General features: G+C 31.6%; 1 protein-coding gene and 1 long non-coding RNA gene across 2 annotated transcripts; one reads left to right on the top strand and one right to left on the bottom strand.

The window, feature by feature from the left end:
* Positions 1–31,246: 31,246 nt before the first annotated feature.
* On the top strand, positions 31,247–32,014 carry LOC134261873 (uncharacterized). Its single transcript, XR_009990908.1, has 3 exons — positions 31,247–31,290; positions 31,559–31,650; positions 31,981–32,014. It is a non-coding gene; the product is annotated as an uncharacterized LOC134261873 (long non-coding RNA).
* Positions 32,015–36,282: 4,268 nt separating this feature from the next.
* On the bottom strand, positions 36,283–47,281 carry LOC134261874 (uncharacterized). The gene is made up of 4 exons (XM_062744269.1): positions 46,531–47,281; positions 46,012–46,101; positions 37,124–37,258; positions 36,283–36,379 (listed from the first exon to the last, which is right to left on the bottom strand). The coding sequence occupies exons 1-4, from the start codon at positions 46,576–46,578 to the stop codon at positions 36,314–36,316; spliced, it is 339 nt and encodes a 112-aa protein (XP_062600253.1). The 5' UTR covers positions 46,579–47,281; the 3' UTR covers positions 36,283–36,313.
* Between the last annotated feature and the right edge of the window lie 24,808 nt (positions 47,282–72,089).

Consider the following 72,089-nt stretch of genomic DNA (forward strand, 5'->3'; position numbering starts at 1 on the left):
GCAGAGATGAACGCCGTGAGGCAGGAGTTGGCTTTGCCATTAAAATCGATCTAATAGGCAAACTGACTAGTTTACCCAAAGGGAAAAACGATCACCTTATGACGCTTGCTCTGAATTTAAAGGGCAAGAGAAGTGCCACAATTGTCAGTTGCTATGCGCCAACCATGACAAATCCTGATGATATCAAAGACAAGTTCTATGAGGACCTTGACAGTATCATATCCTCCACACCCAGACAAGACAAACTTGTGGTCCTTGGTGACTTCAATGCCAGGGTTGGATCAGATGCAGAAACCTTGGGTGACGTCATTGGAAAGCACGGCGTTGGTTCATGTAACAGCAATGGTCTGCATCTCCTCAGATTATGTGCCCAAACACAGCCTCAGTATTACAAACACACTTTTCAAGATGCCAACTAGAAACAAAACCACCTGGATGCATCCACGCTCAAAAAACTGGCACCTCATTGACAATGCAATCGTTAAAACAAGAGACAGAAATGACGTGCATGTGACAAAGTCGATGTGTGGTGCAGACTGCTGGACAGACCACCGCCTTATTATATGCAGACTCAGTTTCCATATTCAACCACCTAGGCGCCCACACTACTGAATTAAATATCCCCTTAGATTCCAAAAAATCCCCTGTTGTCCCCCTGTCAGTCCCTGACATTTTCCTGTTTCTCCCTGACTTTCTCCTATGATCCCCTGTCGTTGTCCCTGCTCTCCCTGTCCAGTCCCTGTCGTCCCCTGTCGTTGTCCCTGCCTTCCCTGTTTACTCCCTGTCGTCCCCTGACATTCTCTGATCTCCCTGTCCAGTCCCTGTGGTCCCCTGTCGTTGTCCCTGCCTTCCCTGTCTACTCCCTGTCGTCCCCTGACATTTATTTTGGCCAAGAAAAGGAGTTTAAAAATATTTTTGTTGCATTTATGAGTGAAAAATTATATAGTCTTCAAAACTTTAAGAATTTGTTTTGAAAATATAGACTTAAATAGTAAAAAGTTAACACATTTTCAAATGCCTTAACTTAATCCCCTGTAATTTAGTTTCTATTACTTGTATCGATGTGATTTTTTTTTAGTTTGGAAGCATTTCGGGGGGAGAACGGCAGAGAATTCCATCATTCTAAAGAAGAATTAAATTACCAATTTATTTCATCTTGTGATGCTAGACGGCATATATTTTGTGCTTTATGAACCTTTTATATATATTTATAAACTTTTTCATTTTTTATTTGATCTACTTTGAAACATCTTTCAGCGTAATAACTGTCTTTGTAAAAGAACTAGATTGAAACATTTGGGATAAATTATCAAATCCTAGCATGGGACATTTTGTTTTTCCAAAGAATTAAATGAATAAAAATTAATTGAAAGGAATGATATATAAACGCATTAATAAAATAAATGTCTATTCAATAAATAAAACTTATTAAATTAACTAAAAATCTACTTTATCTACAAAATTTTATTTATTAGTTTTATTTTATTTATTTGCTGAAATATGCTACAAAGTTTTTTATTAGCATATTAAAACGACTTTTTATTACTTTAAGTCCATGATGGATATCAAAATAATCGTCTCAATTTGCACAATATTAATCTGTCAATTTGATTTTTGATACTTTGTTTTGATTAAAAAATCGGTTTTCAAAACCCTAACACGGTTTTGAAACAACATCAAAGCCATTGATGTTTTCCAGTAATTAACTCGTGGTACACAGTCATGACACCCATTATCTTTTTCACTGACCGCTATACCTTGTTTTTGTTGTGGCAGGACGACCGTGTGTTGTTTGCAGCTGTTTGAAATAACATTTTCTCCTTGTATTAGAACTTTTTTTTTCAATCAAAACAAAATAAAAGTATCAAAGAAGCTATGAACGGGTAAAGATTGTGCATAATGAGATGATTATTTTGATATCCATCATGGAAGTAAAATAATTAAAAGCTGAATTAATATGCTTAAAAAATACTTTGACACATATTTTTTCGTAAATAGTTTTTCATAAAATAAGCCAAAAAAAATCCCATTTTCGGGTATTTGATTGTTTAGTTTGCTTGTATCGTCAATTTTACAAATAAAAAAGATTGTTTTTATATTACATAAATACATGCAGTTAAAAAGTTTTTTTTTGTTTACTAACTATTTAAAATCAATTATTATATTGATTTTAAAAACTTAATTATTTCAAAATGCACCAATACCCTCTCCCCCTTTTTTTTTTTTTTTTTTAACAAATGGTATAAAGTCAAACCAGTATTTAACGAATAAAACAGATTGAAGCTAAATAAATTCATAGTAAATAGATAAAATAAAATAAATGAATAATGAAAAAATATATGAAAAAAATCAATTTATTTATATTTGAAATTGAAAATACAACAAATTAATGAATCATTTATATCTGCAAGAAATTGTGTTTCTTTATTTTAATTTTATATAAACACTTGCATCTGTAGATGTGCTACAAAGTATTTTATTAGCGTATTAAAACGACTTTTTATAATTTTAAGTACATAATGGCTATCAAAATAATCGTCTCATTATGCACAATATTAATCTGTCAATTTGATTTTTGATACTTTGTTTTGATTAAAAAATCGGTTTTCAAAACCCTAACACGATTCTGAAAGAACATCAAAGCCATTGATGTTTACCAGTAATTAGCTCGTGGTACACAGTCATGACACCTATTGTCTTTCTCGCTGACCGCTATACCTTGTTTATGTTATGTTCAGAGTGACCGTGTACAGTTTGCAACTCTTTGAAATAACATTTTCTCTTTGTATGAGAACTTTTTTTTCAATCAAAACAAAATAAAAGTATCAAAGAAGCTATTGACGGGTAAAGATTGTGCATAATGAGACGATTTTTTTGATATCCATCATGGAAGTAAAATAATTAAAAGCAGTTTAAATATGCTTCAAAAATACTTAGATACATATTTATCGTAAATCATTTTACATAGAATATGCCAAACGAATCCCATTTTCGGGTATTTGATTATTTAGTTTGTTTGTATCGTCAATTTTAAAAATAAAAACATTGTTTTAATAATGATTAAATACATCCTGTTAATAAATTTATTTTTTTTTATTTACTAAATATCTAAAATCAATAAATGTATTGGTTTTAAACAATAAAATATTCTAAAATGCACCAATTTCCCCTGCTAACTTTTTTTCTTACAAATGGTACAAAGTCAAACCAGTATTTAATGAATAAAACAGATTACAGCGAAATAAATACATAGTAAATAAATAAAATAAAATTTTAAAAAAATGAAATAATTATAAATAAAATATCTATTTATTTTTGAAAATGAAAATACAACAAATAAGTCAATCATTTATATCCGCGAGAAATTGCATTTTCTTTAGTTTTATTTTATTCATGTTTTATTCATTTAATAATGTTGTGACTTTTTACCTTTTGTAAGAAAAAAAAAAAAAAAAACAGCAGGGGTATTTGCGCATTTTGGAATATTTTAGTTTTTAAAATCAATACAATAAATGATTTTAAATAGTTAGTAAATAAACAAATAAATAATCTAATTAACTGCATGTATTTAATCATTATAAAACAATGTTTTTATTTTTAAAATTGACGATACAAGCAAACTAAATAATCATATACCCGAAAATGGGATTTGTTTGGCATATTCTATGTAAACTGATTTACGATAAATATGTATCAAAGTATTTTTGAAGCATATTAAATCTGCTTTTAATTATTTTACTTCCATGATGGATATCAAAATAATCGTCTCATTATGCACAATCTTAATCCGTCAATAGTTTTTTTTAATACTTTTATTTTGTTTTGATTGAAAAAAGCAGTTCTCATACAAAGAGAAAATGTTATTTCAAACAGTTGCAAACTACACACGGTCGTCCTGCCACAACATAAACAAGGTATAGCAGTCAGTGAAAAAGATAATGGGTGTCATGACCGTGTACCCCTTGTTAATTACTGGTAAACATCCATGGCTTTGATGTTGTTTCAGAATCGTGTTAGGGTTTTGAAAACCGATTTTTTAATCAAACAAAGTATCAAAAATCTAATTGACAGATTAATATTGTGCATAATGAGACGATTATTTTGATATCCATCATGGACTTAAAGTAACAAAAAGTCGTTTAAATATGCTAATAAAATACTTTGTAGCATATTTCAGCAAATAAATAAGATAAAATTAATAAAACAAATTTTGGGGATATTTATTTATTTATTTATTTAATTAATTAATTAATTGATTAATTTATTTATTTATTTATTCTTAATTCAGTCGATTTGTAGATTTATTCACATAAGAAAATAAATGAATAAAGTAGATTTTTAGTTTATTTGATAATTTTTGTTTATTGAATAGACATATATTTTATTAATACATTTATATGTCATTGCTTTCAATTAATTTTTTATTCATTTAATTCTTTGGGAAAACAAAATATCTCACGCATTGATTTGATAATGTATTCCCAAATGTTTCAATCTAGTTCTTTTACAAAAAGTGTTGTCACAGATGTTTCAAAGTAGATCAAATGAAAAATGAAAAAGTTTATGAATATATATAAAAGGTTCATAAAGCACAATGTAATTGCCGTCTACCATCACAAGATAAAATAAATTGGTATTTTATTTCTTCTTTAAAATGATGCAATTCTCTGCCGTTCTCCCCCCAAAATCCTACCAAACTGAAAACAATCACATTGATACAAGTGATAGAATCTAAATTACAGGGGATTAAGTTAAGGCATTAAAAATGTGTTAACTTTTTACTAAGTCTATATTTTCAAAAAAAAACACTTAAAGTTTTCAAGACTATATCATTTTCCACCCATAAATGCAACAAAAATATTTTTAAACCTTCTTTTCTTGGCCAAAATAAATGTCAGGGGACGACAGGGAGTAGACAGGGAAGGCAGGGACAACGACAGGGGACGACAGGGACTGGACAGGGAGATCAGAGAATGTCAGGGGACGACAGGGAGTAGACACGGAAGGCAGGGACAACGACAGGGGACGACAGGGACTGGACAGGGAGAGCAGGGACAACGACAGGGGATCATAGGAGAAAGTCAGGGAGAGACAGGAAAATGTCAGGGACTGACAGGGGGACAACAGGGGATTTTTTGGAATCTAAGGGGATATTTAATTCAGTAGTGCCACAAGGAAAGAAACCACCCAAGCGACTAAACTACAAAATGATGATATTGAGCAGCAAGTCGCAGACGTTTTGGACGAAAAATTTGGGTCTTTGCCTTTGAACTCTGGCAACATTGAGCAGGACTGGGCAGAGTTCAGGAACACTGTACACTCTGTATGTGTCGACACACTAGGTCCTAAAAAGCATGCACACCAGGATTGGTTTGGTGAAAATAACGAGGCCATTGACAAACTGCTTGAAGATAAGAACAGACTCTTAAAGCAAAACCTTTTAAAAAAAGACCCCATCCAAAACAGCTGCTCTTCACCAAATGAAGCACATTGTGCAGACTGAACTAAGGCATATGAAAGACAAATGGCTTAGTCAAAAAGCCGAAGAAATTCAGGGTTGTGCTGACATCCACAACTCCAAATGCTTTTACCAAGCCATAAGAATGCTGTATGGACCTCAATCTGCTGGTACATCACCACTGCTCTCAATTGATGGAACCAAACTCATTACTGACAAGCCTGGTTTTCTTGACAGGTGGGCAGATCATTTCAGTTCGGTCCTATACAGGCCATCTTCAGTCAGCAACGATGCCATAAATCGTTTACCTCAGATCCCAATCAACACTGCACTTGACGACCCTCCATCTGCCACTGAGACTCTGAAAGCAATAAAGCAAATGTCAACAGGCAAAGCTTCCGGAGCCGACGCTATTCCAGCCTAGATTTAAAAATCTGCAGGACCACTAATGACTCAGAATTTGACCAAACTTTTCCAGTCAATGTGGGAAAATGAAACCTTACCACAGGACTTAAAAAATACTTCAATAGTTCACCTATACAAGCGTAAAGGCAACATAAATTCCTGTGATAAACATAGAGGAATCTCACTCCTCTCCATTGCTGGAAAGATCCTTGCACGTATAATTCTGAACAGACTTCTCTGCCATCTTGAAAATGGGCTACTACCGGAGAGTCAATGTGGGTTCCGTTCAGGCCGTGGAACAGTGGACATGATTTTTGCTGCCAAACAACTGCAGGAAAAATGCCAAGAACAGAATACCAGCCTATACACAAAGTTCTTAGACCTCACAAAACCTTTTGATACAGTCAACAGAACAGGTTTATGGCTAATTATGGAGAAATTTGGTTGTCCACCTTGATTCATGATGACATGCAGGCCCACGTTCTTGGTGATGGAAACCAATCTGCTCCTTTTGAGGGCACAAATGGTGTTAAGCAAGGCTGTGTTCTTGCCCCTACGCTGTTCAGCTTGATGTTCACAACTATGCTGACAGAAGCTTTTTCGGAGAATGATCCAGGCATTGACATCAGATACCGTACGGCTGGGGGAGTCTTCAATCTGCAACGTCTGAGAGCGAAGACTAAGGTCCACATTGAAAGGCTGTGAGACTTCTTATTCGCAGACGATTGCGCCCTAAATGCATCTACAGAGGCTGACATGCAAACAAGCCTGAACAGGTTTTCGGATGCTTGTGACAACTTTGGTTTGACAATAAGCACTAAGAAAACTGAAGTCATGTTCCAGCCGGCACCAAACCTCTCTTATACTGAGCCTAACATCTACATCAAATCTGAGCGCCTCAAACCTGTGGAAAAGTTTATGTATCTTGGTTGCACACTGTCCATATTGATGATGAAGTTAACTCACGCATAGCCAAAGCAAGCTCTGCCTTTGGTCGCCTAAACAAAGCAGTATGGGGCCGACGTGGCATTACCACAATAACAAAGCTGAGTGTGTACAGAGCAGTTGTACTGACATCTTTACTTTATGCTTGTGAGACTTGGACGGTGTACCAGAGACACACCAGGAAACTAAACCATTTCCATGCAATTTGTCTCCGGAAAATATTGGGCATCAAATGGCAAGACAGGATCCCGGACACAGACACTACTGGACGAAAAAAGTGCTGAGAATCCCAAATTTTACTGATAATGTTTGATAATTACTGATACGGTGCTGTTCTTGCTGATAATTACTGATATTTACTGTCATTATTGCTGTTGTTGCTGATAATTTTTGTTGTTGCTGATAAATACTGATACTTACTGTCGTCTTTTACTGTGGAGTCTGATAAATACTGATAAATACTGTTGAGGTACTGTCGCTGCTGAGAATTATTGATAATTACTGTTGAGGTACTGTCGATGCTGAGATTTACAGATAAACTGATAATTACTGTGGTCATTGTTTTTAACCTGGGAATGGATTAAAATAGCCTGAGAAATGATTATTTGTTTTTAAAAAAATGTATTTTAACAAATTTATTACAGTAAATTATAAAATAAATTATTCTAAATAAAAAAGTCACGTTTTAATAATTTGTTTTCAGTTTTCAGCTATTGATTTTATTGTAATCATTTTTAAATCATAATGTTAACATAAGCTTTCATACATGTTTATGTTTTTTCTTTAAATTTCTCCTTACACGTAGATGACATTATCTAAGGAAAATAATTCTCTTGTATTTGCAGTGATATTTTTTCCCAAGTTCTTTTTAGCTTACCTGAGCCGAAGGCTCAAGTGAGCTTTTCTGATCACATTTTGTCCGTCGTCCGTCCGTCTGTCTAGCTGTCTGTCCGTCTGTCTGTCCATCTGTAAACTTTTCACATTTTCGACTTCTTCTCAAGAACCACTGGGCCAATTTTGACCAAACTTGGTACAAAGCATCCTTGGGTAAAGGGAAATTTAAATTGTTAAAATAAAGGGACATATCTCCTCGCAAGGGGAAATAATCAAGAAAAGACAAAAATAGGGTTGGGTCATTAAAAAATCTTCTTCTCAAGAACCACTGGGCCAGTAAAGCTGAAACTTATGTGGAAGCATCCTGGGGTAGTGTAGATTCTAAATTGTTCAAATCATGACCCCTGGGGAAGGTCGGGGCCACAATGGGGAATCAAAGTTTTATATCGAAATATATAGGAAAAATCTTTGAAAATCTTCTTCTCAAGAACCACTGGGCCAGAAAAGCTGAAACTTATGTGGAAGCATCCTGGTATAATGTAGATTCTAAATTGTTAAAATCATGACCCCTGGGGAAAGGGTGGGGCCACAATGGGGAATCAAAGTTTTATATAGAAATATATAGGAAAAATCTTTGAAAATCTTCCTTCTCAAGAACCACTGGGCCAGAAAAGCTGAAACTTATGTGGAAGCATCCTGGTATAATGTAGATTCTTAATTGTTAAAATAAAGACCCCCGGGGGAAGGGCGGGGCCACAATGGGGAATCAAAGTTTTATATCGAAATATATAGGAAAAATCTTTGAAAATCTTCTTCTCAAGAACCACTGGGCCAGAAAAAGTGAAACTTATGTGGAAGCATTCTGGGGTAGTGTAAATTCTAAATTTTAGGAATCATGGCCCCCGGGGGAAGGGCGGGGCCATTATAGGGAATCAAAGTTTTATATAGAAATATATAGGAAAATAGGAAAAATTTTTGAAAATCTTCTTCTCAGGAACCACTGGGCCAAAAAAGCTGAAACTTATGTGGAAGCATCCTGGTATAATGTAGATTCTAAATTGTTCAAATAATGACTCCCGGGGGAAGGGCTGGGCCACAATGGGGAATCAAAGTTTAATATAGAAATATATAGGAAAAATCTTTGAAAATCTTCTTCTCAAGAACCACTGGGCCAGAAAAAGTGAAGCTTATGTGGAAGCATTCTGGGGTAGTGTAAATTCTAAATTGTAGGAATCATGACCCCCGGGGGAAGGTCGGAGCCATTATAGGGAATCAAAGTTTTACATAGAAATATATAGGAAAAATCTTTGAAAATCTTCTTCTCCGGAAGCACTGGGCCAAAAAAGCTGAAACATATGTGCCCATGGAAGGATCATGGGGTAGTGTAGATTTCAAAATGTCTAAATTATGATCAGTGGGGTAGGGTGGGTATGCATTATGTATAACAAGGGGGAAATCTGGTAAAGAACAGAATGGTCAAAGCTTCTCAGGTGAGCGATGTGGCCCATGGGCCTCTTGTTTAAAAAATTTTATTCACAAAAGTTCAAAAAAATCTCATCTCATATTTTTCTCACGTGTATTTGTACTGTCATCAAAAGCTTTTTTTTGGGGGGTATCTTTAGATACTTCAATACAGTCAATGGTTGTAAATATCAATTTATTTTACCATGTGGAGAACTGAAAATGCAGGAGCACATTAAGTTGAAAACAACCCCCCCCTTTCCATTTACTTTTAAATTAAGCTCTCATTTTAACAAGACAGTATTAAATATTTGTCATAAAATCTAGTCTTGAAGCGTACACTTTGTTATTTTATAGAAGAATGTGACAATAATTAAATCGAAGCATCTTTAATTATTTATATATATATATTATGTAGACAGCGCTCTAGTTCTCCGATGTCCTCCCTGCGAATTTTATATCATTGTGCCGCTCTCTAGCTTTCTTTCTCTCTCTCTTCTTTTTTTAAATTAAGTATTGTACACTACATGACATAAATCTTATGCAGTGTGATTTTCAGTCAATGAACTACACGTCTTTCTTTAGGCTTTTTCTTCTTTCATTGTACATACAGTTTTAAGTTTACGGGCATATGGCTTCTAATATTATGCGCCACTCCTTAAACATCTTATATGGGGTCAGTCAGTTAAAAAACAAAATAAAATAAATCAAAACTTTGCTTGTTGTTCTGGAACATACATGTCAACCACGTGTAAAAGTTCTTCTTTCGTTTTAGAATCGGGTCAATTATTAGTACATTCTGCCATAGGGATATCGTTACGGCTTGCGTTTTTGTAAAATTAGAATTTTGTGCAGAGATTATAATTTTTTTTTAAATTCCATTTTTTTCCGAGACCTTTGTATAAACGAACAGTACAGACTGGGTGCTTATTTATATGATTTTACTTGATTGTAGCACAAAAAGGAAGGGGGTGAAATACTGTTTACATTTAAGTGATAGCCGATAGGGCAAGGTCTGTTCTTTAGTTGTGTGTTTTACAAGTCATGCAAGTTATGATATTATTTTTATCGAATTTTTTATATGCACGAATAAAATTATTTTAGAGAATCAATTGCAATGAACAATACAAAATTCAGAACTGTAGTAATTTTAAAACATTTATTCATGAGTGCGATAAACAATGTCATGTTTCTGACATTCAAAATCCATACATTTAAAGGTTTTTTTTCTCGGATTAAGCGAAGTGGAGTTTCCCTGCATCTGAATTGTGAACAAGTTATGCTAAAATTATTTCAAAAAAGTGCTTCACTAAACAATAGTTCTATTTATATGATTGTATATTTTGCGCACTTTTTTTTTATTAAAAGGTGAAGTCAATTTCTCGTCTATGTATTTACCAGTCCCAAACCATCGTTAACAGAGATTCAGAATTGAAAATACATGTGACCACCTCCCCCGGGATATTCCTTTATCTGATAAACAAAATATACTTCCCGGCCTAAATTCCCTTACTTAGCATTTATAGCAACCTACAAATTTTTTTTGTTTAGTTTCTTATTCACGCATGCCTTTTACCTACTGTTATATATAAAATAACCTACATTTTATATGTTTTTGTGGTCTCTGTATACTATTGTAAAATGGTAAACAGATTCAAATAAATGATTGATTGATTGAAGAAATATGTGTAAAACTAAAAGATGAAATTAAATACTGAAGAAAGATAGATCTTTGTGAATTGAAATAATAATTATAATATGTCTATACAACGTACATGATGTACATGTATATATCTTCTTTTTATCAATCAATTTATCAATTTTTATTCGTCATCAAATTCAATATTACGGAATTTTTTTTTTTTTTTTTTTTTTTTGGTGCGTCCGTAAACTTTAAGATTGTTCCAAAGTAGCGAGTACATGTACAGTGTAGGTAGTTTGTTTATTGATAACACCGGTAGCCGCAGACGAAGAACAATAGGTAATTAGTGCCCATTGTTACGCTGACCACTACAATTTGCATGAAATATACAAGTTGTACCCCGTTCTACCCCGGAGCTGAAGACATGTACACAATACAGCCAAATCACAGGTCGATCACCGATTTCTGATCAATTGAAATCAATTTAAAGGTGTTTTCCTTTCAACTTTTTACCATGCAAAATTAAAATCGATCAATTTGATCGTATACCAATAGTAACATATTAAATTAAGTCTCATTTCAGCTCTTATTTCCCATTCCATAAAATCAAATAAAAAAAGATTAATGAGATTTCAAAGGTGATTAAATAAAAAATGTTTTTTTTGTGATGAAATCTTAAGAGACAAACTAAACACATGTACCTTTGCACTAGGGATTCTTAACCTCTAATTTTTTAATCAGCTCGCCCCATTTGCCGATTGCACATGCATACAGTGTGCACTTGTACATATGTACATGTGGAGGAGTTTAATTCTTGGACGATCTACAAACGTCTACATATAACATTAAAATAAATGAATAAATAAATAAATTAATTAAAATCAGTGCCCACAGATTGAATATATTCAACCCTGTTTTCATCTCTTAGTTACTTTTTAAAGGGATAAAATTTTTAATTTACCAGCAAATTTTCAAATATTTCGACAAAAAGAGACCAGAAAACTGATCATTTAACAAGATGAAAATTGTTTTCGAGAAAAAAAGGCCCTCAAAAAGAAAATGTTGTCCAAACCTGACCAGTTGACCTAGTGAAAATGGTACGAATCCAACTTTTCTAACCTGCAGGAAACTTTTTTATCCTGATTTTTTTCCCATCCATTAAGAATTTTTTTTTCTTATTATTGAAAAAAAAAAGATCACCGATCTCTCTACATAAATTTCTTGGAGTCGGGAAAGGTGGTGATGGATCTCTTTTAAGATGGCAAAATTTCCTTTTTATTTACAGTTTATTATCACTAAGATCTTATGCAAAAGTAAAATTCCATTTTTTTGCTGCAGTTATTTTTTTTCATTAATTCTATTTCTATATATTCATTCTATTAATAATTCATTTGATTATTGTCATAATTTTCAAAAAACTTAATGTAGAGATTGAAATCAGCATACATACCAGTACATGTAATTTTGTTACAAGCAGAACATTTCAAGAAATATCAAAATTTTGTCATGATAATTCAAGTAAAAGAAAGTAATAATTAAAGGTCTTTAAAGCCCTCTGTTTTATTTTAAACCAATTACCAGGTTAAAAACAATGACCACAGCAATTATCAGTAAATCTCAGCATCGACAGCACCTCAACAGTGATTATCAGTAATTCTCAGCAGATACAGTTACTCAACAGTATTTATCAGTATTTATCAGACTCAACCATAATTATAATAGGCAACAGTAATTATCAGTATTTATCAGAAGCAACTAAAATTATCAGTAACAACAGTATTCATAACAGTAAATATTATACAATTATGGACTCTTTTGGTGTTGAATATGGCTTGTTATTCACCAGAAAAATATTCATATTGACCGAGGCGAAGCCGAGGTCAATATGGATATTTTTCTGGTGAATAACAAACCATATTCAACACCAAAAGAGTCCATACTTGTTTTATTATATAGTCAGGATTTAAATAGATAAGACATTGAAGGCTGTATGACGACATCATTTTCATTTGCGATCTTCCATTGTTAAAAATAAAAAAAAAATTCCAGATTACTGTTTGTAACTTCTGTGTTTTCCTTTCCGCGTTTCGCTATGTGTAAGACGTCCAGATGTTAAAAAATAATCGTGAAATAGCTTTAAATAAAAGTATTCCTGCTCAGATACGTAGCTCTCTGCGGCCGTTGCCACCATTGCATGTTTACGACGTTGTTCGATGTTTTGATTGTGACGTCACAATGCCGTTGAATGCGCATTGACCCTCCGGTGAATACGGCCTAAAATCCGGTGAATATGTAGTGTTATGAACTGTTTGCGTTTGTATAGATTATATAGGAACTATAAATAGACTATATAATAACAGTATTTATCAGCAAGAACAGCACAGTATCAGTAATTATCAAACATTATCAGTAAAATTTAGAATTCTCAGCACATTTTTCGTTCAGTAGTGAGAGGTTCTTAACCGGGCAAATATGTACAGCATCGATACCATACTACGTTCAAGTCAACTCCGATGGGCTGGACATGTTCATAGAATGGACGACTCACGCACCCCGAAGCAGCTCCTATATGGCGAGTTAGTAAATGGTACACGTTCCAGGGGTGGACAGAAAGAAAGATACAAATATTCCCTAAAAGTGTCCATGAAGCTGTTCCATATAAAACCTACAAAATGGGAAAACCTAGCGCTCGATTGCAGTGCCTGGCGCTCAAGCGTGATGATGGGGGCAAACCAGTACCAAAATGAGATGAAGCACCTGGCTGAGCAAAAACGCACAAAGCGAAAGGAGAGAGCAGCCTCTGTCGACACTCCACTAGGACCTTCATGCCCAGTTTGTGGAAGGACGTTCCATGCAAAGATTGGACTTACCAGCCATCTTCGCATTCACGACAAAACCTAACAAAAGAAATGTTATTATGGTCATCTTCGAAAACGAAGGACGAACTATCAATGGTTAGGGCCGTTGATATCGTCAAGGGTAGCTCAGTCGGTATAGCAAATGACTAGTGATGCAGGGGTCCATGGTTTGATTCCCGGTCCTGCCAGACATTTTCTCCTTTCTTGTTACATATGCATGTTCACAGAAATTCAATATATAGGATGTAGTCATCGTGGGAAATATATTTTGATGTTTTACTGCAGATAATATTGTTAAATTTTATATATTACAGATAAATTCATCAAGTACAGAGTACAAGATAGATGAATGTGAGGTTCAGACCATGCTGATAATGATTCAACTACTAAAGCTCAACTTCAAAATAACTTTCCATCTCTTTAAAAACAGCAGGACAAAAATCAGTTGATGAAACTGAACTAACAAAGACTACTTTTCTAGGCAATTTCATATTATCTCTTGTTTGAGTGTCACAACTGAAGCGGCAACTGACCACTCCACATGGATATTTTTTTTTCATTTTTCATTTATAATCTACTCTGTGTTAAAGTGTTAGGTCTGGTATGGTAAAAGATCGCTCCACATGTAACCCTTTTAAAAAAATATTTTTTTCATGATTAATGTACTATGTGAATGTTTTGTTTATGCCAGGTGCAGTATTACATGTAGGCTGCTGCTTATTATTCTTAAAAAAATTGTGCATAATCTACTGTCCAAATGTTATGTTGGGTTCGGTAATAGACCAGTCAACATATACTTTTCTCTATTATGCATAATCATCTGTGAGTGTTTTTTTCCGGTCCATCAATAAGCTGCTCCTCATATTCATGTAGACTTTGTTTTCATTTTTTATATAAAATGTCCTGTATGAAGTGTTATGTCCAAGTGCAGTATTGAGCTGTTCGTACATTGTCATATATTTACAATTTGTTATTAATTTTCTTGTATAGTTTAAGCATGCCTCAGGTAAAGGACACTGTTACAATATGTTTTTCTTAGACTTAGCACATTCAAAGTTTTTGTCTCTGTTTAGTGTCCACCCATCAATCAAAAAGTTTCCTGTCTGTTCGTCAAAAACACATGAATCAAAAAATAAAACACAGACTGTATAGTTATAAAAAATGGTGTCATTTACAGGATTTTATTTCATTAATCTGCTTTTCTCGTAGAAATATCTATTCCTCAGCAAAATCAAAATAATAAATGGTTTGAAATACACATACTTTGATATGTTGTACATAAATACATGTATTTTGAGAAATTGGGAGAAGTCGAAGATTTCAATCAAAATAATCCTGTTTAGGGGGCCTGATTTTGTTTTTTTGTTTTTTATGATTTATGTCAAAAACCAAGGTGCATGCGAACTCTAAACATAAGAAGGACTTAGAATGGCCTTGTTTTATTATCCTACCTTCTCATATATGTTCAACAGAGTGAAATTACTTTGATCAATCAATTTGAAATAGTACTGAATATATTTTTTCAATGATATTCTTATTATTATATATATGCAATATTAAAGTGGAAAATAATCTAAAATTGACATAAAGAACGGTTTTTTTTAGTACCAATTGAATATCTTAATTGATTTTATTCTTTGCAAAATTGTTTTGCATTAAAAAAAAATCACATCAATTTCTATTCTTATTTTCAATTCTGGAAAATGGAGGATGGGGGGGGGGGGTATTAGACCATTTGGTAACTTATTCATCTATTACCTCTCCATGTTGCCAAGATTTTTGAGTAAGGAATAGTACAATTTTTTTTCTATATGATCATGTTAAAAAAAATCTATTTGAGTTTGTATAAGAAAATTTTATAGAATTTGTTTGCATAAAAGTAATAAATAGGGTTCATTTTAAAGGTTTTATATGTGTTTTCTTTTAAAATTACATTTTTGTGCAAGTATAATATATATATAATATAATTTCAGAATTTGATTTTGTTTAGCTTTAATTTAAAAAAATAAAGCACAAATGGATTATTTTAATTATTGGTTTTATAGTGAGGGGATAGGGGAGATAACTCTTCATGTCATTACTCTATATGTATTATTTCTCCTAATGTCATAAAAATATTTTCTTTAATCATTTATTAGAATTTGATATACATTTCTTATTTATTTCTTTAATTGTTTTTTTCCTAATTTGCTATGCATTTTTTAAAATAACGCTTTAATCATTATTCGCATTTTCATGGTGGGGAAAACAAGGGGGGGGGGGGGTAGTTGTGGACCATCTGGTACCTTTATTAGCCCTCAATGTGACCAAGATTTTTTTAAGTGAAGAATAGTATTAGACAGATCTTTTATATAATGGTAAAAAAAAATTATTGGACAGATTTTTTTAGAATTGAAAAAGTGTCAAATTTGTGTGCATGAAAATGGTCAAATTTGTCGAATTTCGTTTGTTTTACACGCATTATTCTCTTAATCTATATATGTTCAGACAATCCAATATTAAAATAAGTTAATAGTATCAATATTGTTTAAAATTAATTTTTAATATTGAATGCATATTGCATAATAAATCTTTTATGGGTTATAATAAGCTTGTATTATGATTTTTAGAGGATTGGTAAGGCGAGGTAACTCATGTTCATATTTCAACTAAGTGTTCATTAAACACTCCTTTACGCAATGTGAAAATTTCAACAAAATCTATTGACAGGTTTTTTTTGGGGTCAGGTGTCCTTAGCTACCTTAAATCGATTGATCTTCATTTTTAAAATCGAAATTCACAATTTTGTTTTACAATAAGAAATCTCCTCTAGTTAGTACAGTGTGCCAGGGACATCAACGATATTGGGAAAAGTGGGATAATTTATACAGAACTGGCTACGCCCTTTATGTAATTTATCCCTTTCGATGATGTCCTGGCATACTAAAGTTACTTTTTTTCATTTTAAACATTGCTGCAATCTATTCAATGCACTGAATTTGAAATTAAAGACACCAGAAAGTCTGACTTTAGACAAGTAGGGCCGTTTGGTTGTTTTAACAAACTTGCTAGCTATCGGGTCGCAATTTTGTTGCCTAGTCTCATATTAATTGTTTGGCAGTTTTTTATACTGAATATTACTTCCGTCTTCATAATTAACTATTAGGGCTTATGGCGAATGCTTTATCCTTCTTTGCACCTGTTCCCACCTCTGAAATTTTCGGAGGTCCGTGTGTATGCCTCTTCACACATTGGTATTGTTTCAAGATTTTTTTTATATCATTCACGGTTTGTCATTTGCATTTTCTCGATTTTCACAGATTTTTAAAGAATGTGGACTTTGCGAACCAATTTGTTATAATATCAATGTTCTTTTTTTTTTTAAAAATAATGAGTAAGTTAAAAAGTAATATAGTACTAGAGCCAGCCAATTTATTTTGGTTTGGCAACTAAAATTAAGTTATCGTATATCTTGCATTTCCGATTAAATATGACACTTTGAATTTTGTAAAAAAAATATTTTAAATAAGTTCAGAATAATTTCCTAAATGTTTTGTTTTTCAGAACCATGAACCCGTATTTGCACTTTTACCTATTGAAATTCCAGTAAACAGAAAAGTTCAAAGAATTTCGAAACGCTTGAAGGCAAATAATGATGAAAATGAATTCGTATTTAATAACCAGTATGAAAAAGAGGAGGATGCTTACGTATATCAAAATATCGACGACGTCTATGGAATTGCCAAGGCTCAATGATGGCTGAAAGATGTTACAGTATTCTTCATTGTAGGGAGAAGTGGAGAAGTAATTAATTTTATATCAAAATGTTATGTTTAATTGTAAACTGGTGACTGGAAATATGTAAAAGTATTCTTAGACAAAGGCCCTAAAGCATCATGTTTCCTAATTAACACGTTAGGAGTAAGTATTAAATGGACTAACCGTTTTAAACACACACCATGAAAAACCATATCAAACATTTTTCATTTGAATCTGCTTCAAATACTTATCCATTAATTCTACAGAGAAGAAAGAATTTAAGGTACCAAGTAACAAATGATTTAAATTTATAGTTTATGCTTGCGTGCTTTCAAGAAACAGATAAAATTTTTCCAGAATAGTTTCAATGTGTTTTTTTTTATTGTATTTAAAATATACACTATTTGTCTCTATCAACATAATATTACAACCTTTTTAATACCATTTTTGCAGTAAAATGTACGGTACCTGTAAGACACAGTAGTAAAGAAAAATTGCTGCTCTATGTTTTTTTTTATATCTTATTGACATTTTTAGTGTATAATAAAGAAAAAAGATATTACAAGGACCTAAACACGAGTTGGTCACGAGATCAAATTCCATTAAACTCTTACCAACCCGTATTTATAGTCAAATACATGTAGATGTTTTAAAATGATACCTTTTTATTTATATTTACACGACACCTATTCTTACATAATCCGTCCATATGCGCTATTTGGATATCGCAAGCTATTTAAAATACATTAGTATTGAAATAACTGGTAAATTTTGTAGTATTTTGTTTGTGACTACGTCTAGTTACAAAATCAACACAGTTAAATAGTAATACACAGGTTAAAACCTCTCTGGGATCCAAGTATATCGTCTAAAACGTGGCTTTTTAACCTGTTGCACGGGCATAGGTTTGGACCGTAAAATAAAACTCAGCAATATAAATATTTTGTGCTAAAAGTTTTTACTTTAACATGTAACAATGCATAAGTAAACTAAATTTTCGCAGTTTAAAATATTTGTCTACAGTGAAATTAAATAAAAAAAAAGGTAAAATAATATTGTCGCAAAATTTTGTAATTTACGTTATTAAAATATTATTATTTGTTTAAAGACAGGTGATACAAACAATTTTTTTCTTTGAGAAAGATGAAATATCAGGTAACAAGATTAGAAAAATGGATGGTTCTTAGAACTTTTTCTCCGAAGAACTGAAATATGGAAAAGACTTGGAAAATATTAGTAATATTTCTATAAAAAAAAACAAATATAGACAAATCACATTCAGTTAAGGTTTACAGGTGAAAATAAATTTCAGAATATGTTATCTTGGCATTCAAAGTGTAATATAAACTATAGAAAAATATACCGAACCAGGTGAATTTTATTAGGAAAAGCTAAATTGTAAAAATCAGCCTATGTGATATTACTTATTTTTTGTCATTTTGTTCCCCCTCTTAAAATTCAACTGGCTTGGTATATTTTTCTAAAGTTTATATTACACTTTTAGCACCAAGGTAACATATTCTGAAATTTGTTTTCATCTGTAAACCTTTACTGAATGTGATTTGTCTATATTCGTTTTTTTTATCGTAATATTACTAATATTTTCGAAATCTATTTCACTTTCCAGTTCTTCGGAGAAAAAATTCTAAGAACAATCCATTTTTCTAAACCCGTGACATGATATTAAATCTTTTTCTAAGAAAAAAATTTGTTTGTATCATCTGTAGTTAAATAGCATAAAAAAGTATCTAAAAACATAAAATATTTACTAAAATATCCAACCAAGTCCATAAAATGCAACCAGAATCAAAGAAAAGTTATATGACAGAATACTTAAAAAAACACATTGGTCTTGTAAACAGAGGTGATTGGTTCGTTTAAAGGATGTATTTTACGTTATCAACGATACTTCAGGAATACGAGTATAAATGTCTTTGCATACCAATTTATTTATTCTTCCTGACGTACCAAACACGCAAAATATCAAACGAGCATTGATCTGTGAGAGTAAACATTTTACACCAATAAAACTGATAAAAAGTAATTTACGTATTGTAATTTACGTTATCAGTAGAAAACATACATGGTACATATCTTGCAACTAAGAAGTCGGAACAATACGGAATCATGCAGGAAACTTTATTAGTTTTCTCTCGATAGCATCTTAACGTCACCGAACTTCCGATGTAGATCTGATGCAGGAAGCGCCAGCAGATAATGTAAATTACGTGTTACTTTTACCAACTTTCAAATATGTCTTTATTGATTCGTCAAGAATGCATTTTTGGCGTGAATTTTAATTGATTTTTTAAACAATGTGTACTTCTTTTTATTTGAAGCAATAGTTCACGCACAAATTTCTGTTCATTGGTGACTTACTGAAGCAAAACTTTCATAGCGTAAATTACAGTAAAAATAACGTAAATTAAATATGCTTTAAATTCCTTTCTCTGTAATAACATTTCATAAACTTCGTTTATCAGAGATGGTATGGTCGAAAGAAGAAATTTAAAAAGCATATATAGGGATTGAAAGGAGATAAAATAGGGAGAGACTTATCTAGAAAAACAAAGGAAAGGGTATATTCTGAGAGCAGATCTTTCGTTATCATTATATCTAACTGTAAATCTCTCAAAAGGATGAAAAATAATCATTATATATTTGTAGCATTTTATGAGTGTTTGAAAACACTGTATGTCATTTAGATGGGTGGAAATAAGTTCAAGAAAATATAAATTTTTGGTTTGAATAGCAATAAAATTGTAATTTACGTTATCTATATATTTCTTTAAGAGAAATGATTTAGAATTTTCACAGTTTCTTAACAATTTAAATTTTAAAATCCTATTTTCTTCAGGATTCAAAAACATAAAATTAAGTCGCACTCCGAAATTCAGTTTTAAAATCTTAAGATTTCAAAAGAAAAGAATTATTTCAGTTGAAAAATAAGTTTAAAGCAAACAACATTTGTTAATTACAAATTAGGAGAAATACATTTGCACAACAAAATTTTTGAAATATATTTTAATACAGACATAATTCTATAAAAATCCAGATAAAATTAAACATTCGTTTTGGCAATAAAAAGACTTTTTGAGGTGGTCAAATTCACCTTAGACAATAACGTTAATTACATAGGAAAATACCCAACCTATATTACTTTTTGGATAATTTTGTTATCGTGCATGATTAAGTTCTGATATTTTGAAAAAATACTTCTCCAATGTTTTGTTTGCTTAAAAACATCGACTTCTCCCTAAAATAATGACTTTATTTTTTTTAATGAAAGTCGGGATGCATGTGGCCGGATTTTGTGAGAATAGGTGACTAGTGACTTATTAATATTTTATATTTACATGATTATGAGTTTTAAGGCGTGAAATGTTACATTTTTTTAAACCCAACGGTGGGTCCTCTCTTTATGACGTCACTGAGAAATTACGTCGAACGTTCATGACGTTCGATTAACCGGTATTTACATACATACGCATTGCTTTCAGTAGTGATTTATATATATTTTCAGTAGTGATTTCTATAAAGGACAACATTTGCAAATATAAACATAAAATCTATAAAACACGTTTATGTATTTTTATTAAAGTTATAAATGTAGTCTGAGTAACTTTGGGGCAGTGGTTCGATGGTTTACTCGAGAGCTGTGGAGTAAGAAGTTGTTCCTAACGTCGAAGGTTCCGTTTAAATCCAACTACAGAACGTAGAGCCCAATCATTCAAATGAGATCATATATACAAAGGTCCCATGTAACAACAGGTGCTCGCATGTAAAATATCATTCAATTCTTAAAAGCCCTAAGTGCCTAGTTCTCAAAGTGCAGCCCTCCACCACTCAGGGGATGACGCCTCAATATGAGCGAAAATTTGTCTTAATGACGTCACACCTATGAACAAAAACAAAGTTACCTAGACAGATGAAACATATTTGGCCCTGCATGACTTTATTAGTCCCTTTTAAAATCATTCTGTCTGTTCGTGTATATTAACTTTCCATTTGCAATTTTTTTCTGAGTTTTTTTTATAATAACTTTGTTCTAATTGTCGTTTTGCATGGGAATTTCTGTTCTTATTATCTAGTCAAAAAGCAGTAAGATATTTAATTAAATCGTACCAACATGGGACTACGGTAATAGAATACATTTTTTTATTTATAAGAACATTTTAATCAGTTATCAAAATTATCTCTCTTTGCAATTCATTCTTTTATATGTACGTTGTAATACAAAATGCGAAAGCTGCAATAAGTTTACTGATAGTAAAATATCCTGATACAGAAAAGCTAGAGTTTATCAACTAGCATCATTATGATTATTTTTTTATATATTATCAGCGAAAAGGTGGTGAAAAATAAATTTAAAGAGAATTGATAAAATAAAGGACCTGAAAAAGTGAATGGATTATGTCTTTGTACTTTGAATTTGTTGTAAAATGTTTGCCATACTAAAAATGGCTTTATTACAAATTGTGTATAATCGAAACAAATTGAATTTCTGCATAAAACCATTGATGTTTTCGATTATAATTTTTATTATTAACACGTTAACCATCATGACTGAGGTGAAGGTCCAAATGGACACTTAAAGTGCTTCTTTATAAGCTGACCTGTTCTATTAGTATGAAACAGAATTAATTCAAAAACATCTCTATGGGAAGAAGAAAATACTTGCAGTGACATTTCACTTCTCATTCTGATATATGCAGAAAACATGTAGTAGTAAAACATTTCTCCCTTAGTCCTCTCTCTGGATAAAAATCGAAAACTTTAACAAGATAAAGATAGCAAGAGGTACTTAAGTTTAACTTCTTTCAACATTTTTATAACAAATCTAATATCTCCGGATCCATGTTATACCGATAACTTATTTTTTATAAACCACAAAGCGGTTCTTTTTTTTAAAGAACAAGAATAATTAAAGTAATTTCTGAATACATTTATTATTATCTAATTTTCTATTACCCAGTATTAAGGATGACTTTTACTCAGGTTTCAGAAATCAGAAAGGAAATTTTATTAAGTTTACAATGTTGAATGAAACATAGTTCTAAATGGATAAAATTACTAAGTTTTATCTCAATATCAATTAAAAAATTTAATATGTTAGTACTTGAAGAAAATATACAGGAACAAAACTCAATGTATGGCTACGCAGAGGAAATTCAGACTAATTTTTTCAATTTTTCATTTCTTTTTTTCAAAATTTTTATTTCTTGCAGTGTTAATCACAAAGTAAAGGTCACATGTATTTTAAGACATCATTTTGTAAATTTTATATGTGTTTAAGCTCATAAATTATTTCAAATAAATGATTGCTATGAAATTCAAAAAAAAATGTACAAAAACCACTCCAGACAACATATCTCAATAATATGATCATTGACCCATATAATATTAATACCAGGAGAATGAGGGCAACGAAGTAACCTGAGGCTATAAATAATTAGAGTTCTTATCATTCAGATTTTTGAAATATTTGATTAAAAATAGGAAAAAAAATATAAATATGACAGAGGAATTTCGGACTGTAATAATTATTACGTTTATGGTTCAAACTCTATTCATTTCTTTATGTGATGCAACTCTATTCCATTACTATAATATTTCATTATTTAAAGAGTTTTGTTTCTTGTAATATTTTTTGAGTGAAGAAAAAAATGGTCTTAGTGTGAAAAATTGAGGTATTTCCCGAGAAATACGCAGGGACCACTAGCATGAAAACGAGGTCATTGACCTAGTTATTTGAAATTGAAATTTTACACAACAATCATAGTTTTACAATGTGCAATAGGTGGTTTTTTGTTCCTATCAGTGGATTTTTTTAGTCATCTGAGTAAAGGTATACCTTAAGTCAAAAATAAGACTTTTTTTCCTTTTACAATGCCCTCAGATTTTTCAGAGTTTATGTGGAATGTCAATGTGTCCATGTATCACTCGTAAAACGTCAAAAAAAATTTTAATTCCAATACAAAAGCCATCAAAAAATTATCTCTAACACAATAAAAAAGAATGAAAAAATAAAATCATTTGTATTTCTTTATTTCAATCATTCAAATTACTCCTCTTGAACACGATTACACTTTTTCAAACGAGAATCTACTCATTAAATGCTTTTCTAAATTCTTCTTGAAAAAAAAATCCCTTCACAAATTGATTAATTTCAGATCCGAGTGATGACCTAACATTATCATAGTTTTTTTCCCACTGTTTTTTTTTAAGTTTTGTTAAAAGAAAAAAGCCAGGAAGGGTGAGGGATAACAGTATTACCTTCTTTACAGAAAATACGTGACTAATTTTGATTTGTAGATTAGAGCATTATCGTGCAACAACAAGAGATCTTTTATATCAGTTTTGGGCGTCCGTATTGTACTATTTTTCAAGTTTATTCATAATATTACATTTATACATCTTTCCAGTAATACTCCCTTTCTTTGGAATAGGATTTTCGCAACACAACACCTTCCCTTTATCAAAGAAATCATGATTGTGCTCTTGACAGCATATAGCAATAACTGGACAATTTTCATGTTTTGTCATCCATACTTTATTATTGGACTTTCGTTCCGGCTGAAATAATGCTCCCACTTTTCATCTCCTGTTACTATGTCTGAAAATAGTAAATTGTTCCTCTTTTTGAATATTGTTTTTTATACACTGTTAGTTTGTGTTCCTCATTCTTATGATCATACCTCCCTCTAACCGAGGTCTTTTATAAGAACTTGATGAACTGATCCCAGTGATATCCCTACTGTTTAATCTATGTCCTTCATGTATCGCCCATCTTTCTCTACTAAATTTCTGATTTTTTAGGATGTATATTGCATTATTAACCGGCGTTTAGATCTTCCGGATCGTACATCACCCTGTACACTTTCTCTTTCATCTTTTAATTTCCTTATACACCTAAAAATGGTCTTAAATGACGGTTATTGCATTATCTCTATAAATATTGTGAATTTTTTCTTATCTGTTTTTCCTGATTTTTAAGTTTACTACAAGCTCTTATTTAGCTTTATATTTCTCCTGTTGTACATAATTCTTCACTTGATAAAATAATAGCGTATAGGGTCAAGGGAATTTCCAAAATTTGATAAATCTTCGGAAAATGAAGATTTTTTTTAAATATATCCTTTTTTTTATTTGTTTTTGCAAGAACGGCGTAATTCATATAGCATTTATTTTAAAGAATAAAAAAAAGTGTGTTTGAAATGATTTACGTTTATTCAGTATTTTGTGGAAGTCCTGGGGAAAAACCCTTGTATAACTCTTTATAACCAGTTAGATTACACGCATTAATATATTGACTACAGAATATTACTTTACATGTTAAATAAGAGGGTTGTCCCAGAAAAACACGAAGGTTTTGAATAATGCATAAAATACCTGACCAAAATTTTTCACTTTCTAAAATTTTCATGAATTATTTTAAAAATGTTGATGTTAATGCGTGCAAATTTTAACTTAATAAAATAAATGAAACAAAAGATAATGAAAATGTTTACTTTTTGTCTTGGGCAGCTCTTGTGATAGTCAAGTGTTTTAAAACATGTCAGACTTCATAGGATAAATATTAAGTAAATGTAATTCATATATGAAGAAAATTACAGAAATGTACGTACATTATCTTGTGATTATATAAAACGGACCTTTTATTTCATCCTCTGAAGGAAAATTTTGGGGTGTTTCCCCATACCAAACGAGGTTATACAGAAAAAAATTGCGTTTCTTTTTTATTATAAACCATTGAGAGACTAGCATATAATACAAACAAAATAAAATTATATAATTATAATGTAAGTAGATAGCTTAAAAACTTCTGATCGAGATCTAGATATCCTCATTGTTGAATTCACCATGTCTGGAGCAAAACTAATCAAAGGGCTTGTCGTGATTTGAGTTTATTAGGGTATGCTTACTCATTCATAGTACCTGATCCTACCTCTGATGGTAAGGAGGTCAGTGTTTTCTTTGCTTCTCTTTTATACTGTTTTATGAATGTTTGAGCTTAGATACTGTTCGTTATGCATATACTTCAGTCATGTTTTCATTTGAGCGTAGTACTATGAATAATTTTCACATCTGATGAGCATCGGTGCAAATGGATTTCACTTTCTTCAATTTTAAACCTAATTTTTACTTAAAATGCACTGAATCGGGTAAACATTTGGTACATAAAAAAAAAATCAAAATTTTCATTTATGGGAAAAAACATGATGAAAAATTTGTCAGATTCGTCAATTTACTATTCATAGTGAATATTTTTGTAACATCATGACTTGTTGTTTAAAGTTTATTTGCAAATATTTAATTATTTTTGCAACCCCCCGCAGGATGTAAATGTGTACATATATAGATAATGCAAATGGCAGAAGGCTGAATGGGAAATTTCCATTTTTGTAATGCTTACTTTATTTTTCAAATGATCCCGACTCTGATGTTTTAGAGACCTCTGTTTGCTATGAATCCCATCTGAATTGTTTCACCGGATGTCTGAGTTTGAATTCCGTTCGTTATCTCCTTACTTATTTCATTTAAAGTTCGGAATCCCTCAGTTATTTTTATAATCCTTCTTTTCATTTACACTCAAATTCTTTTGAATAATAATTTGAAAAGGTAAAACAAAAAATATTAATGGATATAGAAAATAATAGGGTTGTTTTGGAAGTTCATAGACTAATGTCATAGAATTAAAACAGCTTAAGATACATTATTTTTTATGTTTCCTCATGCTGCGCAATCTCACCGCAGCTCTGTTTTTGCTGAGATATAATCAAATAAATTCAACACCATCGTTGAGATGAAATATGTCATTTATTAAGATGACGAAATGAGAAAAAATATATACATCACATGATAGGGGATCAGCTCAAAAGGTAATTGCACAAATACATATTAATATACTGATCTCCTATTTTTTAACGTTAAAATTAGCATCATCTCTTTATTTTAATACTGTTATAAACTATACATCGTTAGTTATATTTTTAAATAAATTGTTCATGTTTTGAAAGCAATGGTTTTTCAGTGCAACCTCGAAAATTACGTTTTTCTACCTAAGCGTGAGTGAAAAAAGTCCTTTTTTATATGAGCATTAGGCATTCAAAAATACCGTTAATTTCACTCGTGTGGTATGACATAACTGTACCATAAAATTTGCAAGTTTACTCATTTCTGTAAGTTCTATGAAATTTTATCGTAAAATCTCTATGAAATATCCCAACAATTATGATGTTGTGAAAACGTCAGAAGGAATCTGGGTTTCTTTATCCAACAGTCTATAAAGTTCCACTCCCTGGAAAATCTGGTATAGAACTACATGTAGGATATATTTAAGTGAGCTTCTGAAAAAAAATGCATTCAGAGTACTTGTTTTTAAATGCCAAATTGATTTGAAGACGAAAGATGTACCGGTAAAAGTTAATGTCGATTTGTAGTAAGGGTGTTCAAATTTGAATCTTTAATAAAATCTAAGGAATCTCATCAAGATACGTGTAAGCGTTTGATGTAGAGATATAATGACGTCATGAAACTAACTGGCGACAACGCCAGGTCATCATATAACTTCTTTCTTTTATTTTATGATATTTTGATAAACATTGAAGATATCAACCTAAAATTATTTCATTTGCTTTCAGGGGTTTTACCATGGCGGCCCGCAATGGTTAAATCTATGTGCGCCATGTTTAAACGAGCTGCGCCATGGTTAAAATCGACAGCCGCCATGATTAAATTTTATTGCATTTTAGTCCTGACATGTACTTTTTTAATGACTTGAGTTAATTGTGTTTATACTACGACTGCCATGCGCCTCGCATGCTTCGAAGGAAAGCGTAACAATCAATGGAAAGTCAATTTGCCGATCAGATGATCAATATCTTTGAGAGTTTATTATCCTGTACACATGTAAATAGTTTTGGGGAAAATTCAAAATGTTCACTACATGATTAGATAACGGTTTTATAAAATATGACAATTTCGAGCATGATACAAGTAATTGTTATGCATACGATTCAAGTTTCTGAAAAAATACTCTATTCCTCTGTATTTAATCAATTTCCCATGCTTTCTGTTTTTAGGCTTTAACCTTATTATCTTTCTGATAAAATGAACATAGGGCCTACGTCGCAATTGTCGTTTCAGTTTAAGAGTTACTTCCCGTTGTTTTGAAACGTCGCGTGGCGCTATTTTTAGCACTATGCCACGTGGAGAAGTAATTAAAACCTGGTGATAAATGCAATATCTAGAAAAAATAGAACGTTTAGAAAAAAAGGGACACTGGTCCAAATGTTCCTTTGTGTGTTAACTTTAAAAAATGCTACCCATTCACCAGTTTTAGTCCTATTTAAACAAAACATTTCAATCAAAAGGCTACAATAAATCTTATAATTATTAATTTTTTTTATTATATTGCCATGGTTACTGTATCAACAATCTTTCTTTAAATTCCTTCAGAAGGTGACTAGTGACTAAAGTTTTGGGCAAATCTTGGTACATTTGTGAAGTTAGATATACAAGATAAATCTTTTCAATTTATTTATTATTTTTTAAACTTTAAAAAGGGTTAGTTTTCCCGTTGTTGTTGTTGTTGTTGTTTTTTTTTTTTTTTGTTTTGTTTTTTTTTTTTTTTTTTTTTTTGTAAGCATTAACTAGATAGTATTAATAGTATTTTAGTGCATTAGTCCAGGATCTTTCCGAATAACCTCCGTATATTTCAAGATAAATTACACAGTACGTGATTAAAAAATGTAGAAAATGTCAAACATGTTCAGATATTGTTCTTTATGTTCACTCATGTACAATGTAATTCAAAGGTATTTACATTATTATATTATGAAATATATAATTTATTATTATATTGAATATATTATATTTGTATCTTGCTAGTATTCATTACAATGTCATGATTGATTACATATTTTTGTCACTGTTTTATTAAGTAATAATTCAATTTTAGTTGTACCATTTGATTGGGTAAACGATTTAATCCATATTGTATAGCATTACTTGCCTACGTCACAATTACTTACGTTAAAAACGTATTTTCCGCTTGAAATTATTTCTAAAATATGCTTGATTTGAAGCAATTTTTTTTTTGGGGGGGGGGGATTGTCTCATTTAATCTACACTGAAATTAAATTATAAGGCTTGAAGTTTATTTCAACTTATATTATACGATATAACATAACTTGGGGCAGTAAACGCTTTTTTATAAACCGCTTCGCGGTGTATTTAAGCAATGAATCATTATTTTTTGAGTGATATAGATTCATAACTGCAACGGTGTGTGCAAACAAATTGAATAACGCGCGTTAGCGCGTTATAAAAATTTGTTTGCATTCACCGTTGCAGTTATGAAACTATATCACTCAAAAAATAATGATTCATTGCTTATATTTACATTTTTTTTAACTTCCTACCTTAACTGCAAATGTGATTTCTATTTAAAAATCTATGTATTATCCTTCGTGTAAGCTACATTTAATGGATCAGCCAACGTAAAAACTTCTGGTTAATTTGAACGTGATGTTTTGATTTTCGCTTGTGACGTTGCATTTCCTCGGCGTTCAACTATTATGACGTCAAACTAAAACGCATGTTTTAACCTCTTGGCACCCTGTCTGTGTTTTTGTGTTTTGAATGCAATAGATTTCTATTCATTTTACATACAAAAAATATACGAGGGGCGCCCAATAAATAATGTCATCAGCTCCTTGACATACAACATAGAAATCATATAACATTAAGCTTGACTTTTTCTAATTATTGAATCTTTAATGAATTGATAACAGTTTATGTGATTACTTTTCATCTCATAGTTTGATTGTGTGAAGCTGGAAAACAAGGGCTACTCGAGACACTGCGTTAAAAATGAATGGTCAAGAATCAGTAAATTAGAGTAAAATTGAACGCGTCATTAAAGCTGCTGTAAAACTTGTTAATTTCCCAAAAATATATTAACTGAAATATGTGAAATTTACAGCAACGTATGTCTATTTCATACACACATGAACAAGTGGATTTCAATCAGCAAAAATTATATAATGGGCATCAAAAATGGGCACCCTCCATTTTAACAAGGACATACAACAACCAATGTATATTAGCGATAATTCAACAAATTATCACAGATTATGTTTTATTGACTTAAAGTTACAAAGCAAATTAGATAGACATCATATCAGGGGTAGTTCACACTGTTTTAAAGAAACGTTTGATTGTAAAAAAGTTTATTACTCAAATGTCATCCTATATTTATAAATATGAGTGAAAACGAGAGCGTGTAGAAAATCTAAACAATTATGTTTAAAAAATCAAAAATTGTTCTAATCCACGTTTTTCTGAAATTCAAACAGATCATGCAACTTGAATCCATTTTGCGTTTAACCCTCAAAGTAAATTTAGAATAAGATGTACTTGACAAAACTGCAAAGGCCTAAGAAGAGCAAAAATTTTCAAGAACACAAAAACAGATTTATACGCTATTTTCGTAAATATTATTGGCCTTGTTGTTCAAATATATATATAGGGAGGCAGTTCAATTTCTGGAGAAGTCCAGTAAGCAAAATATTTGCCGAAAAATTGAAACGTTTCTGAGAGGAAGGAAACAGAATTAGAAATTCACTACATTAAATTTCTTCCTGACAGCGTCCAAACCCACAGGCCATAAAGAGTAAAAGAGTTTTTGGGTAAACAAAAAGTTAATGTTTTGTCACATGAACAATATTCGCCAGATCTTTCAATCTTTGACTTGTTTCATTTCCCAAACTTAGGAAAACACTTTTCAGAAAGAAAAAAACAAGTACAGCAAATCATAGGATCTGCCATTTTCCAGTATACGAAGGGTCACACTCAAAACTGTGTTCTAAAAACAATAGGAAATTGAATAAAAATGTTATGGACATATCTTTTAATTAAAAAAAGAATATTTTTGTTAAATCATTAAGACAAAATCATACACAAGCGATTTTTGTTTCTTTCCGAGCACTGATGACATTATTTATTGAACGCCCCTCGTATGTAATGTAAATATAAAGCGTTAACTGTCCCAAGTTATATTACATGTATATCGTATAACATAAGTTGAAATAAACGTCATTCCATATATGGAGATATTTTAAGCAAGTATTCACATTCATCATGTTTCAGTGTGGTAACTGTTGTAAAATACCATTTTTAAACATGTTTCCCTCGATATCGGCTTCCTTTCTGCACGGATATTAAATTTTCCGCTGAAGCAAACTATATAAAACACAACTCAATTTAAAGTTTGACATTTATACAGAATTGAAATTTTAGAACTTCTAACAAATTTAAATTTTAGAAAATGGCATTAATGACGTATGCTGACCGTAAGTACATGCTCATGTTGTTTTCTCTTTTTTGTTAGAGAAAAAATGCATATAATTCTGTTACCATATTTTAGTCAAACTTAGCCAGGGGATTACTTTACCTAAATATTAGTAATAAAATGTGCCAACCTTTTGAACAGAAGTCCATTTAATGTGGAAAAATGAAAACGTTTATGTTTATTTTTAGGTTTGTAATTTTGCTTTTTTTCTGAAATATTTGATTCCCTTTGTATTACATGTACACGTTTTCTTTTCATACTTTTATGACTTCAAAACTGTTTGTTATGTATTATGAACATCATAATTTTTCAGAATATTAAAGCCATGTGAATGAAGTTGAAAATTTTTAGATAAGAGTTGCTGAACTATCTCAAACAAATATTTTTTATTTAAAATGTTTGCTACTTATATAAATTTTTACATCATAATTTAATTGTCGAAATAAGAAAGAGCAAATCTTCTATTGAGTACTTTCACATGTTAAACATTACTTGGAATTCGACTTTGAAAAATAATATTTCTAATTTCAGTACTGGTTGCTATTACATGTATTTCAATACTTTGTGGTTGTTCGACATACAGCATGGACAGGTACGTAAACAAAAATGAAAGCAAAAACCCTAAAACCTTTTGTTATATGATGAAAAATACAAGTCCACCAATAAAGCATATGTAGTTTTTGACCCATTAATTTTGTAAAACTTATCGATTTTATAATCATCCACAGTATTACAACCAGTTGTATATTTCATTGCGAGTTCACTGGGATATATCAAGCCGACCTATGAATAGAAGTAACCATACTTGTTAAATGATATTTAACATAAAAATGTTCCTATTGATATCATTTTCTTTTCAGTAAAGAATGTCTAAACAGATCCTTAATTTTTGCAATTGGTAAAAAGGCCTGTAGATTAATTTTAGAGGATTCACGAGAACGTTTCGAATCAGGTAATTCATCATATTTCAATTCAACTCTTGTTCACGATAAAAGGATGTTATACCAAAAAGTCCCAAAGATCTGCTGTCTTTGGGTCCGCTTGTAAAAACGTAACCTGTGTCAGTAGACCAGGGATGCCCCTCCCCCACACCCCGCCAAATGACAGAGAATGTTTTCCGTGTATGTTTCTAAAAATAAATTTACATAATTATCCCTCATTAATGTGATGTTTTTTGTGTGTGTGTGTGTGTGTATGTTTCTTTTTTTAGATATTGATGACAAAAAAAATTATTTTACTATTCGTTTTTTGTTCATATGGAATATAATTTCGATTTTTGTAGATATCTCAAAAGATATATGCACATCGACCAAGGATTGCAGAGATGTATCTAAGATATGTTCGTTGACAGGACAAGTCGGTGTTTGTGTATGCAAAGATGGGTATATAGGATTCGGAAACAAGTGTTTCGAGGGTAAGCATAAAATATTTTTGGCAATAAAAACAAGGAAATGTTATGCAAATTTATTTAGCCTTTTACGGGTAAAACCGTATTAAATATTGTATCAATCAAGCAGAAGAAACATTTATGCAATGGAAGACTTTTAAAATCCTTTCCTTGATGCCTATAAGGAATCAACAAATCACCCATTGCACTCACGAAATAATATAGACCACAATTATTATTGTGTTTTGCAGATGCATATCATGCAACGTATTTTTTTTTATATTAAGTCACTTTTGTTTGCTCATTAATGGAATGATATTGCAAAGTGTTTTTTAAAAGATGATTTTGTAAACACTGAGCTGTGCACTGATCATTCAATTTACCTCTTCAAGACATATTGCGAATTACAATTGTGATCCATCGATACGGGATACTTACTCCTCAATGGCACTTGATCCCAACTTGGTGTTTTTAGAGGACTTTAATTTTGCTCAAATTATCTATTTAAATCTAGAAAGGTTTCGTGATTACTGCATAAGGAATAAATGATTATTCAGTATTTTGTGTCATATCAGGCCCTAGGAAACAATTTCAGTCTTGGTTGAGGAAGGTGGCGGGGCACGACTATATATTTTCAGTCGGGGTTACTATCAACAACAAAACTCATTTACATGCAAAAAATGTCATCATACGTTTTATTATGGGGAGACGAACATATAATGTCTGTTTTCTACTGTATACTATATATCGGCAAAATTATTTAGGAACAACACCAACTCACCAACCCCTTCCGCGGGTTTTCTACGGCCGTGCATAAAAATTTTTTTCCAAACATTTTCCAATCAAATATGGTTTTGGAGTTTTTGTTTTAAATTTCAGTGAGTAATATTGACAGTGTGATAGTTGGATTGGTTTTTGGTGGACTTGTCCTATGCATTATCCTTACAGCTATTGTTGCAGTTGTTGCAGTAACTCCATGTTATAAAGCACGGAATACGAAAATTGAAGAGAAGTATGAAACATTTTTATGCATTTTGTTCATTTTGAGAATGCTTTCAGGTTTTCAAAGTTATTTAAATTTTAATTTAGAAAATGCACCGAGAAACGATTGTTTGGCAACACTACAGAAAATACAAACACAGACGCATTACCGAGTAATCCGAACTCGCATCGTACAGTTGAAAGGAGAGAGGTGAGATTTATCATTTATACCTGAATTGAGGACGGTTTTTTTGTTATTTCCCGATCATTACGAGGAGCACACGGAGGGTGTAACCGGTCAAGCAGGGGATGCTCACTCTTCCATGGCACCTGATCCGACCTCCGTTGTTTTGGCGGCGAGTGTTTGCTCTAATTTAATTTTGTATTGCTTTATGGATTTTGATATTAAATACTGTTCTTCGTTATCTCCATATCCTTCATTCATATCATTTTGCTTGATTGAAAATGTGTCTTTTTGAAAAACATAAGGTTTCTGCCATAGTTAAATGAATGATATAATTGTTTCAGTTCTTCGAAAGATTGTCTTATCTTTATAGAGAAGAAAAACTTATCACTTGTACAATTAAATCTTCATTAAAAGAAATGCATACACAATTTAAGAAAGGGTGACATATGCAAAAGGTTACATGTATGTGCAGGCGTGCTATGTTTAACTTTGTGGTTTTGTCTCGAATTTCTTTCCCAATCTTTCAATAGATGAAATATGTTTATTGGCGTCTCCATATGAGTGAAAATTCTCGAGAGGGAAGTTAAAACAACGTACAATGCAATACATGTACAATAGATGAAAAATGATACGTTTCTTTTTTTCATTTTATCCATAAATTCATGGAGTAATATAGTTCATCAAGCTATATCTAATATATAATATTGTATAATCTCAATTTCAGAGCATTCAACCATTGTTGGATCATTCATGTATTGAAATACAAGATAACAGACATCTCGAAAGAACCACAGAAAACTTCATGAAGAAAAAAGATGAAAATGACGTCATAATATATCACTGGAAGGAGACGGAGGAACATTCTAAGTTTAATCAAAATATCGAGAACTTCCATAGAATCCTTAATGAAGTCTAGGAAATGAATTTTAAACATAGTTAAAATTGCAGAGAACAGAATGATTCTTTCTCTATTTGTAATGTTTTATAACATTGAATTGAATGCGAATATGTTATCAGCTGCAGGCAAAGATTTACGCAAGTAATTAATCAGAGACTATATATATTATCGTTTTAACTTTTGAAAACCTACTTGATCATATAAGCATTCTAAAATTGTTATTTAAAAGATGTTGGCGTTTCTCATTGACATTACTTTACATGTATGTGTGGTCTACGGAGTCTTCCACAGTAACTTGGTGGAATCCAAATGGAGCACCTAGAGATTTTTTTAAATGATGATTGAAAAGAAATCAACAACAAAATGCAACTTAAAATTATGATTCTGTATCAAATTTAAATTCTGTGAACACCATACTTTGCTTATTTGAAAATGTATATATTTTGAATGTAGAAAGTAAAATCAATACAACAAGGGCATATCAACGTTTATTAGATTAATTACTGGGGCTTCATTAATATTCGTTGAACAAAAAAATTAATGAGGATTGCGTTGTTGAGCAGATCCATGAAATTTAATGTTCTTTGACTTATAAATATGACAATTATCTTGCAAAGCTTTTGTCCTCAAAATAACGTATCTTGGAAAATGTCTGTTTTACAAAATACACGAAAACTGAGGAAACAACAGTGTCTAAGCATTACAGTGCAACATTATAATTGGTTTTGAATCAAACAATATGCATAATCAATATAAACATTTTTATATATTTTGAATCAGGAAAGTAAATAGTAATACTTCTAGATTATTTCAGATTCTCTATAAATCAAACAAACAATATGGATGTTATTTTGCTTGTTTAATGTGGCGCTTCTGGCCGCGGTGATCAATTTGCTGGGGCTACCACAGGGCTGCCCCACAATCAACAATCAATACAATAAATGTGACGACCCAAATCGGGCGGATCATGCACTGGGTAGGTCACAAGTGCATGAACGTCACCAATGCAATAATCAATCAAATTCAATCAATCAATTATTAATCAATCAGTCAATCAATCAATTCAAATATCAATCAAGTCAATTACTTGTCAATCAATCAATTATTAATCAATCAATCAATTCAAATATCAATCAAGTCAATAAACAATGGAATGAGCATAAGAATATGTGTTGCACTCGTCCAATTGCGTTGAGGTGCGACGGAATACGCAAACACTAGGAATTCCAATCGCAACAAGGCTGAGGTGGACGCTATTCTAAACAGGCAGTCCTCACGGTACAGATAAAAGAGACTTCATCACCGCGACATTGGTTGATGGGGACGCAATCCCCAACAGACAGTCATCTCGATAAAGGTAAAATAGAGACCTCATCACCGCTACACTGGTTGATGCGGGCGCTGTACCTATCAGGCAGTCTTTCAAAACACGCAATCATACAGAATTCACTAATGCAACACAAGTTGATGAAGACGCTGGACCAAGCAGGGCACCATTAGGGAATATTGGAGCACACGGTTATCACTGCGACATAGGCTGTTGTTGACGCAGGACCAAGCAGGAAGTCTTCAGCTACAATGACATAACAAGAACAGCAGTATTTGTTCTAAAACAAGAGGAGGGTGGGTGGGGAAAATTAAAACATTGCAACAATTCAACTTCACAAAATTTTCCATGACCTTACCGTTTTATCGATTTATCGAGAAAGGAAGAGGAGGAAACAACTAAATATGAGACTAGTATAAATTATGTAAACGCACCTAAATTATCCGGATTGATAAGTTTGGACTAAGGGTTAATATAATAATATATATGAAAGGACTTAAGATATCTGGAATCGAGAGACATAGGGTTACTAAAATAAACTCACCTATCCGAGACCAGGCTCGTATAAGTGGTAATATTGATAGATAATTGAATATTTAAGCATAATGCCACTTCAAACATGATTCAGTATCATATACTTTGAACAATGTATAAACAATTTTTTTGTTAATGTATTTAAAGTCAAAAAAGTTAAAATCAATACTGCTTAGGCATTTCAAAAACGATGCTGTTAACACGGATTATAAACATATGATGCCTGTAGATGAATTTGAAGTAAACTAAGTTAAAAATCAATACTTCAAAGGCATTTAAAAAACGATGTTGTAAACACATATTAAAAACAAATACGGCGTCTTTTTCTTTTTGGCTTCGGAGACGTTGGATTAAACATTGCAGCAGTCTGTAAAAAATTTTCATTATCAATATAAATTAGACAAGAAAAGAGTTTTTCTCCTTCATTTGGTGAAATAATACCTTTATTCACCAGGTACTGTAGATCACTGAAATTTTGCGACATCTTAATTTCGCGAGATAGCCACAAAAATTCACGATTTGTGGTTATAGCTTAACATAATTCTTAGAAATGCTATTGTACGCGATAATGAAAAATTAGAGCGCAAGCTCTCTCTTAATTACGCAAAAGCAAAGTTCTCGCGGAAAAAAGAGTGATTTACAGTATATCTCATATCTAATCAATGTGTGTGTTCATCACATAGGTACAGTTTAAAAGCCGTATTGATTGCATGTAATTGATATTAGGGCAATTTTTTTTTTCCAAATACCCTCTTTACACTGCCCACTTAGTTCTGATTCTACGGTATTTTTCTGCAGTAAGAGTGATCTGCCGTTGATCTTAATTCCAATAAATAGTTATTTACAGTATATTACTTAAATTGTATTCAGTATTCCTTATTTTTTTTCAAAGACCAAGATAAATCAATTAACATTTGCACTGTTGTTTAGAAGATGCACTGAAAGGAAATCTTTGGTCATACTTAACCAAAGATTTCACAAGATTCCATCTCCAAGAAATAATGAAAATTTCCTTGCCAACGAACATTGGCCTCAAAAGATTAAAATGATTTCACGATCTCTCTCTCTCTCTCTCTCTCTCTCTCTCTCTCTCTCTCTCTCTCTCATTTACCTGCTCCAATCTATCGGCAGTAGCATTAAGGTCTTTCACTGTTTGGGTCACGGTGTTGAGATGGCGTCGAGCATCATGCACTGCATGTATCTCCCTGCTGAAGTATTCTGATTGGTCATTCTGGGTTCCGTACGACTAAATTAAACTGTGCATGTATTCTAAATCATAAAAAGAAGATCATGTTATTTCACGTTTTATAAAATATATTTCCTCTCTCATTTGAACGACAAATACACGTATGTTTAAGAAGTTTTTTCCTTCAGCGAATCATTCTAATAGAACAGGGATATATTTTGATACTAAAGAGGCAGGATGGTGAATTTTTTTATATGTACACACTTAACATAAACACACAGGTCCCAAATCCTTAACTAAGAACAGACTTCAGTGAATGTACATAGAGATAATTTATATTATTATACTTTCAAAAATATTAAATTTTTATTGACTTTTAATTTAGTTTTTATTGATTTTTATTGAGCCTTCGCAACACACGTGACAACGGGTAACACAACGGTAATGCCAATTTTGGAACAAATGCATTATCTGACAAATAAATATCATATTTATTGCGCGTTTGAAGGAACATTTAACTTGTCTGTCAATAAAATCTTCGATAAGTTTGCTCTTGAAAACATGAAAACACAGACGATTCATGCTTTTTAACACTATCATATGCATCCAAATGTAACGAAATTTTATATGATAAATGACTTAATTGAGTATCAAACAAACAATAAAAAAGTTAAAGTGTGAAATTTTATACATGAATGCACGCGAGGTTTGACTTTTGACAAAATTTCAACTTTTCAAATGTGTTTGTTGAATTAAATAATCTAAATTTTGACTTAAGGTAACATCTAGTAAATGTCCTTAGACTAACTTTTTGGTTGCTAGATCCTTGGGGTGTCAATAATGTTACTTTCAACTTTCTTTATTAATGCACTTGGTACAAAGATCATTAATTTATATTGATTTTTAATTTATTTATATTGATTTTTATTGATTTTCGTTTATTTTCTAAAACAGACATTTTCAAGGATACGTAATTTTGTGAACAAATGCATTATGTGACAAATTAATATCATATTCATTAAGTCAAGGAACATTAAATTTCGTGGATCTGATCAATGAAATCTTTGTTTGTGTGAACACTGAAAAAACACATATTTAACCCTTTTAAATTTTTCATTGAATCTTTTATGTTTAAAGCAGGATTTTATGTGACTTTTGAATTGGCTGAAAAAGTAAAGTCAAATTTTCACTGAATGCACGTGTTTGACTATTTGACAAAATTGCAACTTTTCAAATGTGTTTGTTGAATAAAGTCAAAACTTAAATTTTGACTTAAGGACAGTTGAGACGTTCCCTAATAATAGATATTTTTTTTAAAGATTTTGTCATTGAAGTATTGCTACTTAAACATGTTTACTTACAAAAAATCCAGGTACTTTACCAGGCATTTCTGCAAGATACCAGTGGTAGTTTTCCTTATATAATCCTTTTGAGAAGAAAACTAATTTTCCAATTTCAAATGTTTAAGTGTTTGGATTTTGTAAAAACGTTTAGAAACTGGTTTAGAAATCAAAATTTTATTAAGATTTTGAATATTTTTTATACATTACGAAGATATACAAAACAGATATTGAGGAACGTCTCGTCTGACCTTAAGTCTGCTTTCACTTCATGGTTTTGGGAACATTTCCTGAAGATATTTCTGCAGTACACTTTTGTACCAAGTAAAACATTCCACTAAGGGATGTTAAGACTGGTAATTCGGATAATACAATTTGATCAAGATCTTGCTTCACAGCAGGAGAATTGAATTTTTAATCTTTAGCTGATTCAAGTATTCTTAACAATATATATACAGGGTGTCCCAAAACATATGTTACACTTTTCAACCGTTATAAAAATTTTATGCTTCAAGTTACATCAATTAAATATTACATATGTAATAAATTAATAATAAAATTTTTGTCAAGCATACAATTGTCACAGTTTTCTTATCAACCATCTACATTTTTTTCTTCAGAATAACATGTCATTTTACAACATGTTCCAAATGACCTCCCTTCGAATTTCCATTGTTTGAACACGATTTTTAGAGTAGTTTTTCCCAAGTTTTAAATGTAACATTCCACAGTTTAGAGGCTTTTATACATGAAAATTAGGTTTCACCAAACAACAAACAACAGAATTTAAGATTCTCTTTAACAACATTGTTAAAATGGAAGTGGGCTTCATCGGTAAACCCTTGCATATTTAAATTTTCAGAGTCAGGTCTAATTAAAATCCATTGGGCAAGCTCTAAAAGACTTCTTATTTTTTTCTCTTTAGAATGCTGCATTTCACTTATCATGTAAGGAATCAATGTTAAAGTATTGAGATTTTTTTTGAGTATTTTATAAACAGTTGATTTACGAAAGGTGCTTCATGTATATCTTGTTCATGCAGGACCCGTCTAAGGGATTTTTGTAAGTTTCAGTAATAACTCTATCATTTTATCGACGCTCTCTTTGGTACGGGCACTCTTTGGTCTTCTAATAGCAGAATTAAGTCAAGCCGTTAACTTTAAACTCCCTCACAAATCTGTAAATCAGTATTCTACTGAACACTTTCATTACAGGATGTTGCTTTCTCATGGTTCTAATGACTAAGTAGAAGACTTAGACCCATAGTAAATTTTGACAATTTCTACCATTTCTACCAGCTGTTCACATGAAGGTTCCATATCAAAAATATGATGACGTCATTTGGACATCATATTTAACTGAATTTTGAACAGAATTTCATGACAGTTTGTCAGATAAAATGTATGCTAATACACTATATGTTGACGAAATATCTTAGTGAATGCATGTGGTTTGATAAAGTTATACATGTAGATGATTAAATGTGTAACATATGTTTTGGGACACCCTGTACTTAACCCAGGTTGAGAACCTGAAATATTTACTTGTATGTACGTTTTCTTTTCAGAAAGTACATGTAACTAGAGCCGAGCTCGTTGCAAAGCAACGAGTAGGTCTTCCGTCGGAGCTGCGGACAAGGAGAAATGACCTTGGGTCAAGGTCATGCCACATTCTACTGTTAAAGCAATCTTTTAAGGGTAGATGTCATCTTATTTATGTTTTACTATTAAAAAAGATAGTAAAGGAATGTTTGCGACCTTGACCTTGTTAAAATGACCTTACGTCACACCATGACACACGCTGGTGATAAGCAAAGCCATTTGTGTGCTACCGTATTGACGAATTCTTAAGCTATATTTTTTTCGATAGGCTTTGTCACAGCTAACACGTGTATACATGTGTAAATCTAGGTATGAAAGTGTTATCCTTTCTTTATCAAAAGTCATGGTCAATTTTTAACAATGTTTAAAGCCGGTTAAACTTCAAGGTCAAAGTTCATTATATGCTAGCATTTGAAATGATTTTATCACAGGTCACATACATTTGATTTTTGTGGAATACAAAAACCCTATCTCTTCTCATTCAAAAGTTATGATCAAGATTAAAATTGTGAAAAGTAAGTCAAGCCTCAAGGTCACGTTGTCAAAGTCAGCGTATCGGTATTTTAAAAAAATGTTGTTACAGGTAATACACAGTGGTAAAATAAAAGCCCTAATCGATCTCTTTTCTCTCAAAAGGTATAACTATGGTTAATGTTTTTGAAAAGTGGGTCAAACTTCAAGGTCAAAGAGTCAAAAATCATAATGAATTTTCAAAGGCGTTGACACAGGTATTACTTGTACATGTTTATAAAATGAAAGTTTTCAATAGTTATGGTCAATTTAAAGTATTGTTATTTTTAAGTCGGTCAAGCTCCAAGATCAAGGTCACGGGGTTAAAAATCACAGTATATTTGATTTCCTATTTCAACTCATTCAATAGTTATTATCAAGTTTAAAGTTCTCGTGACAGATGGACACTGTCAGACTGGTTGAAAAATAAGGATTAATGTGTCCTAATAAAAATAAATACCGGTTATTTAAACATGGTGAATTGAGAAATACGAAGAATAAAAAACTAGAAAATATTAGAAAAATATTGCACTGAAGCTATATTCAAACACATTCCTTAAACTTTTCTACATTTAAACATTCCTTACAACCGTTTTTAATTGTCCTTCTGAGCCTGAACTTGAGATAATATGGATGGCACTGTAGCTCTCTGGTGATCCATCTCAATTTTTTTTTAGAACAGCTAGCGAGCTACAGATCTGCAGCATGACAATTGTCATAAAGTTAACTTTACAAATTCATTTGATATGAAACAGAATTGAATTTTATGAAAAGAATTATTTCTAAAGCTTATTTTTAACATATGCTAAAATTATTTACCTATCAAGTTAAGTTAAGACAGTAAAAAGGACATTGATACTCAGTATTTATCTAAGGAGTTAGTGTCAATCCTCAACCTCAAAGAGCGTTCGACTTGTATGATAATTGCATATGTGTGATGAAACTGCCGTGAACTATCCCGGTCGTGAACATTAGATGTACTGGACATTCCGTCTTCAAGAAAATATAGTTCTACTCTGGACTATTCCGAGTTACCTAAACGTTTGTATGTATGTCCATGTGTGAGCGTTTCAACCTGTCTTTGTTTTATGTGACTTGACTTGATTTATTTTTCAAAATACAAACTTTAACGTTTTATTGCTTGACTTTCGTTTTATAAATCACTTGTGTTACTGTCACCAATTATATTCTATTAACTTTGTTTAATTGTCAGAAATGCAATGCAAAATTCAGTATATCAAATGCAGCGAAAACTGGTACCCCCCCCCCCCCCCCAAAAAAAAAATAGTACATATAGTACATGTACACACTTCAATGCTCGATTGTACACTCTAGAAATTAAAAAGTTTATGAATAAAAAAGTTTAGGCATACTCATCTTTGCCGACCTTTTCTTAAATTTATTTGACAACCTTCGAATTAACAATATCATGTATGATTTTTTGGTTAATATTATAATAGGTTATGGAGTAATCATGGATTTCATCACCAGCCCTGGCCTGCCATTCTTGACTCTGAAGGAAAGCATTGTATCATTTCAGGGGGGTTACATATCGCAGTGAGAATAAATTTAATAATTTAATCTCTTTTAGTCCAATAAACACGAAAGAAAGGCTTGGAATATTTGTATGAAATTACAGGAAGAAATTTTGCATTTGTTAGAAGAATTTCTAATTATTCTTTTTTTTCGTATTCTTAAAGCTCATGTTTGGTGCTCTTCTGTGTAAAACAGCATGTAGTTTAGTTAATATTATGTACATGCACATACAATCGTGTCATTGTGATATTCTAGCTTTTCATTTGAGGAAATCAAAGAAATTTATGAGCATATCATGCGGAAAAAAACAATGATAAGTTATGTAGCAAATTATGCAAAACTCAAAGTTACTTAATTTTATTTTCGATTTTCATGAAAATTGAAAACGTCACTTCCACTTACAATTTACTGAGTGCATTTGTCATGTTTAATTGTAATTGCTACTTTTAACAACATCGCATTTTTTTTCTGAAATAAATTAAGCAACAATTAGAATCACTTGATATAGGCCCGTATACATATAACGATTGCAATTACTTCAAAGTTGAGAGGGAGACGACGGCGCCTAAAAAATATGTACCTTTCCAATAATATAGAATCATCCGTTCAAATTAAAAACAATTAAGTTGCAGTAGTGATATCCCCGATTCTTTAAATAACGAAACTATAATGGACTTCACAAGGGTAAAATTCAACATTAATTTATGTACATGTGCAATTACAATCTCTATCAAAATTGGCCGAGTTATCGATAGGTCATCCTGCGTCACCTTTCAGTGTAACCAATGGACTCGTCCAGAGAAATCATCTGTACCTGAGCAAAATCGCAGCGCCTTTTATTCATTCGTCAAAGAATAGAATCAGACATTTTATCTTTTAATACTCGTACATGTTCAAGAAAACCTTTATATTTGTGTCTAGAAATATTCTTACGATTTACGCAAATAACAAATTCTTGATTTTAAACTGAGTAAATCGATGACTAGCATCGTTTTAGATAACTCTAGGACTCCCGTAAAAATAAAAGAGCGGTAATGTTGACCGCCGGAATGTATATAGGTCAATGCATGTGCGATCGATAAACAGGTTGCACAACTGTAAACAAAGCAGTCAAGGTCCGAGGAAAATTCACGATGCCTGAATAAAATGACAGTGAATTATTTTAAGCTTATTTTTTCTTTTATTTATAAATAATGCAACATTGAGTATTAATCGAATGAGAGATGATAAGTATTTTTCCTATCTCCCGTCTTGTAATTCAAACTAAATACAAGGAGAAAGTTGTCTCTGAATAATCTGTATGACATCCAGCTAGAGAATACGTTAAAAACTTTATTTCAACAAAGTTTAACATTCAGTTTAGTTAAGTATATATTTTTATCCAGTTTATTTCAGGTATACGTGTTATACGCGTACGCATAAAGAATTCTTCACTTGCCGTATAAAACTAATCAGTTACCTGTACATAAAGTTTGCTGCTCATTCATAACACAAGATTCGAACAAAATAACGTTTTCATGAGATCAGTAAGATGTTAAAGAACCCATTTCAAATCGATAACCATATCGAAATATTTACCGTTTTTGAGTTATAAAGCAAAAAATTTCCAGCGCCCTTGACCCCTAATTTGAGGGGCCAGCCCCTTTTTAATGATGTCAAATAATAGATCTTAAAATTATGCACAATATTTGTGAAATATGTCTTAACAAATTATTTTTAGTTTAAAAGATATACTAGGAAATATATGTAAAATTTGGCGCTTTTGGGCATTCTCATTTTTGACCCCTATCTAGCACCGTTTGGAGCGCAGAAATCGAAAAAGAAAAACCGATAGGCGCAACTTCAATTCTTGTAGTATTTAAATGCAGTAGACATTCTGCTCCAGCTTTTGTCGTTTCTGAGCCTTTGTCTGGAAACGAACAGTACCAAATTTTCACTTAAAGGGAAATAACTCGAAAGCGGAATGGAATTTTTGAAATGTAGGAAAACATTTTAATTGAGTTTTGTAACGTCCAAAAACTCTGAAAATTTGAGCGAAATTCGTTCAGAAATGAGCGAGTTACGAGGTCTCGAAGTTGGCGTCTAGGAAAAAAAAAGAATAATAGGGAACTAGAGCCGAGCTCGTTGCAAAGCAACGAGAAGGTCTTCCGTCCTGTTTGACCGGAAGTAACTTTCATTTGAAAAAAAAGTAATGAAGTCGAAAAATGGTTTAATCCTCCAAAACTATGTTCATTTTTCCAAAAACAAGCTATTTTTGGCAACTTCCGGTTTGACCGGAAGTACCGTCAACGGACAGAAAATTAAGATTTAAGCTTCCAATGACATATGATATCCAAAAACCTGTCAAGAACAACAAAAATATGCAATTTTTGACTACTTCCGGTTTAACAGGAAGTGACGTCCCCGGACGTATTTTGACAATCTCATTAGAAATCGAAAAACCCCCACCGATGTGCACAACTTCAATCCTTCTGTTATCTAAAACAAATAAAAATTTTTGCTCCAGCTTTTGTGGTCTCTGAGCCTTTAACCGGAAACGAAAGCCTATGATTTTTCATTTAAAGGGAAATTACTCAAAACCGGAAGTGACTTTTTGAAATTTTAGTCATTATTCTGATAGAGTTTATAAACGTCTATAACCTCTAAAAATTTGAGCGAAATCCGTTGAGAAATGAGTGAGGTATGAGGTCTCAAAGTTGGCTTCTAGGAAGTAGAAGAAAAAAAAGAATAATAATCTTTACCAACAGAATCAGTAGAAGGTTTCCGGAAACGGAAGACCTTAATAATCTTAACCATCAGAATCAGTAGAAGGTCTTCCGCCTGAGCGGAAGACCTTAATTACGTTTTATTTTTCATTGTTTCATTGACATGCATGATTTTTCCTTGCTTTAGTAAAGGCGGCATTTGTGATCAAGGTAATTTAATGTGCATACCCTTATAAGCCGTACTAAAAGCTATACCATAAGAATGATATAATGTTAACAATTAATTGTATTATAAATTAATATATACTCCTGCCAGACTGATTTTTTTTTTTCTTTGTGGCTTTAAAATCTTGTTTTTAAACTTGTATATGGATTACTAAATTACATGTACTTGTGGACAGGACCCCTAAATTTATCTATAATGTACATGTATATCATATCAAAAATCGAGAAAACGTACATAAATGCGTTTTACAAAAGTTCATCCAACTGTACTTTATGTATAGTGGGCTGTTTTTGAGTTATTTGATTATTTTGGGGATTTTCTCGAATTCAAGAATATTAATAGACGTACGTTTGTTTTATATTCAACACCTACCTTCCTCAATTACCTTTCTTTATTCAATTCGGTTAAATAATTTAACACAAAGTATTTTCATAAATTTTAAAATAGTTTTTTCACATACTGTTCGTTTAATTTTTATTATTATGAGCTGAGCTATCGATAGAACAGACCTTAAAAAAGATACACAGGCAATCAAATAAAAAATAGTTAGAGGTAGGATTAATCCTAGTACAAGTAACGATGCTGTATTATGCGTAGGAAAATTTAAAAAGCTACAAATTTTAAACTATTTTCAATATTTCGGATCTAGACAAGTAAAATTTAACTATTCAATAATTGTTCGTTATATCAAAAACATGAAGCAATACCATTTGCCAAATAAATTATGTTCACGTGTTTTATTATTCCTTCGGGCTATATGTACCATGTTTTTTTAAATAATACGTAAATGAAGAAAACTTATCGAAACATATTTTGAAGAAAGACATTTGGGCTGTGACACGGGGGAGCATTGTTACCTTAAGTATTGATTTTCAAGCTACATTTTTGCTTTTACCCGTCTGCTTTGTTCATCACTTTCTTTCTCCTCCTTAAGAAGGCGGGATGATTCGGTTGGTTCTTCTCCAGTTGTGTTAGCATCCTTCTCCTAAATAAAGTTCTTGATAATTTAAAAAGTGTGTTATTTATTTATACGTAGGATTGCCTTTTTTAAAGTAACATTAATTAGGTATCAGATTTGAATGCCAAGTTTTTTTTCTTAAGCGTGAAATCTAAAATGGATTAATTCACGGTAGAATAAGGAAAATGTTACTAAATGCCGCGCAAAAAAAAAAAAAAATTAAATTTTGAGTATACTTAAGTTAATTTTTATATGCAAAATTGAAATAAATGGATTTTTCTTTTATTTTTAAATCCTTTGACATTTGATTAAGGCAAGGATAAATAATGTTTAAGTAAGTGTACTTGAAAATGAAAATCGAGTGATTTAAGTTTTCGATTACATGATATATATTCAAAAAAAAGAAAGTAAAATCAATGAAATTGCAAAATAAGAAGTATGTAAAGATTTTCTCACCTTTATTTCACAACAGTTGAAACATGATGAAAGACAATTCTGTAACATCAAAATAACATTGCAATTTCATAAAGCAAGTTCTCAAAAACTGTTAGGAGAAACTTTTAATGGGAAATTAAAGCAATGAGTATCTATTTTTATTAATATCAATGGAACACTTTAATAGAAAGTTAAAGTACTAAGTATCTGTTTTTCTTAGTATTTAAAATGGAACATTTGAATAGAAAATTAAAGCACTGAGTATCTATATTTTCTTCAATATTTAAAATGGAACATCAAGTGTTAATCAATCAATGGGTATATCTACAGGGTGATTTTAAGCATAAAGTTAACCAATGTTTTTGAGGCAGCAGCTTTTATTGTCCCCCGCTTGAAAAGTGAGGGATATTAATTTGGGTCCGTCCGTCCGTCATTCTGTCTGTAAGGCTTTCGTTTCCACACGCTATCTCGAGAACCCTTTGAGCTTTGGCAATGAAATTTTGCAAATCAACTTCCTATGGACTAAAGAGGAACTCTATTGATTTTGACCGTCAAAAGGTCAAAAGGTCAAGGTCATAAATTTGCAAATTCTGTCTGTTATGACACTTTCGTTTCCGCGCGATATCCCGAAAACCTTTTGAGCTTTTGCAATAAAATTTTATATAACAACTCCCTGTGGCCTAAGGAAGACCCCTATTGATTTTGAGGTCAAAAGGTCAAAGTTCAAGGTCGTTAATTGATACATTCTGTCTGTATGAAACACTATCCTTCCGGGTGATATTTCAAGAAGATTTTTAGCTTTCGCAAAGTCATTTTATACCAAACCTCTCTAGGCCTCTCGTACCCCTCGCAAAGTGTCCCGTCCGGTTTGTTTTATTAGTATATATTGAATTACATGTCGTTATTTATGAAGGTGTTTCTAACCGAAAATTAAAGAAAAAAAGATTCTAAGTTTATTGAATATTCATGTAGGTTCGTTCGCATTTTCTACAATGATATGCCTACTTTGACTGATACTACATGTACTTTCATAGCAAAATTTTGTTACTTTAATCTCCGATTGGCATATAGTTCTGTCATTTTAAATTTGGGCCATGTCGATACATTTAACCCATAATGACTGGGATTTTACACATACTAGTATTCTAGATTTGTTTGGAAGAAATCTAACATTAGAAAATTAAAGCTGATGGTACACATGTAGCACAGGTCTTAAGTACGCAGATTTTCTTTTTTCAGAGACCTCCCCCCCCCCCCCCACTCCCCCACTTGGAAAGCCGTTGCTACAGGCTTGTATCAAGTTGTTGTGTATGTGATTGGAAATCTGGATCCGCCAATGAACTCTCAATCGCATCATCTAGGTCTTATCATCAAAAAACTTGTCGGAAAGGCACGAGAAGTTGCGATTGGTGCAGCGGAGTCAGCCGAGGATTGCCGATTGGAACTCTCTAGAATTCTCGCGCATGCGTAGGCTGACGTTTGCCCAGGGCATCCGGTTCAACCTCGCTTATATATCTACTGCGTGGACCTCAGGGTCCACGCAATTAGAACTGTTTAACAAAGGTTGAATTAGACACCATGCATTGTGTAACTTTTGACAACACAAACGTGAATATTATACATGAATTTGACTTCATCTTTGCATATAATTTGTGTCAGAATAAAGCAGTTCCGCGGTCTAGCGGTATGTCTCTCGCTTCAATAAAAGAGAAACAAAAATGTCTCTCGCTTCATGCGTGAGAGGGCCCGGGTTCTCATCTCTTGGACTGTCCAATTTTTTTTTTCGAAATACTTTTTTTTACTGAATGATAGTATTCAATATGTGAAATGAAAAATATATGAGGTCTGGCTTATACCAACTCATAAAATCATCATGGCAGTGTGAAAAATATTCTATATAAAAAGAATCTTCTATACACATAATAAAGATTAAGCAATCAAATCTTTATAAATTATCCATATTGGCATATTTTATTTGCTTTAGTATACATGTATACATTTAATAATTCTACAAATTCAGTCAAGGGGATCCGCCCCCCCCCCGCCCCCCGAACTGTGCATGATTTACTTTTTCCCTAAGCGGGGGACACAAATTCTCTTAATTAGCTTGTTTTGTATTGATTTGATCTTAAACATCATGCTGATTCATATATAAACACTGACAGTTAAATTCTAGTTAATTTGACTGATAAATTTGGAGTTATTAAAATAACCTTCTCTTAGGGTTGATTGAAAAGATAAACAATATTTCAGAGGTTGGATCCAGGAGGAGCAAACATTCCCTGGTGGCTGGCCACTTTTGACGCGAGGCCTATACAATGATCAGGCAAACGTCAATTAAAGTAAAACTATGGATCATGCATACAAATTTCAATTTTTGTGTCAAGTTTTCAACTTAAGAAGTGAAAAAAAATTGATCATTAAATATTCATTCATATTTAAATGTTTTAAATGTTATCAAACGGAAATCTTTCAGAATACAGGAAACACTTCGGAGTTTGTCTAACTTTAAAAATTTTTGTATTTCTTTAATATTATACATCTTGAGTCTCAATAGCTTCCGTATTTTCTTCAATGATGTTATAAGTGGATTCTTCTCGCTTTACAGTGCATCAGATATAAAGATTGCATGTAAATACAGGCTGTATAATTTTTAGAAACTTAATTGATGTTTGTTTCATTATACATGCATGTTTGGAAAACTTTTTCATTATATTGATGAACATGCAAGAAATGGACACTCCGGATTTAACGTGTTTTCTTTCACCGACAATGTACATAAACCTTACGTTATAGATATACTGCATATATCTATTCATTATATTTTGAATTATAAAATGATGAATTCTTCTACGTTAAATAATCCTGAATAACGCTGTTTTCATTTTGAACATATAAACCCTCCTATGCTTTTTACTGACTGTAAATGCACTAGTGTAAATACGTTGTGTAATAATGATATTAAGTATTTTAAGTATCATCTAGTATCATTTTTTGTGATTTTAAATAACTATGCAGATTTCACATGCATCTTAAAGCCATATATGGCGTAACTGATCAAAAAATATATTTTTGAAAAATACAAAATTAAGTGAAGAAATATAGTTAATACATTTAAATTAAGGCTTTTCATACAATTCTGAACACGGAGAACTCCTCGTTTCACCTAATAATACAATTATATCTTCTATATAATGTGTTATTTAAATCTTTTATATTTTCTTCCGAGCCGGAGAAAATTCCGAGAATCCAAATTAAATTGTGATATCTTTATAACGCAACTGACCTAGATTTTGTAATTTACGGAAAAGTTCTATCTTTATATAAAGTAATCATACAAATAATAAGTTCTTATAATTTTAGTATAATAATTTTCATTGTACATACGCCATATATGGCTTTAATATAACCTTTGACAGACTATTTATTATACGTATTTCTACTTTCGTTAAGTAAACAAAACCTGTTATTAATTTATAGAAAACAGTACTTTAACATGTTATGTAGTGTATTTATGTGATTAATAAATGATTATGTTCATTTTTATATGATATTTGTTTATATTCATTCCATATGAAGCAAATTTTATTCAAAATCTTGTACATGAAAAGAATATTCGCCTTGATCTTCAACTGGACATTGAGATTTTTCGATTACTGTAATTCATTTGTCGACTCGATCGATTATTAGCTTAAAATATAAGAAAAAAATCATAGTCCCACACATGTACATTTGTTCATCTTTTGAAACTTTACTTGAAAAGAAGTTCATGATAACCTAACAAACTTTATAATAAATGTGATGACTTTATCTTTTTTCAATTCTGAGCCTCCCTTACTAATTGATGTACTAAGATACCATTATCTCATGCATGATGCGTTTATTTCTCTCAGTTGATTCGGACCGCAGGAACATGGTCTATATGTGAACAATTTCTAAGACGAGACAGGCTATATTAAAACATATTAATGAAACAAGAATGTCAACACATGTCGTTTAAAGTTGTCATTTTCCAAGTTTATGGTCGATACAATGACTTTTTCAACAATATAATCTATCAATAAGTCAAAATGCAGATTGACGTTTTCATACAGATCATTAACACACACACACACATTGTCTATGGTGTTTTTTTAGAAGTGTTTGTTCTGCATCTGATCTGTATTGTTTAAATGCATACATGAGCTTCAACACTGTTTGACATAACTATATTATTTTTACTTGTAGTTTGTGTAATTGGTGAATTGTTTATTCATTGTACATTGTCTATCGCGCAATAAACTTATATTGCACTGTTTCAATGATTCAATGATTTAAAGATATAAATAGTTCATCATGTAATTTTTCAAGTACTAAAATATCATTTCATTAAAAGTACTTTTACTTATAATTTACAGCATATTTGGAAACGAAAGTTTATAAAATGAATACTGAAAGTCATACATGTGAAGCATTCTAAAGGAACAAATTAGTTTATGCCAAAAATAACAATTTCAATAAATAAACTAGTTTACTAAGAAACAATTGCAAAAAATGAAATCATATTTTATATCATCAGAATATCTGCTTATTATACCGTTTAAATAAGATAATGACTATGATTTTGACAATTACGACTAGAATCAATCATAATGCAAAATACTTGTTCACATTTGTTCCAGTCCGGTACATCTGATCTTTTTTTTCGTCTTCCTCGACCTCCAAGTACAGGGTATGAATTTTTACTTCCTTTCCTTCAGCTTCGTTTAACTTCGATTTTTGCTTGTTGGCCAATCAGCAAACGTACTTTTTTTCCTATGGCAATGAAAAATTGCCACTTGGACAATTTGTATGATCCGCCAGAAATTTAGTTAGTGCTTCATAGTTTTTCCTTTCGTATAGCAGAAAACATTCATACATTGGGATCATTGTTTTATTAAACAAAACGAAATGCGTCCCACAGGTCAAACGCTCGACTGAATTATTATTGCACTGCCCTTCATTATTTTTCCCCATCATGAAACTTCAATGTAATATTATTGCTCAGCTAGCCTCTATGTGTCATGGTTCAATCAATATATTATCTAAACTATTTCTTAATATTTTCACATCAGTTTGATCTTTTCCTTACTCAGTGGTTCTTGAGAGGAAGATTTGCTCACACATTCTTGAGAATGTATTTCAAGATTTTTCTCTTCGCCCTTTAAAGGAACACAAACTTATACTTTTATTCAGGACTAAGCGCTTTTTAGTGGTGAGGATTTTACTAACGCGCTTAGTCCCGAATAAAAATATAAGTTTGTCTCTGAATTTCGCTAGATTGGACATTTTTTTGTTATGTTGTAATAGTATATGCCTAATGGGACTTCAAGCATAACAGGAAGAATGGACAGACATTTCGGGATATTTTCTTTTAGAATTACAAAGGTAAGTTGTCATTATTTCATTAAATTTTGAAAAATATCAATTTTTGTAGATTATTCATTTAAAAACTATTTCTGCATTATACATTTTATTCATTAATTGTTATTCATGAAAATTAAGCACTGAAACATATAAAATAACGAAGAGAATTGAAGTTCCAAGTCCGTTCAAATTCATTTAGCAGTAAATAATTGGAGCAGAGCAAACATGAACCTCCAAAACATATCCTTCTTTTGCAACATACTAATTCGGACCGGAAAAAATCACTTCAGACGAGTATATTTTGTCTTCTTGCCAGTCCGAATGACTGGCTATCTGAAGAAGTTTTCCACAGCTCTTTACGATGACTGTATTTATTCATTGAAACTAGATGTGGGGTTTGATTTTACATAACTCCCTACATCAGTCAAGCTTTTATATCTCTAGATCTAAATAGGGGACCTGAAAAACTCTATTTATCCTAGTATAGATTTTAAGTATCTAACTATTAAACTTTTCAATTTGAATATTAACTTATTTCATACTTTTAAAAATCACAAATTCCAATTGTACACCAATGACCAGTCCATAGGTATGTTTTACAAAAACTTAAATAGGAATATTTATTTCTTGTAGTCAATTTGAAATTTGTAACGCAATTTGTCATTCAGAATTAAAAGAAAATGTTTATGGAATTTGAAACAAATAATTTATTGTACCAATTATCAATTGTCAGTTGTTACAAGTATGGTATCCCCCAGACCCCCTTAAAAAAAGCTCATGGTTGAATTAAATTTGATAAGCATATTCAAACCGCAAGTAATTTATCATTTCAAAATTGCAACATCTATACTCTCCTATTACACTTACATTAAAAGTAAAATATTTTTAGGTGCAACTTTGATCGCTGTCCACATATGACTACTATTGCAGAGAATGCCAGGAAATGACGGAACCTGAGGAGGATCCAACAAGCCATGCATCAAAGAACATAATGGTTTCTAACTGGTCTCTCTCCATCTATCAGTTTTACGTACTGCATACTACATTGTATGTATATCGACAACAGTATGAAGAACTCTCCGAAATTAACAAGTTTGTACATATATAATTGCCTTTTAAATGCAGATTATAATTAGTATAATGTTCAGAACAAAAAAAATAAATTTTAAAAATGAAGACAAAAAACGGAAATAAGGTTTCACCAGTTTAAGAATCTTTTATGATTGAGACAACATTAAAATATAAAAACAATATACCATGTCATTAGTAGTAATAACTTTAAATATATATGTATATCATGCCTGCATGAATTGTAGATTTCAAAGATCAAAAACTGATTTGTATATACATGCATATCAAACAAGTCCCATTAAAACTCACACGAAAGGTTCAAAATTCACAACTAGATAGTAATGCAAAAACAAAGCAATAACAAAAAACAAAAAACAAAAATGTGAAATTAACTGAACTTTTTAACACCCCCCTACAAGATGTACATAAGTTAAAAGTCAACAACAATGTTAGAATAATCTATCTTGATCTACAGCCAAAGGGCAAGAATTTGACATTGAATAACACGGCATATATTAAACAAAGAATGAGATTAAACTAAAAAATGTAGAGTAAACAACAAAACAAACTACACAACAACAATAGAAATCATTTTAAAAAAAATGACAGCAAAATGAAATAACTGACAATTCATAAATAAAACCAACAAGATAACAATAGTTTAAAGTCTAAATAAAAAGTAATCAAAACAGGATATTTAAAAACGTTAACATAAAATACGTAAACAAAACAGTAAAAGTCTACAAAGGTATCTATTACGTACATATGTCCTTTCATACTAAGATATTATAAAAATATAATGGAAGGAGTAGTGGACTTTTTTCATCAAAAATGATTTAATCCTCGTATTTTACAGGCGGGTGCTTTACTGGGAACTGGCTAGATGGTGCTGGATATGGTTTGGGAGAAACCTGCGTGTTACGCTTCCTCCTTGTGCAGTCCAGAATATGGTGAATACCAAGGATTCCGCATGGCCTAATTCTTCCGGAACCTTGTCAGCAGATGACTCACCTAATCGTCTTTCTCAGGGTGTAAATACTGGTCACACAGTGGCGGTGGCGAAACTCCAGGATCCCCAAATTGTGGCATCTTCATGTTGATGGTCCTTGTTATTGCAGCATTTGTTAGAAAATCGATATACTCTAAAAAAGAATTTATGTCCATTAAATCTTAATGACCATATGATAAACCTGTACATGTTACTTTTATCTGTATGTATATATTTATCTGTGATATAACAATGAAGATATAAGATAAATTAACCATAAGTACATGTACCTTTCGTCTTCACCTTATCCACAGTGTAGTCCCTCTTTTAGTGCTTTGGAAATACAATGCTGTATTAAAGATTCCCCTCTAATGTGGCTGCCTCATCCTTAATGGAATTTTCGTTGTAGTGAAGTGCTGCTAAGGCAAAGCTATAATTGAAAACATTTTGTTAATAATTTATAAGTAAATCATATTATTTCCTGTATGTGAATTTCTCTTTATAATGACGGAGTATAAGAAATATAAATGGTATACATGTAAAGTATTGCTCAATGAGCAAGACAACATACCGACTTTGCATTCCAAAAGAGGAAAATTTATACATCTTTGGCGCAAACTGGTTTATGACTGAATGGAATGCCTCTACATTTGAAGTTTGAAATGATGATGAGAGCATGTGGATGTCCTTCTTCATCTGCATGCAATGATTTCTAACTTCTCCATCACTTTGGTTCCTGAAAGATACAAACATGTTTCAATTTTAAAGAATGTGAAATTTAAATATGAAAAAAAAATCGGTATTATATTTTTTTTTACATTTCAAACACGTTGCACTAAGTCATACCCCACTCCTAAATATGTTTTGATCCATTGCAATAAATAATAGCCCTTATAGAACTTGGGTGATTGTAATAAAAGGATCTTACATGTACCTGGTCTCAACCATCTCTTCCGTCAAGTAGGTGGGCCAAGGTCCCAAGGTTCGTATTACTGGCCTGGTCCATTTTTCTCATTTTAGCTCACTGTCTTTGTCACCAAGTGCTGAGGACGGTACCGAATACAAATGCTTTACTAGACTTTTTTATCCACTCTCTTTGGTTCTCGCAATCATTTTCTTTGCTGAGTACCACCAGCTTCTTCTTGAATCCTAAAACTTAAAATATAACTTATATGTTCAGCCTGACTGATTAAGTTACCATTTAGTGATGCTTTTACATTTATCATGTTTTATGTGCAACATTTTCTCCACTCAATTGAAAAAGTAACGATTTATTAAAATAGGGAAACCTTTTGCTACATGCAATACATCGATGCTATGCGTCGTATCTTGCAGGTTCTTACGCATCCATTTCGCAACCTGAAGACGTCTGTAAGTCACTATCTTGCTAAACCCATTTGTTCCATGTAACGATCTCCTCGGATTAAACCCTCCTTCTCCATATTGCAACTCCCACCTACTTCGTTACTCTGAAATTGATTAAAAAATAGATTGCAGTTCCAGTATCACTTTAATTTACAATACAGAAAAAAAACGAATTCTTTCATAATCATTAAACAATTTAGATAACAGTGAATCATATATAATTGTATTTACCTTTATGAGTTGCAGATCAACCACCACATTCTCTTCGAGGTCCATTAGCGTGTAGCTACCAAACTTAGCACAATGGCCAGTGTACATGCCCTTCCATCTCCACCTTAATGTAACTGCCGTCCCGACACCCGTGCTTCTTGTACATCAGAGGCTTGCTGGTCTCTCTGTACTTTGATCACTGCTGGCTGGAGGTAGAACTGTTGGTGATACATAAAGGTCTCGTTGGAGATGGAAGCCATGTTCAAGAACTTAAACATTGTGACTGCTTTGCTTGGAAGAGATCCTAAAACCAAAAATGCACAATGATATTTCGAAATAACCCTCTGTAATGCTACCAATTAGGGGCTGGCTACTCAAAGTCCGCTGGAAGAGACACGATCTGCAGTCTTGCATGATGGAGATGAAGGATCCTTTCAGTTGTTTGATCTCCCCATAAGTTGGTTGTGCACAGGAAGACAATTTCAAAGAGTTCCATAAGCTGCAGAAACAAGGAATTTCCTGTCACGATTGACCCTGTAATATAAAAAAGTTGACATTTGTGCTTCAAACCTTTATACTGATAGACGTTCTTTACTGACAAAATGATAAATATGATTACATAATTATCTTTACTTTTTCAAGGAAAAATTAATAGTAATCAAAATGGTGTGATTTCCCATTTATGTGACATATAAATTATTAGAAACTAAAAGAAAATCAGGATTCCCCAAGGTCACTCTCCACAATTCCATCAGACTCGGTCGACGGCAAGAGCCAGTTCCTTCAAATTCATCCTGCTCGCTATCAGTCTCCTCTGAGGCAAATAACTCGTTGACAGAATCTTCTATAGGTTGAGGACTTAGAGGAGGAGCTGGTAGTAGATTACTACTTACGACAATCTTTCTTGTTTTCACCTTTGGGACAGCCTGTACCACTTCACAAAGTACTGAATGTAATAATATTAATTTCATAATATCAAACTTTAATATTTTATACACAGTATAAATGTAAAATAAATATAAATTAAAGGTGCGCTAACCATTTTGAAGTCTGTATGTAACAGTATATGAGGTTTGGCACGAGAAAAATGACGTCAAGCTAAGACAGGAAAAGAAAGTTCAAGGTCATAAAATGTTGATTAAGTTGAATAATATTTATTAGCGTATACACAATAATTTAAGAAAAGTGGGGTCAATGTCGAAGAAAGATCAAATTGAGAAAAAGTTGAATAGTTCTCACGTACGAGGGCTTTTGGGAAATTATTGAGACAATGTGTATATTCCTTCCCTTAATGAACGTTTTCCGGTGAAATTTTGCATATTATACGTTTGAAAAATACTAATCAAAGTTTTATTAATAGTAAAAATACCCGGTATATAACAAAAAAACTATTTCTTGTTCAGAGTGGTATATTACTGTTTCAATGGTAGGGTTGCCCGGCACACTATTTACCAAAAAATCAGATATTGAAAAAATGTTATACCAGCATTCAAATACTGGGATGAGAGCGTAAATATTTTAATTTATGGATATTATTTTTGAATTTCATTTTCTTATATTTTTTTGCAAGTTTATTTAAAATTCGATGGGAATTACGGAAAGCATGGATAAATTTAAGCGCGGCATAGATATATGAAAACGACGACATAATGGATTTTGACGTCAAAGCGGCGCAGTAGAGCTATGAAGAATTCTTTCCAACTGCTAAAACTATAACAATGAAGAAAAGCATGCCTAGTGATTTTTATTTTTTTTTTTTTTCATTGATATGATTTTTATCTTGCAAAATATTTAACAAGAGTAAAAACAAAATCACCGTACGACCATCAATTATTTCGCATTATAAATAACGTTGACCTGTGTTGCATTAATCGGTAATGCAATATGCTAATTAAACGTGTATTTGACACTTCATGATTTTTTTTTATTATTCTAAGGTAGCACAAGCACACTCTTTTTAAATTTTATTTTCTAAAGATTTTTTCAAAAAAAGAGACATTTGATTTCTGGAAATTATATGCAATAATAGAGAAAGAACGCTAAAAACTCCCAGATCGGTTTACATTCGAAAACATCTCCGACTGACATGACGTTTAATTGACGTAGCGATGCTGCTCCAGTTACATGTAGATAGATATGTGCATATCTATAATTTCACCTGAACTCGTTTAATTATCCTATAAATTAATTAAGAATTCAGTCTTTTCATGAATATTGATGAAGGAATTGTGTAAACAGTAGGCCTGTACTTAGTTTAAAGACCTGCATATCCACAGGAAATCATAGAAAACGAGATACGTTGCATGTTGAACACGGTATAATTTTAACTGAGCGAAACACTATTTTAAAGAAGTCAGGTCAAGGTCAAAGGAAAGGTAAGAAAAAATGACTTTATTTTATGACTTTGTTTCTTTGTTCTTTTATTTATTTATTTTTAGCTTTTCTTTAATAAATATAATAATAATTTCTTATTAGAGAAATAAATAAAATATTCTTTGAACTCTGTAAGAAAAAAAGATTGGAAAATGAAGATTTATTAAGCATAAAAAATTACTGAATTAAAATTATTATCATGGACATTTTCTAAATGAAATGTGACTTTAAAACAAACAGAAAAGAGGGAGAAAATAAGGAAAAATGTGCTTATCAAGGAAATTAGTGAAGGATGCAATATTTTCAGCGTTTTTACCAATGAGACTCTGCATGCATTTATATGTACTTTGAACAGTTGTTAAAACTATTTCTGTAAATAAAAGAATGCAAACGAACAGGTTAAATTCAATTTGAATAAATCGCTGGATCTTGAAGTACACATGAACAAGTAAATGTAATTGAATATATAACAATGATCTTACCTATTCAGGTGCTTTCATTAGTGACAATTGTTTTATTACAGTTAAATGTGATTCTCAATATGCTGAACATGATCATATTAATGAAAACGAATTGATAATTAAAAGGGTTTTTTTTTTCTTCTGTACGGTTTAATCAAATAATCTTTCATAAAAATATTTTTGAATAGAGTATTGTATGAATGAATAACTTACCTAAAAGGTAACCAAATCAGGTGAATCATTTTCTCTTAGCGCAAAGAACGAAACAATTTAGTTGCATATCGCATCTGTAGACGGTTAATAAGGCGCAAATCGATTTTGATATGAAGTGATTTTTTTCCATTTTTAAGTTCTCTTTTTAATTTATTAATTTTGGATCCATAAGATTTTGTGAAAAAGAAACCAACCGTTTCCAATAAATCTTTTATGTGACTGATTAATTTTTAAATGGATACACACACACACACACACACTCTCTCTCTCTGTAACTCTCTCTCTCTCCAACCGTGGAAATGCTTCCTTGATATCCATTGTAATTTTTTTTTTGACATGGTACAGAGGATTTTAATTACATTTTTTTCATTATTTCCTTTCCAGCATTACACCAATCACGTTCTAGTTTTGATCAATGATGTAAAACACCGTAAATTTTTTCATTTTAATCGGGCAAAATCTGCTGAATACCATTTTAAGATAGAAGATTCTGTGCATTTGCGTATGAGGTTCCAAAGCATAATAAAAGTCAGACATATATTCACTTTTTTTTTTTTTTTATATATTTTTCTCAGTCACACTATTATTCAGATTTAAGAAATTATATGAAAACACACTACGATAGTCGTTGAAATAAGTATTTAATACCACGGAGATTTTTTATTAGTTTTCACTCAAGTCCTCTAAAACAATTGCTAAATCCCCTCTTCCTCAAATTAAATCTATGTTCCTTTCTATCTGTAAGCTATAAAATCTCTTTTCTAGTGTGCAAAGTTTACCAAGTATCCATGAAACAATTCTGACGTGCAGTTAAATTTTGATGAAAATGATAAAAAAAAGATCCCATTTAAGATTTTCATGAATAAAAAAAATTGCATACCTTACCATATTTGGTAACAGTATGATTACCTTGTAGAACGGATATGAAGCTTACCATACTCTACGTTTATGGGTAAGTATTCATAAAATAAAGATAAATGATATTGTATAACTATATAGGTAGTGAAGAGTAACATTGAACATTTTCGCCCCAAACCCATTGTCAACAGAGACGCATCCGAGGTTGACGGTGGGTTTCGAATAAAATATTTTTTTATGATATCATACAAAGTTTTATACAAATACATATTACATAGAACCTTGCGCGCATAAATTTCTCGCAGTCAACAATTATTTTGGAAAATCACCCGTCATCAAACAATGTTAAAATGTTAATAGAGGCTGAGGCTTCATTATTCAGCGGGTAATAGTGTTTTTATTTCAAGGAAATGTTTCTCAACGAATCAGATTCACCCAATTTAATTGAAAGTAGAATATTTACAAGTACAAACAAAAAAGTAGGTTAATATGCCCCTTTAATTATTTCTTGTGTTTCACTTGCTTTCTCGCCCCTATCAACATCGATGTTACTAAATGTTGAATACCTTACCGACCTTTCAACTTCAATTGAGTCCAAAATGAGGTGTCCATTATAGCATATGTTGTCTAAAGAAAAAAGGCAGACAATTCAGTGAGAGTTTTTAAAGTAAGAAAATAATCATTTCACCTGAAGTTTCCTTTATTGGTGTTGTTGCTGTAGTGACGTCACAATCCATATCCTCTGAGGTGAGATTCCGCAACACTACTCCTGTCTGATTGGGAGTTAAACATGTAGGTTCAGATAAAATTCCCAACGTCAAGTTTCTTGTTTCGGCAAACCTGACAAAAACGGCCAAGATGCAGTCACATTCCAGAGGATTGTAATCTACTGTCCTAGAATAATTAAAACATTTTTATTTGTGTGCTTAAATTTGGAATTAAAATGATATCATAATCATTTGATATGTATAAACCGATTCCTGTATAAAGCACTTGAATTAATTTGTAGAAACGGAAAATATAAAAACAATGTTAATTAAGTTTTTTAATATTATCAAGACTAGAATGTTTGAAGAATTATATATACAGCATCTAATTTTGAAAGTCCCAGGAAAGTATCTTTGTTCAATTCGGTTATGATATTGTAATGAATGTACCAACAAAAATACATTTTTTTTTTAATTGACGATAATTTTTTTTTATGCTCGTGTACTTTATTTTATGTTTAGTCAATGATAAGTAATTGTTTTTATATTTCCATTTCTATTTTTTTTTTCTCTTTGATAAATTTTTGAAAGTAAGCGGAATTGAACTCTTGATAATTCTTCCGCAGTGTAAAGTAGGCAGGACTACAGGTCAATGGCTAAGGAGGCCTTCAATATAATAGGCATTCAAATGTTGTACCCATCTTTGTCTGATGGTAAAGAGTTCAAATATGCATTTAAATCTCGGTTGCCTTTGAGTTTAAGTTGACGATAACTTTTGAAGTTGGCATAAAAGTCCTCATGTAATTTAAATCTACGTCATAATTTTTTAAATCTAAATCTACAGTTTTATTCCATTATGAAATGGAAATATGAGGAAACACTGTCTAGTAAGTTAAGTATGAGGGCTGTTCGAAAATTAGGGAGACATTTACTTTAACTCTATGATGAGCAGAGGTGAATTCAGGAAAATTCGTCAACATTTAATTAAGAAATTAAAGTACAAAACAATTATGCAAAATTTACGATTTGTAGGATAATTAGATAAGTTCATGCATTTGTCTGTCGACCTCGAGCAGCATCCGGCTGTCATTTGACGTCATGGCAGCCGGAGATGTTTCACATGTGAAACAGCAGGGAAGCGTTTACTCTTTTATCTTTGTCATCATATATATAACATTACAAAACTAAATTTTTTTTAAACGATTTCTTTTTAAAAATGTGTGCTGTTTCTTCAACAATGTAAAATTTTCATTTGTCATACAGTATAAATTCAGAATGAATTTGCATCATGCAGTGCTTTTATAGGCAAAGCAGGTCAATGTTGTTGATTTCTTTCGGTCAAAATTGTTGGTCGTCCGTAGCTTCTGATTTTGCCTGGTTCAATTATTGGTCAGCAATAAATAAATAATCATGGACTAATAAATCCTAAAAACATGTTTTGCAGCCTTGTTGTTACTGTTTTAGCAGGTTGGTCAGTCTGGAAAATGTTTTAAATAGTGCTACATAAAATTTTAACTATCCCGCTGCCCCGCCTTGACGTCAAATTCCATTTTGTCGTTTTATCAGAAATTTTTTCCACGCCTAATTTAATTTTATAAATATTCACCGCACTTTATCAGAATTATAACAAACTTACACAACATGTGATAAAAATAAACCTGAAAATTATTTTTTTTTTAAATTGAATTATTTTCGCCCTTATTATGGGTGCACCGGGGGTTTGAAAGTTGTTAAATTTTTTCAAATATTTGATTTTGTGACTGCCCCGGAAACCCCTACCATTGAAACATTTATAGACCATTGAAGATAAGCAGTTTAATATTTATAAAATATTTATTACTTTTATAAATTCTTATTGTTTGTGAAACGTATATGCGAACTTTCAACGAAAGACGTTCATAAGAAAGAAAAATATACACAATGTCTCAATAATTTGCTAACTACCCCCGTATGCCAGGGACATCAACGATAGTGGGAAACATGGGATTATTTTTGCATATCGTTACCCTGGCATATTATACTAACTAAACAGTGATTCCTTAAATAATTTTACCCTTCAAATATTCATAGTATTATGAATTGCTTTTTATTAATAATACAAATACAAAGATGTCGAAAAAAATTTAAATTTTTACACTTTTTGTGCACAATTTGGAAATATATTACTGGAAAACGTAAAATTAAAAGATAATGATAAATATTGCTATTCCATTTAAGATATTGCAATTATGAATAAATTTCAATGTTTGCTCCCTATTTTTCAAAGTAACAGCGTCAATGTCACATGGTTTGGTGTGAATTAAGCTTACAAGGAACCGTTTTTGAATTGTGTCATGAGAATTTCTGACCCTGTTTCATACACGCACCTCAGATATCCAGATTTCCGCATTATTCCGCATTTTTTCCTTATTTTGAATACGGAAAAATGTGGGGGGAAAAAATACGGAGAGAATTAACAATATGGAAAAGCAGAAAATATACGGAAATAATACGGAGAATTGGACTTAGTGTAATTTTCATCTGAAAAAATATTGAACTCTTAACTTAGAATATTTTTCATCTGGAAAAAATACGGAGCTCTGGACTTAGAATTTTTTCATCAAGAACAAGACTATTTGTGAAACACTGTGAGTAGCGCCCGGTGGCAACAAAATTCTAAAAAGCATTTTTAGCAAATGAATCTCAGTCAAGGTCACGTGATCATTGTTCTTGGTGTGATTTGAAAGCACTTAACTAATAGAGTCTGCATTACCAAATATTAAGTCTCTATCATCTATGGTTCAAAAGTTATAGCGAAATATTTTTTTAAAAAGCTATTTTTAGCACATTGGTCACAGTCAAGGTCACAAGGTCATTGACCTTGGTGTCAGTTGAAAGTGACTTATTAGTATGCATACCAAATATTAAGTCTCTATCTCTCACGGTTCAAAAGTTATGGCGAAAGTTCGAACAGGATATTTTTAGCATAAAGGTCACAATCAAGGTCACAAGGTCATTGACCTTGGTGACAGTTGAAAGTGCTTATGTAGTGGAGTATTAAAACGAAATATAAAGTTTCTTAGTCTCACGTTTCAAAAGTTATGGTGAACATTAAAGTTGACAACAGACAGACAAACAGACAAACAGACAAACAGCTAAACAGACAGACAGGACAAAAACAATATGCACAAAACATCGGGCGTATAAAAACTGTCTTGGAGTTAACAGCAGTTCTCTGTTTCTCCAGAATGTTATGTACAATTTGATCGGGATCGGAAGAATGTTTCAAAAAGTCGGGCTCAGTGATCAATTAATTTAGACAACAGACTCTGTCTAAAGTTATCACACCGGTAATTGACCAATCAGAATGAACTTAGTCAAATGTAGGTCCATATATATAAAATTAATTTTCTTTTCTTTTGAGGCGTTTTCCTATTTTCTTCCAAGCCATTTTAACAATTTTGGTACCTGTGCCTAGTAAATTTTATGTACTTTGTGAATAAATAATGGTTTTTGACAGGAACTATTTTTTTCAGGGCATAGGAGGCTACTTCCTGAGATGCACTCGAGGTGTTTATAAACAAAGTGAAAACACGTGGATTTGACGGTAGCCCTGTTTGCAGATGGAAAAAGTCCGAAAATGCCGTGTGGGTACCCTGTTTTTTTGGTGTTAGCTAATGTGAGAGGTAATGTTTAACACCTCGTAAACAGATACCTGATTTTTAACGATTTTTTATTCTATATAGAATTATATAGTGAAAACAAATACCGGTGTGATACCTTGAAGGTGATTATGAAAAATCATTTTAATCCTTATTTAAGACATTTTTCATTTTTAAAAGGCATATTTCAACAGAATATGTGATATTATTAACTTTTTGTTGGGAAACACACAGTTTTAAAATTAGAATTAGAATTTACATAATTTTTCACAGATTTCTGTGTAAAAATTAACAATAGGTTATTTTTTACACTCACTACTTTAAAATATGAGTAAAAAGGTAGCATTATGCATCTAAAATGTAGAAAGAATTCAGAGAATGTTGTTTTCTCATTTTATATGACTTAACATTATTTGCTCCAGCAGACCGCAGTCAATTATACCTGTACGAAATGTTCCGCCTGGAATATAGGGGGAATTGAGGCGTACTTGGAGAGGCTTCAATTTGTCTCTCTACATATATGGTGATACACAAGTTCCGGGCGTAACTTAGACGGAAACCAAGCGTAAATGGGCAGGAATTTGAGGCGAAAAATGCAAATGAGCTACGCCCGGAAAAATAAATGACGCCCGTAAAAAAATTACGCCTGGAAACTAAAATGACGCCTGGAATAGAATTACGCCTGGAATGTCCTTATTATTATATAATACTATGCGACCTAAAAACCTATATATTTACCATGTTAACAAAGAAAAACATTCAGATTATGATTTACAATGTTAAAGCTAAAAATTTAGCTTTTTGAACTGTAAGAAAACATAATGACAGGTCATTAACATATATCATTAACAAGTATAGAAAAATAACATGAATTTTGTGTATTAGGGACACTAAAACATGATTGAGTGTGTATTTAGAATTAAATTTTTTTTACAATACCTGTACATTTTATCACTCCAATAATTATATTGAAACATTTCAGTTACTGACTGAATACAATTCTGCAGCCTCTATCAGACAGATATTTCTCAGAATTTCTGCATGGACAAACTCAAATATCTAAAGTAATTTTAGGGTCAACCAGTTATAACTATCATTGTACATAATCATAATCAAATTTACTCAAATAGGTACTAGATATTCATGATCACACCTACCAGCAGACACTGTGTCATCCTCAAGAAGTGTAAAAGCCTTAACATTGAGATATCTGCATTTCCTGTTTCACTCACACTAAACTCCCTCCTTCATGATCAAATTCAAACATAACCTCCTATCTGAAATGACCCTTAATTGATAATTGAATTGACCAATCAGAGGCTTTTACTTCTCCTGAAAGTTCCAGGCGTAACTTTTGTTTCTATTTTCCTGCCATTTTACGCCCGGAAAATCTGAACTTGCCAATTGACGCCCGGAAAATACAAATGACGCCTGTAAGACGTCTCTTCTACTGAGGCGTAACTCTTTGAAAATTCCGTCTCCGCCTCAAGTACGCCCAGAATTTGCCAATTCCTGCTCAATTCCACCCAAATTCCAGGCGGAATCCGCCTTTAAAATTCATACAGGTAGTATCTAAAGACTTTGCGGTAAAGAGTGTTAAAGCTGATTTTTCAAGAATAGACTAATTCTAGGTTTGCGAATGAATTTTCAGCACAAGCGACAAGCTCTGCGATAAAATGTAAACAAGTAAAATATGTTCTCACAGAATGATAATTTCTACACAGGTAGGTTAAGGTTACAACCAAATATTCTACTTGCCTATATGATATGACGTCATAATAAGCTATATGACGTGAGATTTAGAGATAACAATTTCTTGAAATCGATATCTAAGATTGATTTGAGGTCTTAAAAATGAACCAAAATATGCAGAGGAATAATATCAACAGAATTTTGTCGTTTCTGGGCCTCTGTAGGTATCGCAGGGGTTACATACCAAACCCGTGACGTCATAACTGTTGATCATGCAGTAGCAGAGTGAAAGTGAAAAGTAACGAAAATTGCTGTAAACAAACACAAGAAATCGGAGTTTAAAAGCATTTAGAATGAATATCATGTGTGATTCTTGTTGGAATAAAGCGTATGAATAAGGTATGGTAATATAATTCTGCAATTTCTTCGTAAAATTAAAGCAGGGAGGGTGTTTACTTGCCGATCAGCCTTTCCTCTGTCGTTCGTAATAAAAAGAGATGCAAAAGTTCAACACTACGCCGCATACCCTGAAACTTAATTTTTGTTTCTATCTAAAGTTCTTATTCTTCTGTTTTTGGAAAGTGCTGCTAGAATTGTATGGTTTACGGGAATTGATGCATTTTTTGAGATGTTATGAACAAAATATAAAAATTTTGGGAAGGTTTCGTCCGAAATTGTTGAATAATTATTTCTATAAGAGGACAGTAGGATTCTAGCAGCACTTTTCATGGTACAGAGATGTTTTAGCATAACTATTAATATAAACTGGAACTAATTATCCCCGGGGTAGTGTTAAACTTTTCACTTTTTCATTAAGGCATATTTTCTAATTATAGACGTCACGTGGTGACGTCGTGGTGAAGTGCCTCCTGTGGTATAAGTCCCATTGAAGTATATAGAATGCATAATTATAGTAAAAGTTTTATCCTTGACTTTTCCGATTTATTAGTGTTACATAATTATAAAAAAGTGTTAATTCGCCGAATTCTGATCCATGTGCTGCCTTAACAAACCCGCGTACAGACATATGATTTATTTTAATTTATTCACACCTCCACTGATACATATTTTACTGCATTGGAAGAATAGAAATAATGAAATGAGTCAGATCTGTCTAATAAACTTCAAACATAAGCTACATAAGTAAAATTCTTTAAGAATTTTTCACAGGAAGGAAGGTTATGACCAAAATATCCTTAAATACTGTCAGAGTCTGCCTGATAATACTTATTCTGAGTTCTAATCATGCATCATACATGTAGTGCAGAATGTCACTTAGCACCATGGCATGCCTCTTTTGGTTCTCAGGACTTTATTCATGCTTTCGCAGCTGACATTAATGTTTTTTCAGTTTGTCGGAGACTGTTTTTTGTTATTTTTTCAATTTTATGTAGGTGTTGACTGTCTTTTTTGATTTAAGTCTCAGTCAGTGATGCTTATATGAGCATGATCTATTAAAGATATCATTGTACTGAAATATTAATAAATTGTAAATTTAACTGATGAAGAAATTTACATAATTAAAATATCAGAATAACTATAATTCAGCTAATAAGGTGCACCTTTCTTCTCAGATCACCTCCTATAAATTTTATAAGCAGTTTTTGTACACCCACCCACCTCAAAGAATCATGGAGGATGTCCTGACACTGGTCTCTGTGATGCATTTTGTCACACATAAATGTGTTCAAACCCATAAAAATGTTTAATATCTATATTTTAAAATTTGAATTTTATTTTTTTATGTAAATTTGGTGAAAGAAAAAGATGTAATCTTGCATAAATCATGGAAATTCATTAAACACCTTTGGAATTCCTGAGTAAATCCATGAAAAGAGAATAATTATGCATGTTAAATTGAAATTTCATGGCTAATTTGTGTCTTAAGAGAAAGCCAGTTACATAAATCACAACAATAAATTACATTTGATTTGTTGTCTCCATTTTCTTATCATCAAAGCCAGTTTATTGGAGTGTGGGAGCCGTCAAGAACCTCCGTAGATGCTGATATCATTTAGACTGCCCTGACTTACAACACAGCATTTAGATAAACTTCTGCACAGCATCTTGTAGACAAATACCTAGGCTTTATTTGGAACATAAATTGACCAGATACAGTTTTCATTATCAACCCAATATTTAAAAATTCCTGTATTTTTGTTCATTCTTTGAAGGGGAAAATGCAACTTTGTTATGTAATAATTACATAATGGTCTTAGACTTGTAACCTTTTTTTTGTTTGTTGTGAAGAACAAAGCATATACTCTCCACAGATACAAAATTGGTTGCCAAGCTTATTCTTTTATATATATATATATATATATATATATATATATATATATATATATATATATATATATATATATATATATATATATATATATTCTTTTTTCTATTGCTCGTTTAATTAAAAACAGTCAACTATAATTGTCATTATTATAAATATTATTTGAAACAAATTGATATGAAATTGAAGAACCAAAAATTGTGTTTATAAATTAATAAAAAGATTATAAAAAAGATTATAAAAGGAATAAAAGCAATTAATTTAATTTTTTTTAATATTTCACCATTATAATTTCAGTATTTTTTTGTAACTAATAGGATTTGCCAATTCGACAAGAATTGCTACTGCAAGAAATTTAAACATGCAGTGACCTTACAAATTACAAAGAAGTCTGAAAAAAAATTTACTGGACAGATGGGTGTTAAATTGAATTGTGAGAAATATGAATCAGCTATGTAGGTAGAAAATGGCAAATGTGATCCTGATTTAAAAAAAAAATGTCTATAAACTTGTTTTTTGGGGGGTTAAATATTCAATGTTATGTCAATTGTTATTTTTCCCCAATATCTAATAGTGTTGAACTTTTCACTAACACTTTTGCTTTAGTAGAATGAATAGATTTCCATTTAATTAATATAAACTTGTGGCTTAAATAAGAGTTCAGACTTTTTCCAATTACATGCTCCTCTGTTTGTTTGTTTGTCAAAGATATAAGATCCATTACATTGCTCATGAACATAATGTGCAAATTTTTCATTCATTTATATGTTTTTCTCATAATGATATAATAAATTGTATATAAATTTGCACATTATTGATGATTTTGTAAATATTTATGTATGCATGCATCATGTAGTGGTTTTAAGCCATTTTATAACCATGTAATTAACTCAGTATTTTCTTCAGATTTCTGTATTTCCGCATTTTATCAATCAAGTAAATACCTCCATATTTTGTGTATATGGAAATGCGGAAATCTGGAGAAAATACGGAAAAAGAGTCCAAGTAATCCCATCCGCATTTTCTCCATATTTGGAATACGGAGAAAATGTGGAAATTTGAATCTACGGAAATCTGGAATGAATGCGGAAAATTAATTCAAATACTCCCGTCCGCATTTTCTCCTTTTTTTGAAAATGGAAAATATATGGAGATCTAAGGTGCGGGTATGTCTTACTTGAAATCGTTGGTATTTTTATAAATAGGATTTATGCAAGCGTAAAATAATATTGAGTTTCAATATTCAGGTCTTCTTAGCGTAATTTATTTTGATAAACTTTTTTGTGCTCACTAACATATACTTAGTTGGTATGTCAATAGAACCAGTTTGTGTGTATTACTCAGTAGCATGCAATACTTAAAAAAGCAGAAAAATGATTTGATGAATTCCCTGGAAAAGTTCTAATTCCAAGTAAAATAATTTTAAGGTAAAAACTGGATGACTGGATCCTACTCAAACCATATCAATATTTGAAAGAATTGTGGAAAGCATTGTATGAACAGAGTACGAAGGGTGTTAGAAAAGTTCGCGGACAAGTTCTATAGTGAGCGCGCTATTTCCAAGAAACTGGTCAATCTTTCCAGATAAAATCTTAACCTTTTTTCCAATGAATATACAAGAATTCGGTGCTCTCCGGTGATTATTGAAAAATATACAGCTTTTTTTTATTTTGATAAAACTTGCTTCACGGAGCATGCTACATTTTGGCACATTTACATTAAAAAGACTCTTTATTAAAATTAAAAATTGCACAATAGTAGCAAAAAGAGATTTTTTATATTTTACCTGCCGCTTAATTATTCATGAAACGTCACTGGGAGAAATTTTGAACTAAATTGGAGGCTATATGACTGTTTTATAGCCGTTTATAAATGATTAACGCGTAAAAACACAGCCAAAAATCGGAACGTCATTGAGCGTCATGGAGCACTGCACTACGTATAAATTATGTATGCAGACCGAAAAATGTCTAAAAAGAGATTAAAATGTTCAAGATGCTGCCGGGAATTTCCTACACCTACGAAGGACAAGTTTTCAAATAGTTGTAGCTTCAAAAGAATGGCAGGATTAACATTTTTAATTATTAAATCCATCGATACTTCAATACCCCCATATCGCATGGACGTTGTGTTGCGCCCATATGGTTTTGCATACTATAGTAGTTTCCATACCTGTTCGATTAACAGCATAGACATTTTTAAGATCTCAATAATATCCAAATCAGTACAAAAGACATTATAGAAGAAAAGTAACATGTCTTGATATAAATATTCAATTTTAAAGTAGAAAAAAAGATCAGAAAAATCTGGAGAAACGAAAGATTTATAGAACGGCGACAAAGCTTTACGGGTTGAAATCTCGTTGTCACGTTGCCTTACGTCAAGTGATTGCTCCGTGAATCCCATGACCTCATAGTAAAAATCGTTGTAAATTTCCAAGATTTTATCATATGGACCTGATTTTTTACATACCAAAAAACAAAATGTAGATATTTATTCAGACATAGGTCATACTTCACAGTACACAACAGATTTTCCGTAATTCAATGTGTCCGCGAACTTTTCTAACGACCCTCGTATTTATAGAATGATAAACAATTCCAGATAGGTAATAGGAGATTACAGAGCTCTCCTTAACGAATTTTTTCTTTAACTAGACCGAGTCTATTTATTTCTACACAAGTTAATTTGATAATTTTCTCTAATTGCTAAATATTCGAGGTTCTCCATCGTTTGAAATTTGACTCTGTTACAGAAGTTATGAAAAGCACTAAAGATTTGCGGTATTTTTGCAGTTATATGAAATATACGCATTGATATACAACCTCTGAAGGTACATATTGTACGGCAACAATATATACTTTTCTTCTCTTCTAATAATTGTCACTGTAGCAATCTCTAAAACTATTAGAAAATTTCATAATTGCAGATATGTATACATGTATTTTAAAGTTTAACTAGTTCATGTATTAGGTGTATTTCTGATGTTTTGTATCGTAAACTCTTTCTTAATTTAATAAAGTGTAAAATACTTTCAAAGAGAAAAGGTTGAAATTCGTTCCCATATCTTTTCGAAATTCCATGTAATATCGAGTCAATTGCAATTTCACTGGCCTTTCTCACAAGCCAAAAATTCCAAGATCTCTGGAAGGCCCGTGAAAAAGTAAGTGATAATACACATTGAAACACTTTTTAACACATTTGAATTTTACAAAAAAATGTCGTTGTGTTTGAGTACTTAGTATATGTTCTAACAATAATACAATACACTTAAGGGGCAATATCCCTCTGCTCCACATTTCACGACTTTGTTTTTAAATCCAGACATTGATTTTCAGCAACAACTATAGCATTAAATTCAAATGGGAAATAGTTTGAAGAATGAAGCGTTGCTTATTTTTTCAGAAATGAATGATATACCAAATCATGATGTGAAGAAAATTTGAGACGGTAAAAAGAAAGATTAATTATTTTTTATCTCACAATTAAATTAGAAATATGAGGTATATACATGTATAAAAATTAAATTTACTCTCATACCTATCTAATTCCCATTAGAAAACATACTGAAGCGCTGTTTTTTAAATCACAATTACAAATTGTTTTCTGTGCATGTAAAATAAGACGCATCCATAAACAAGAGTTATCGTTCCATTATCGCCCTTGAAATTTTTTTTAATGAAACAAAATATTAATTAAATGTTTATAAACAATATTGCATCTGAAATTTCTGTACAATTAAAAGAATTATAATTTCAGAGATAGAGATTTCTCAATTTACACCGTTTAAAGGAACTGAGTATAAATGTTTTAAGTATTTTATTATAAATCATTAATGTACATACTAGCAATAGAAACTATAAATCAACATTTGTACCATAGAATAAGTTTGATTGACTTGACCATAAAATGGTTCCCATGAATGAAATTTTTAAATTCTGACATGACAATTCACTGAATTTCATGACAAAATGTCTGATGAAAGTTATCTCTCTTATCAGAAGAGTTATCTCTCTTATCAGAGGGATATTCCACCTTAATACAAATTTCAACTAAAGATAATAATCATATCTCAAAATTGTGTCAACTAATCAAATCGTTAAAAAATAATCTTCATTTTTCAAATAAACGAGCTTCATTTTTATGTAATTAATAAAATAAAATGCTAGAAATATACACTATAATTACTAGTATTCTGCATTGTAGCTCATTATTCTTGATAATTTTTGAGTGGATACAATAAAATGTCGCTCTTATGAACATATATTAACATATACAAGTATATGCTGAAAATATATGCATAGGTAAGCTACAAATTTAAAAAAAATT

This window comes from Saccostrea cucullata, unplaced genomic scaffold, assembly GCF_032062105.1.
Source record: "Saccostrea cucullata isolate Sc308-1 unplaced genomic scaffold, CSIRO_AGI_Scuc_v1 ctg1821, whole genome shotgun sequence".
Lineage (NCBI taxonomy): Eukaryota > Metazoa > Mollusca > Bivalvia > Ostreida > Ostreidae > Saccostrea > Saccostrea cuccullata.

Excerpts from the sequence above, each read along its gene's own strand:
- LOC134261874 (XM_062744269.1), bottom strand. The coding sequence starts at position 46,578 with ATGTTACAGAATTGTCTTTCATCATGTTTCAACTGTTGTGAAATAAAG. Across the intron at positions 46,102-46,530 it reads TCAACTGTTGTGAAATAAAG|GAGAAGGATGCTAACACAAC; the intron begins GTGAGAAAATCT and ends AACTTTATTTAG. Across the intron at positions 36,380-37,123 it reads CTGCCGATAGATTGGAGCAG|ACTGCTGCAATGTTTAATCC; the intron begins GTAAATGAGAGA and ends AATTTTTTACAG.